The sequence below is a fragment of the Clarias gariepinus genome, chromosome 3 (assembly GCF_024256425.1).
Source record: "Clarias gariepinus isolate MV-2021 ecotype Netherlands chromosome 3, CGAR_prim_01v2, whole genome shotgun sequence".
NCBI classification, from domain to species: Eukaryota; Metazoa; Chordata; class Actinopteri; order Siluriformes; family Clariidae; genus Clarias; species Clarias gariepinus.
Genome location: NC_071102.1, coordinates 24,486,198 through 24,547,500, shown reverse-complemented (window position 1 = coordinate 24,547,500; position 61,303 = coordinate 24,486,198). Strand labels below are relative to the sequence as shown.

The following is a 61,303-nucleotide window of genomic DNA, read 5'->3' as shown; positions in this document are numbered from 1 at the left end:
ACTGTTTAGTCTAGTATGTCCGAACCTTATCCTGATTTGTTCTTAATTGACAGATTTTTGATAATATCCTGGATATTATTGACTCCTCTTATCTGGATATTACTCACTTTGGATTATGAATATTTTACAGACACAGTGGGTGTTTAATTTATTTTATTATAATCCAAACATTGGAATATTTAGTATTTGGAACAATTCAAAAAAGCAAGGCCCAGAACAAAATAATGAAACTGTAATATCTACAGTATATATATAAGGTCGAAAGGAGAATGCAATTTGCCCAATGTGCCGGGTGCACAGAGATGTAACCATCCATCCATCCATCTATCCATCCAATATCTTTAGAATACTGTATGAACACAATATGTCACATAAAGAGGGAAGAAGTAAAAAAAAAAAAAAAGTTAAATAAATAAATAGTGAAGAACAGCAGAGGGGGTGTAGTAAGATGTGGATATGAACTTGGGCGGGACAGGGAGAAGGATTAAAGAAAGATAATCTCACTGTTCTCACTGTTCTGAAAACAGTTTTATAATCAGGCACAATTCCACAGAGCCAGTTTTGTGACTATAGAACTGTTCTAAGAACTGTTTCCGTTTGCATATGTAGGAAATCTAGTACTGAATTTCCTAGATACGCAAACAGAACCAGTTCTGCGAACAGATGTATAATCGGGCGCAATTCCATTGAATCCATTCTGCCAGTAAATTCAGTTTTATCCAGATATTTGGAAGTAGGGAATAAATGTTCTTTCTGTGGTACATTAAATGTAACTTTGATTCTTTGAGTGTGAAAAAACAAAAAGAGTCTTAATTCTCCTAAAGGCCACATCTTGGACTACCTCAGTGTGTCACACTCCTTTAGTATTAAAGATATATTTTTTATTATGAGAATTCTGATTCTGATTATTAGAAAATAAACCTCTTGAATTTGTAGTTAATTAATTAGTTTTAAATGCAAAATACTTCATACATAAACAGAGAATTAAAAAGGAACAATTGTATTTTCCCCTTTTTATAAAAGAAATGACCTCCCTTTTTGATTCTCTTAAACTCACTCATCTTCTACACCGCTTTATCCTGTATTTAGGGTCGCGGAGACCTGGAGCCTATCCCAGGAGGCTTAGGCTACAAGGCGGGGTATTACCCGGGGTAATTAGCCTAACCTGCATACCTTTAGACTGTGGGAGGAAACAGGAGGAAACCCACCAAGCACAGGGAGAACTCCATGCACACAGAGACAGGAATCGAACCTGGCCAGAAATCGAACCCGGACCCTGGAGGTGCAAGGCGACAGTGCTACCACCACCGTGCTGCCTTTCTCTTAAACTAATTCAATTTAATAAGAAGAAGAATAGACTTTGACATTATTATGACAATATTTTTAATTTAAGTAATGTGTCTCTTGCTACATCTTTTCCACTGTTTATATCTATCCTCTCGTGTCTTTTAGTTTTATTTTAGACTGTCAAATTTATAGTTCTTCGTCCTTTGTATTTGATTTGTTGTAATTAATGTTTTGTTGTTGTTATTGTTAACAGTGTAAACATAGGCTACGTTTACACTGTCAGGTAAATGTGACCCAATTCTGATTTTTTGCTCATATGTGACACATGAAGGCCTCCTTCATACAGGGACGTGCACAGACATTTTGAGGGGCAGGGGCTCAAGTGAAATAAAGGGCACTTCTTATAATTACGTTTTTTTTTTCTTTTTTTAAACAAAAAAGTATATATATTAACCCAACACTGACTTCCTTTTTAAAAAAAAATAATTGAAAAAGTTAATTTTATCTTCCTCAAACTCATGCAATTGTTTAATTTTCAAAAGATGTCTGATCAGTTCACACAGAAACCATGGTCTCCTTTGTATTCACTAGGTTTATAGAGCAGCAAAGGAAACCATTCCACAATGTGCATGTTTTGAAAACATTTAGAGTAGAATCACCAAAATAACTGCATTAAGCAGAGGGGTGTGTTTTACTAATAATTTGTTTATTTCTTGCACAAGGCACTACATCATTTTAATTATTTTGGTGTTATCAAAACACATAACACTTTTAAATCAACACAAATATTCATGCTAAACTGAAGAGGGTTGTTGCTGGTATTTTGTTAACTTTACTGAAAAAATCACTGCAAAAATGATTTTAAAAAATACAAAAATACAGCAACTTACATGTACACATACACAATAACTGATGGTGACTGACATTAGTTTCACATTTGAGGGAGGACTGTATCACCATCATCAAATAAAACCTTCAAAATCCACATTTAGATGGAGTTTGTTTTATACCTACTACACTCTAAAAAAATATTCTGTGGCTTAGTAAATATTAGAGAAATATTTAACTTTATTAACTTAACAAAATCTCTGAAAATCTTACTTGATTGTTTGAATTAAACTTACCAAAATAATTGAGAAATAAAAGCCAATGTCATGTATGTATTTGTGGTTGTATGGACTACTATTTTATAAAGGTTTAGAGAAAATAAAAAAAAGTTAAATTACTCATAAATAAAAAGTTAATTTATAAATATTGTTATTTTTAATGTTTAATGATAACTTATTTCTACTCAGTTTTATTGATTAATGTACCAGATGCAGTTACTCAGATTTACTACATGTTTTAGAGTGTATCTATCCTCCATCTGTAGATTTCCTCTAAATCACCAACTTATGCTATGATATATGCTTATCAGTAACTTTATTAAGCTTATTTAGTAAGCTTATTACTAACTTCTTTTATGACATGATGGCTTGGTTGAACTCCAGTGTGGAATGCGGTCTGTTATTTCTTGATAAAAGCGGCTGTGCGGAGTAGAACAGAACATGAAGAACAGAGCGTTGCTATGGACTCACAGGATTCTAACCGTAGAGACGGAGTGGACTATTTCCTTTAGCGGAAGCAATACAATCGGGCTTAAATCAATAAACTCCCTTTTAATATTTTGTGTCAAAATAATTATTTATTTGGTAGGTAGCCATGTAATAAGCGGGATAATATTTAGCGATTATCCCTTACACATTAGCTAGTCTAGTAGCTCATGAGGCATGCATGCTAGCAAAACACAGGTTAACTATTATAAATTTTTTTTTTTTTTTAAAAAGCACCCCAGAAAAAAGGGCACTTTCTCTCCAGGAATTAAAAGGGCAGATGCTCAAGCCCCCTTTGATCTCTATGTGTGCCCGTGCCTGCCTTCATATGTGGAAATGAATCAGATATAAATCAGATATGTACCAATGTGATTGTCGTGTAAACAGCCAGATCGGATTTCCTGAGTCTCAGGTGAAATGCGATGTTATAATTCCACTCCCCTCGGCTTTTTAATGCTTATTGTGGCTAAATACAATTAAGAAATCAGTATGTGGTGAATGAAGCATATGCGCAGGCTGCAGTTATGCCGTTTTCCCCCCTCCTCCGTTTGGTGATGTTTCGCGAACTTTGCATATATCGCAGAGCGTCAGGCATAATTCACCTTCGTCTATCTTGGCTAGTGTGTAGCGCAAGAACCTCCCTTTAAGTATGCGCAACGTTTCAGATGGTATGGCAAGTGTAAACACGTGTATCGGATATAAGTCATAGCTGAAAGAACGTGTAAACAGACGGTCAAAAAAATCCGATATAGGCAACAAATCAGAATTGGGCATCGAGACCTGCAGTGTAAACGTAGCCTTAGTTGCCCAAAGTAACATATAATCCTAAAATACTAAAAGTAATCCTTAATATATATGAAGTAATGCAGTCACAAGGACAATTAGATGTATTTTTATTTAAGGATTCATTTCAGTATTTTAGGATTATACAGCGCTTTGGACAAACAAGTTGTGTTAAATGTACTTTAAAAATTATTCACACTTCACTTGATAGTCCCCCTTGTATGTCTTGAGTGACAGTTGTCTCATCCAATCAGCAATAAGAATTAAAATTTGCGAACTATACCTACCTTTTCCGGTTTGAGTGAATCATTGTTGTGTTTCCTCATTTGGTATTTTGTTTCTGGAAAATGTCGTTGTGTTTTCCGATTTGTTATTTTGATTTTTAATTAGTTATTTTGTTTTCAGGTGTGTTGTTTTTGTTTTTATTTTGTTTTTAAATTGGTTATTTTGTTTTCGGTTTTGTTTTGCACTTCTCGGCCACCGAAATTTTGTATTCCATTTGTATTGTTTAAATAAAAAAAATCCATTCTGCGATCCTAGAACTGTTCTGAGAACTGTTTCCGTTTGCGCACCTCGCAGTTCCGGTTCTAGATTTCCTCCAATCGAAGGCGGCCATGAGTGGCTTTTAATTTGCATACTCTTCCGGAAGTTAGCGAGCTAGCCTGGTCAGGGTAGCGAGCTACTGCATATTACTGTATATTAAAGGTAGTTCCTTATAAATAACTATAACGATATCTAGTTACAAATTAACCGATTTTTTTTAAAAAGAGGTTGAACAATAAAATCACTATAACGTACGTAATATATTATAATAATTAGCTTTGTTAGCTCTTTAGATAGCTGAATCGGAGTTAGCGGATTAGCAATGGCCGACCTGCTGACTGTTTACGACGACGAAGAGGCGAACGAGTTTATAGACTGCACGGTAACTAAGTTTATCACCAGTCGGTTAAAACAGCTTCATGTTTATTTAATAAAGATTTTACGTTTTTTTTATTCTTTGTACAGGTAATGTTAAATAATGATGTCGGTTTGTGTTGACCGATGGAGCTAGCTATCCCGGAACAGTGTGAGAATATGTGAAAAAAACATTACTATGTCGACTTTGTCTTAATTTGTTCTTATTTTACAGATTTGTGACAAAAGAATTAGAGGAGATACTAACTATAAGATCCACCTGACCACTTTACAGCATCAGAAGGTATGTACATTTCAGTCTGACTCCCACATATCCTATACAATACCCCATACTTAGATTAATCTCATAAATAAGTAGTGTTCATCTCTACCTCAGTTAGCTAATTAACAGACTCTTTGTAATTAAAGTGGGTGTAGTAAAGCAGGAAAAACACTGAGAGATGCAGGGCAGGAATAAGGTTTGTGAACTGCTGAAATGGATGGAGGGATAGAGAATGAAAGACGAAAGGTAGATCTAGATTGAGAGAGAGAGAGCAATAAATAGACTGAGCACTAGATGTATGTAGATTATTAGGGTGACGTATGGAGGAGAGACGGGTCGATAGAGATTGAAATCTAAATATAAATTGGGAGGAATCAAATGGATCAAATAATGAACAAGTGTAAAGGGAGGTGTAGGTAGTTCAGGATAGAGAGACTAATGATGTATAGAAATAGTGCAATAGAAGTCAAGATAGAGAGGTAAATCTAAATGAAGAGAGTGAGACATGGCTGGATTGAGCAATAGACACACACACACACACACACACACACAGAGTACTGTGCAGAAGTATTAGGCACCATATTATATGCCTTACCAATTTTGTTCTATGTTTATCATGTCTGCATAATTATGTACAAAATCATTCACTCTTTTCATATATCACTTAAAAATGAATAAACAAATAACATTCTCCAGCAAGCTCAGTAAAACCTAACAGCTGTTTTCTAATAAAACTGCACAAATCTGTGTCTAAAACTTATGATTTTATGCAATGAGTTTTCACACCAAATATTGACTGTTTATTTTATTACTCTTTATTGCTCTTTATAGAAGTTTCTTTTATGCAGAAGTGTTTTCAAAGGCATCTTTTGCTTATGCCATATTTTTGTATGTGCCCAAGACTTTTACACAGTACTGTTAGGTTTTACTGAGCTTGCTGGAGAATATGAGTTGTTCTGGTAACTTTCACACTCGCTCCTTTCTATTTTTATGCAAATTCCAGGAGCGTTCATTAACCTTTTTGTTTCCATCTGAAAACTGGTCCATCTTGTACTATATTTCTTTCTTTACAGCCATGTATATATTCTCCTGTAATGTTATTTATTAATTAATTTTTAGGTTATATATGTAAATACTTAATGATTTTGTACATTATTATGCAAACATGAGAAATATATATAACAAAATTAGTACAGCATATAAAATGGTGCCTATGACTTTTGCACAGGTACTATGTGTATGTATAAAAGAAGTGCAGAAAGACAACTAGTATGAAATATTATTCACTTAATTGCATATCATAAATTATGCCACCGTGTGTGTTATATGCCAAACTATGTTATAACGTTGTGTCAAATTACTTTCTATTACGGTATAACATGCTTCTTCTCTCAAAGCTCTAGTCATCTGGCTTATAATAAATCAGTACATTTAATCCACAATATCACACCATCATCCTGTCTCCAGCAGCATCACGTTATTTATCTTGCTTGTTCCTTCCTTGAAACTATCACAGTTTTAAAATAATCAGGTGCAGAGGGCACGATCCTTCATCACAGTGATAACGTCGGATTCTTCAGTCAGGCTCCACCTATAAACCCTACTTCCTAGATGTTTTAAGTCATTCATCGTTTTTTGGTCTAACGCAGTAAGACTTGGGCGCAGTTCTTCATGCTTCACACTACAGGAAATCCTGCTCAATTACCAATCGCTGTCAAGTTTAAACTTGAGCTGCACTTGTTTTGGGGTCTGGAGAGCCTCGAATGCAGCCGATGAATTTGATCGACACTGATAAGAGATGAGAATGGTCTGAAAGAGACCACAGAAATGAAATGTACAAGGACCTTAAAGATGTACGTAAGAGCACCAAAAATTTGTTTTATCGCTTTAGTATCTTTTTCTTTTTACCTTTTTCATTATGGTATATTCTCGCAAGTCAAATTTCTAGCATCTGCTAGAGATTCTGGTACCTTATTTACTCCTAGACTTGGCCAGGAACCACATACTTCTACTGGAGGAGGCGTTTTGGCTCAGCCTGCAGATGTCCAAACATGTTTTCTCACCACTGACTGCTACAAACAAAACTCTCCATTAACTTTATTATATTTAGTCAAAGATGGCTTGATGTGAAATTTTATTTTCGCTTCAGAAATCCTTCTCACTGTTTTTTTTCGTTCTTTCTTTTTTTTGTGTAATTCTTTTTGTTTGAAACCTACACAGAAGTGCTGGAAATCTAATCAGAAGACATCAAGATTTATAATCTTGCGGAAAATAATTTTTGCCGAATGTTGTGCTGATCCATTCTGATGGCGCTTCATAATACGTGGCTCATGTGTGGCTTTTTAATTGCACAATGATCTTTCGATTTCTCCCCACTCCAGTCACTTCCACTCTTGTTTACACTTTGAATAAGAGAAAATGGATCTGACGTTACTATAAATGTTGTGCTTCTCGCTTACCAAGTTCTTTCTGTCTTTACTTTTTTTCTGCCTTCTCACTTTTTCTCGATGAAGTATAAGTTTGTTTGTGCTTCGTCACACGCAAAAAAAAGAAAAGAAAAAATGCAAGGTGGGTATTACACATGATATTGGTCAGTAGGGCAAATAGTTGAAGCTGACTTTGCTTATTTCACTGGCAATAACACATTGCCGCTTATTCCACTTGCATAGAAACAAGAATGTAAGTGTTGCATTTAACATGTTTACTTTTATTTTTGACCAAAAAAAAGAAGCAACTGCAGGCAAGTCTCTGCTCTGATATGTTTTCTCACCTGTACCTGTTTTTCATGCACTTTTGGCCTTAACTCTACAAAGAGGGAGCGAGCCCTAGCTGATAAGGGTAAGTCAAGCCTAGTTTGTTGCCATGGCAACTCATTATGCATCATAAAAAGATAAAAGATAACTGTGCAGTTCTATATAATGATAAATTAAAATCTAAAAAGTAATCAAGAAGCATTTGTAGATTTTTAAAACTGAAATTGTTTAGGATTGTCCAGTAAATCCTTCCAAGGCTTTTTCAGCCCTCAGGTTTGTATTTTATGCAATAATCTATATTTCTCCTAGTTTTGAACTTCACTCATAACGACAACCAATTAAGTCTACTGATCCTGATCCTCCAAGGCAGCCTGTTGTGGTCTTTTTATTTTATGATTTTTTTTTTAAAGGCTGCCTATGGGCATTACTAGGGTCCCTAGATGGTGAATACCTTTCTTAACTGCCTTTTTAGGACAGGGGAAGGTAAAAGATGATCTACAGAAACTGCATTTTCACAAGGACAAATCTGGTTCACCTGCTATCAGACTGGAGTAACAGTTTTCATGGTTATTTGTGGTACTAGGGACTCCTTACCACACATAGCTGTGGTATTACTGCATTTCAAACTACCTTGAGAATATGATTGATTTGGAAGGCTTGCAGATTATTTCCTACATATCAAAGACCAGAATCATATTAGACACCTCATGCCCATTAAGAGTATTCACACAACTCTATGATGACATCACAAGGTAACTCAGAAAACATCCAGGTGAGTTAAGTTCCATGTATGTCGAGTCAGTTTAACATCCTGGAGTCAAGTGAATTAAGCACAGTTTGACACTGGACCATGAGAAGTCATGTTCGATTGTCTGTCAGATGCAGCAAAGATTTTGATTTTTTTTTTCCAGAAGTGAAATATTCAGAGCTGAAGAATACTTCTAATCCATGAAAGGAAGATGTTGAAAGATTATTGGTTACTCTTAGTTTTAAGTGGTCTAAGAGAAACTGTTAATCATTCAGCAACAGATTTATCTGCTTCAGCCATAAGACCCAGGTGATACAACATCACCTAGATGCAGAGTCCGTTATTGCTGGAACCAGCCCTCCTTCTTGAAAGGCATTGGAAAAAAACAAGTTGGGGATTCAGACTTGGCTGCATGCAATAACCGTTTTCCTGTCCCATGGTTATGACTCAACCACAGCTTGGTGAATGGTAAACATGTCGAGTACTCCTCTGTGTCAAGCAAACTTCCACATAAGCAATAATACTTGAGTCAGTTGAATGACTGGCATTTCTGAGAGAGAACATACTGAGACCCTGAGATCAGATGTTTTTGCTTCTTTGTGACTACCGAGGACTCACTGTGCAGCCATGAAATTTCAGAGATGGCTGATGATCAAGCAGAGTAAGGTATATCTGGTAGCCAGATGCGTTTGGGGAGCCCAAGCCATCTGGTACCAAGACTAGTTCAGCTCTTAAACAATAACTTGGACAAAGAAGAGAGGGTGCTGCCAGTGAATCCCTTCTTCCTGGCAGTTTGTTCAATCTCACCGAAATAAGCACTTGTTCTGGATTGAAGAGTTGGTGTGGGTATGTCCTGGCATGCAATGCTAGGGCTTTCAGATTCAGTTGTTTCATGCAAACAGCTATTTCTGTTTCAGCTTGTTGCAAGTCTTGCAATTCCACCATTGTGGAATTGTTTCCATGATGTAAGAGTGTATCTCTGTCTGGAAGAAACTAAAAGAGCTCAGTTTTGGGCATTTAAACCAATATATTCCATTATGTCTCAGCTAAATCCTTCCCCTCAGCAAGGTTTATATCACAAAGCTGTTCAGCACAGAACAGCTCTTTGGCATTTATTCCTCGAAGACCACCAGAGGTCTTTGTTAGCAGACCATCAGAAAATATTAAGAGACCATCGGATGCCCTAGACTTGCTTAGAGACCAGCAGAGGCCCCCTCAGACGCCCTCTGGACTTGGCGCGGAGGCCCCCTCGGACGCCCTCTGGACTTGGCGCGGGGGCCCCCTCGGACGCCCTCTGGACTTGGCGCGGAGGCCCCCTCGGACGCCCTCTGGACTTGGCGCGGAGGCCCCCTCGGACGCCCTCTGGACTTGGCGCGGAGGCCCCCTCGGACGCCCTCTGGACTTGGCGCGGAGGCCCCCTCGGACGCCCTCTGGACTTGGCGCGGAGGCCCCCTTTGGACGCCCTCTGGACTTGGCGCGGAGGCCCCCTCGGACGCCTTCTGGACTTGGCGTGGAGGCCCCCTCGGACGCCCTCTGGACTTGGCGCGGAGGCCCCCTCGGACGCCCTCTGGACTTGGCGCGGAGGCCCCCTCGGACGCCCTCTGGACTTGGCGCGGAGGCCCCCTCGGACGCCCTCTGGACTTGGCGCGGGGGCCGCCTCGGACCCCCCCTTGGACTTGGCGCGGGGGCCCCCTCGGACCCCCCCTGGACTTGGCGCGGGGGCCCCCTCGGACGCCCTCTGGACTCGGCGCGGGGGCCCCTTCGGACGCCCTCTGGACTCGGCGCGGGGGCCCCCTCGGACGCCCTCTGGACTTGGCGCGGAGGCCCCCTCGGACGCCCTCTGGACTTGGCGCGGAGGCCCCCTCGGACGCTCTCTGGACTTGGCGCGGAGGCCATCTGAGGCATATATTACTAGAAGACTATAATTGGTCACATGAGAGAAATTGTTTTTTTTTTAACAGTTATTCCTGTCTTTACAGTTTAAATCCCACAAGTACACAAATCTACTTAAATCAGTTAGAATTTGTGTTCCAAGCCTGTGTTAACAAAACATAATGTTCTCCAATTTTTTTAATGATTTTGTTCCTTGAATATTTTGCTTGACTAATTTGTGGTGATTTTATAGGCATTATCCCCAAGCCTGCCCCATTACCACAATGGTCTGGTATCAAAGAGTACTTGACATACCTGAACCTCAATGAGCCCGTAATCGGTAAGCTGGAGCAGTGATTTCAATAGTTTGAGATTAATATAAAGCATGTAATCTGAATGTTTAAAATGTGCATGCTTTTATTTACTGGTGAATTCAGTTAGATCTCTACATTTTTTGCAGTTCTGGAGGAAAAACATGCAACTTCAACCTCTAGAGGTTATGTATTTTGTTTGTGTTTAGGGCTTAGCGACTTGGTGCAAGAAGAGGATTTTCTCTCAAATAATGGCAAATCCCTGCCGAGTTACAGGTGCAGACTGTGTTCAGTCCAGATGGACTTGTGTGAAATGGCCACTCATGTTGTGGGTCGCAGGCACCGGCAGAGATACCTGGTGAGTCCGAGGCCTTTTCTGTCATCGTGGTGAGGAGTAATCATTGTACGAAAAGCACACAAAATGAGTCTTGAGTATGTATTTTCAGGAGCGGTATAGGCCAGACTTGGTGACATGGGAAAAGACTTCAGAGAAGCAAGCAGGTGTTGTCGCGAGGGCTAAGGCTGCAATTGTAGAAAAGCAAGAGGGATGGGGAAATCCGGTGGTATGTTATCTTAAATTTTTCTTGGTTTGTTAATTACTTAAAAATGAATGATAACTTTTTGTTTAAGAATGTCAGCCGCATGCAAACAATCTTTTGTTCAGTCCGTATTGCCTGTGTTCTGCAAGTCCTTTCATCATGGCATGCTTTTTTTCTATTAAGAAAATTAATTCTTATACCTCTCTCACTATGTTTATGAAATAAGTGTAGGTTTTGTACAAACTCTACAGGTGGCACCGTGATTTAAATTATAAAGTAGTTCACACTGTGTAGAAAGTGGAAATGTTTGATTTGAATAGATTTCAAATTAAAAGATGCTTTTTAAAAAAATAGCAGCACCAACAGGGTGCAGGGGCGGACAAGTTATTAAGCCGGCACCTGGAACGAGCAGATAACATGCCCAGGCTAATGTCTTATCTTTGTATTGCCCAGGTGGATAAGTACATTTCACAGTCGGAAAAGCTAAAGGAAAATTATCTATAATGCCTGTTTTGTTTTAAATGGTGACCTATAAAGCGAAATAAACTTTTCAGAAATATTTAGACATCCGGATGGGTTGTATTGACATTTTTTACAGGCTATGGCTTAAACATGCTAATTGTAGACGTATGTTTGTTTATGAACCGTTCAGAGACCTGTGTTTCGTTTATATCTGCAGACATTCATAACTCGGATTTTTATAAGTCGAGGACTACCTGTACTGGAAAAATCAAGCAAAATGAATTACAAGTTTACATAGAGCTTTTTGGTGTTTACTCCATGCAGTCACCACATGATTACACAGTATCGAGAGGAAGTATAAAAATGCTATTCTTTCACGAATAATGTAAGGAAAATAACGTATAGTAGCCAAAATATTCTGAGTTCTGATGGTATGCTGGAGGGCACAAAGACACGACACATTGCATGATGGGACATTGTCTGGCAGCCTATGAGCTTATATTATAACATTAATTTAGTTCAGGCATCTAGTTCATGGGACTGAGCTTTTACACTGCCCATGGCTAACTTAAATATTTGATTTGTCCACACTTGGACTGTTTTTTTTTGTTTGTTTTTTTTTCCTCAGACTGAAAATTATTTCGAAGCATTTTTTCTTGGGGCGGGATATTATTCTAACCTTAGTTTCAAAGTGAAATCTCGTTAACCGTGAAAATTGGTCAGTGTAGGACGGAGCCTGTGAAATGCCAGAAAGGGAATAACAGAAATGACCTTGGATAAAACAGTTATAACCAGAAGTTTGTTTATTGTCAGATAGAATGTGTTAAAGATGTATACATACCTTCAGCATAAGCCGTGAAATAATCTTGTCTGTATCCTGATTTATTCCTTTCAGCCGCTTATGAGATCAGATAAAAGGAGGCCAGTTCGAAATCAAGGTGAGTGGTGCCCCTAAAGGGTGCCCTGCTATTGTTAAATTCTACCTTTTGTACCTTTTAATGGTTTCTTTATTGTATGAATAAATAAAGTTTTTTTTTCTTTTCTTATTGGTATGGCATGCGATGGAGCAGCAGCAGACCGTTCGTCTTATCCTCAAAAACGAGCCGCAACTGTGCGCAACAGGAGAGAGCAGGATATTGACTACAGTCAGTCATATGTGGATCATGATTCTTACCGGGGGCAGTCTCATTACCGTGAAGATAACCAATACGACCAGTCATACAGAAATGATTTGCCTCAGCACTTATCCGGTTCAGGGGACAACCGATACAATTCACAATATTCTCAAGACGATCAGAGAAGCTCCTATCGAGAGAGCGAATACATGGAAACGTCTTACACAGAAGATGACGCGAACGCAGGTAGTTTTTCAGGCGATGGGACTTATAGTAGACGCTACACGGACAAAGGTGCCGCGCAGTCTTATGAAGATGAATGGTACCAAGAACGAAATCCCAGCAGAGGATCGTACAAAAGCAGAGATAACGACGAAGATGATTATTATCAGAGCAACGTTTCAGATAACAGATTTGGTTACTCGGGAGAAGACTATCAAGAGAGCGGGAGGATCCAAGAGCCGATGTACGCATCGCACCACGGAACGGGGTCTAGCATGGATGAACGGCAGCGGCAGAGCAGAACCATGCCGTATACAGAAAAGGAAAGAGAACGTTTTCAGGACGTAGATGAAACTGGAAGGCGTGGGGCTTTTGAAATGGAAGAGTACAGCAGAAATGAAAGTTACTTCCCTGATGATGATGATGCTTTATCTGGAAAACGGAAAAGGAAGAGCAGGTTCTCCGATGCCTCACCACAAGAGATGGCACTTGCACGGAAGAGGTGAGGATGGAACTTTGAATGGTTAGTTGTGCATATACAGTACTTGAAAAACCCCTCATTTTTCTTATTAAACTAAATGATGTAGATTAAATTAAAGAAATGGAAAAACATATGCTTTAATGCGACAGGCATCAAAGTGTCTAAAGATACAATTTAAACATTGAGTGTTTTATGTAACAGCTTCAGCAGCAACCTCGTTTCCCCTCTCGTCTGTTCCAACCATTAAGTATCAGCAGTATACTAATCACTAATCATCGGTTATTAGCTGCTCCTGTTCATGCTCACTCACTAGTTCATGCTTTATGTAATGTTTGAATTAAAATAATGTTTTGCCTGAACAGATGAAAAATATATTACAAACATTCCTCTAAAACTGGTCAGGTATAGAGACTGGAGTGAAAATGAGAGCCAAAACAAGAAGTCCTTCATGAAGCCTGGAGAACTATTCCTCAGGACTACATTAAACAATACATGGATGCAAAATATGAAGAAATGCGTATTGCTCAAGGCTTTCGCACGATGCAACTCTACAACTAGAGGATAGGAATTGCCAAATGGGAAATGAAATGAAAAAATAAATAAAATCTTGCCTTAAATGGGAAACGATACTTTACAAGCAAAGCTACTAGTTTAATGATTTTTACTACTTTTTTTTTCCCCCTTTAGCCAAATCGATGACCTTGCTTCAAAATACAACCCAAAAAGAAGACCAGGTCCTATAAATAATCAGGTAAATTTACAGAGCTGTATAAGCTCCTTTTTTTTTTTTTTTTAGTTTTTTTTTTTTTTTTACTTTAAATTCTTCATTGTTAAATATGTTGTGTGTTCGATAGGCGTCCGGAAGCAACATGGATTCAGGTGTAACCCCACGTATGGAAAATGTTCTGGATGTCCTGGTAAGTTTCAACTATAACCCCTGCACTGTCAGTTTCATTTGCTTTAAATAAATAAACATAAACATGATTTTTTTTCTTTTTGTAGAATGACATTCAGATCGAGAATGTGCAAGAGGCTAACTTTTTGAAGGATAAGTTATGCAGCCTTCTTAAAGAGTTCCAGACGAATAAAACTCAGCGCACTCAGGTAGAAATGTATTTCATTTTTATTTATTCATTTCCGGTAAGTTTGACTTGTATAGACTGAATTTTTTCCTTGTTTCCTTTCTCTTGCAAAAGGGCCAGGTTTCCCAGACGTCCACAGACTACACAGACAGCTATTACGGTGGTAACAGAATGGAGCAGCGCAGAGAGATGCCGGAGACAAAACGTTTAGATGACCAGGTCTTTCATGAGCCTGCAAAATACGACCGTGACTTGCGTAACTCCAGGGATTATTTACATACAAGACATGTTGAAGAAGATCCAAAAGGCATGAGACAGAACCGAGGTCCCGAAGAGCCTGAATATCAGTGGAATACTTACAGAGAGGGCTCGGCTGGCCGCCCTGAAGAGCGCATTCAGAGTCGCCATTCAGATGACAGAAGAGGTTACCGAGGTAAACTGATGAGCAGTTCTTTGATTTATTGTTTTATCAAAAATATTGCTGGTCTGGTTCTTTGGGGAAATTATAAGGATGCTTCCACACACAAGTTCATGTACAGAGTCGGTAGGTTTGACTTGTTTGCTGTTCGGATCGATGCAACACTTCCTGTAATAAATATATTGAATGTGTATATTAATATGAATCTAATTTTATTTTACATTGTCAGAACATATAGCATTTAGGCTGAGCACTAGAGCTCTGTGCTTAGGCTCAACTTGTCTTGCATCACAGTTTTGCAGCATGTATGTTAAAAAAAAAAAAAAAATCTACCCAGAACCTGATAATGCATTCCATGTTTAGTTCGCTTCCTGCAGTTTGGTCAGATTCTTGGATAAAGCAATTGCTTCTGAAACTGCTAGTCTTTACTTTGAATACTAAGACCATCTGACTTGGATCTTCATGTTAGTTTTGAGTTGCAACACGAAAAAAGCAACACTGGAGACATTAATCCTTTTTGACTTACTTTAAATGTAACCTTAAACCTTTTTTTTTCTTTTCTTCTTTCTTTCTCAGAAACTGCTTGGAATTCCAGATCCTTAAGAGAAGAGAAAAGGGTCTACACAGAGGAGCATCGTTATCAGCATGACTATCGTCATGGCGGAGATCTCTACAACCCGTTTGAGCCTTCGTCATCTCCGCCTGTGGAGACTGGCTCCTCCACGCTTGACAAGCTCGCCTCCACACTTTTGGAACTGGTTGCACGTAAAACAAATTAAAATGCACCAGTTTAAATCAATGTGTTCACAAATGACATCTAGTAAGTTTTTAGTCATTCAGTGATGTGATGTTTGTCAGTTTAACCCTGGAGGAGCTTCGACGACACCATTTGTGTGTTTTGTTTTATGTAATACTGATGGATGTGCACCATTGTGGTAATAAACTATTATCGTTCCTCAGATCTGGGTTCTTTTTCGTCTACTCAAATATGCCAGCCATGAAAAAAAACAACTGACATACAAGGAGTTATACATTATTTTGGATTACAATATGTGGGCAGGCTGTTTTGATATAGTTAATAAATATCTAATTATTAAACCAGTGGTTTTCAACCCTGGTCCAGGATAAGTTGGTGTTTTCTATGCTCCTATATTTATTGGCTATCTATCTTTCAAGAATGAGTTTGGCTAAAATTCTTCTGTTTTACTATACAATATTCCCTAAAATGTAAATGTAGTTAATTAGCCAAGGTCTGTGGTGTCCAATTATTATAAAAAAATTTAAACTTTGATTAAAAATATATATTTCTTTGGCACATATTTTGCTTTTATTAAGGCTGCTGCATCGTTATAAGTTTATGCAGTGTTGCAACATTTATTCCATTCCAGAGTTGTATTAGTCTCTCTTCAAGCTCTTGTATTGATAATGGGGGAAAGTCAGACCGCTGTGTAGCCTTCTCCAGCACATTCAAAATCAAAAGATTTTCTAATGGGGAAAATGTCTGGACTCCGTGTTGGCCAATCCAAGGGTGACAATGTCTCATACTCCTAAAACTAATGAATCCTCTTATTGTTATATGTATATAGGTAACACACTTACTGAAGATAAATAAATGGGGGGGGGGGGGGAATCTATAAATCATTTTTTGCATTGCAAAACACCACAACACCCTCATACACTGGATTTTGCATGAATAGGTTCCAGTGCAGTTCTTAACATTGCATTGGTTTGGAAAAATAACCAAATCTTACCAAATGTTTATCAGCAAAACGAGTCATTTTCTTTGGAAATTACTCTTCGATAGGTTAAAAGAGGAAACTGCGTGAGGTTCGTTGGAAGTTGGTAAAAAAGAAAAATATCTGCATTACTGTTATAGACATTGTTGGCGGATGACGATAGTACTGAGGAAAGTGATGCTCTTATTATTGCCATCAGTGATAAGGGATGCTATTACCTTACAATTGACATTTGAAGAGTTTGAACTAAAGATACCACTATGGGAAAAAAGTTTTAATAATTCTCAGTTAGAAATGCTTGGACCAGACAAATATTAGTACTTGTAATGGAAACCAGCATTGTTGCCTTGTGGCATCAGAGCAGCATACAACCATCAACTTCTCACATTCATTCATCTTTTATAGGCCTAGAGTCTATCCCAGGATACTACCCAGGGTACACACATACACACACACACACACACCCTTTTTAAATGGCTGTTTACCTAATCTGCATGTCTTTGGACTATGGGAGGAAACCGGTCAGGCTCAGGGAGAACAAGCAAACTCCACGCACACAGACCCTGAGGCAGAAATCTAACCGTTGTCCCTGATGGGACGGGGTCACGGTGCTGACCACTAAGCCTCTGAGATGGCTTCTTCTTAAAGGAATAATAAAACTAACTAATTAGCACCAAGATAGCTATGCACACGTTACAAATATTACACTCACTCACCCACTCATGGTCTAGACCGCTTTATCCTGTCTCGGAAGTCTTAGGGCACAAGGCAGGGAACACCCTGGATGGGGTGCCAATCCATCACAGGACACACACACACACACACACACTATGGGCAATTTGGGAACGCCAGTTAACCTGACTTTGGACTATGGGAGGAAACCGGAGTACACAGAGGAAACCCACCAAGCACACGGATAACATGTAAAGTCCATGCGTGCAGAATCGAACCCGGATCCTGGAGATAAAAGGCCACGGTGCTAAACCTTACCTAATAATTTTGTACAATGTGTCTCTGAGTGGATTATTCTTTTTGTCTTCTTTCTTTCTTTAGTTTAGTGTTGTCAGAGGTTTTATTGTGCTTGTGCAGAACTGGTATAATTTTGATAATAAGTTTGAGTAAGTCAGATTGTACAGCCAATTATACACCGCTATTGACGCCTGACTGCTCAGTTTTAAGCATCAACTCACAGCAGCATCAAAATTTTCGCTCTAGTACTCGACGTCATCGTACACGTCACGCAACTTCCGGTTTCTGAACCAGTTGTCAAAGCGGCGGCCATCTTGGCTCCTGTAAGAGCACCGAATTAAGAAAAAAAACCATAATAACGCCGAACCCGACTACTCTACGGATCCGTCAGGAAAAGTAAGTACAGAAATGAAATGCGACGGCGTGCTCGCCTCACAACGATTTCGGGTACAGAGTTTACATTTAAAGTCATGCGGGAGTGCTCGTCCAATGAACGTTCTCATCCAATGGACGATTGTTTTGGAGGATGAACACAGGCGCCATTTCCCTCCGCGCTCTCTGAGGCGCTTATTGGTGGCTAGTGGAAATGAGTGGAAGTGGCTAGAAACTGTGAAACACGCTCCGCCATGTTGGCTCTTCCTATCGTTAGCTTAACGTTGACGCGGCGGCTGGTTTGGAGCCGGAATGGCGTTAGTTTCCCAACTATCGGAGCTCTTAGAAACCTTGATTGGTGGAATCTAGTCCGAGGTTTGATTGGTCTGAAGGACAGATCCAAACGTAGTCTTTATTGGTTAGTATGCGTTTCGGCACTTTTACAAACATTTAGGAAAGTTGTGCAGAGGATTAGCGGCTCGTGCGCGCCCGTGTTAATGAGTACGGTGTATATTAGAGTAAGATTGCGGCCTGCCCATAATACCGAGCATTGTCTCCAAACTTTCCACTCAGTGTCCTTTCGCGCCAATTCACCGCGGTCCCCGTGTCTCACTGCACAAAGTTTTCACTCGGATTATTTGTACTGACCCACAAAGCGTCTGCTAGCTTGTTTTTATTCGGTCAGTTTTGTTAACGAAACGGTAAACCGTCGAGTAAACAAGCTTCGGTTTTACTGACAACTGTGAGAACAAATCCCTCAGCTCAGTATAACGGGAGAAACCTCGAATTCCTCAAATATTAAACATGATAAGTGAGGATTTTGTGGTAACTTCATCACTTCCCACAAAATACACGCCAGGTTTAGTTATTGGTCTTGAGTGTTAACTGAGCAAAAACAAGTCAGATTTTGTTTGCATAGATACACTATAGGGACAACAAGTATTTGGCTAAACCTGTTAACTATTGATTTCAGATGTTTTAATCAATCAGGCCCCTTATTCCTGATTCCCAGAGACATCTTGGATAGTGATGGGAAGTTTGAATCATTTTAGTGACTCGGTTCTTTGAATCTCCATCAAAATGAACGAATCTTTTTTTTAAATCATTTCGTTCTTTTGATCAGAAATAGAATAAAATGTAACATTTTCAATAAACAGACCTCTACTACATTTGGCTTTAGTTTCAGTAATGAAAGTATTACAATGCAGTTAAGTACATATTATAATAAACAGAATGAGTAGCTAATTTCTCATATCTTCTAGTCCGAGTCATTCGTACTTTTGAATCTATTGCACTGCATAGCAACTATGGGAGTCACGTGACAAAAGAGCAAACGACTCGGAGTAGAAGAATCATTGAGAAGAACCGCTCAATTCTGTTTCCTGTACATAACCTACTGAGGTTTTGCGATGATTTGCAAATGTGCGCCCAGTAGAAAATGAACGAATCACACTCCGAGGCTAGTCTTTCTTCTGAGTCAAGTTAAAGATTTGTTCAAAAATAACGAATCACCCATGAACACCACATCACTAATTTTGGACAATGCTATGTTTCCAACTTTGTGGCAACAGTTTGCAGAAAACCATTTTCTATTCCGACATGACTGTCCCCGGGTGCACAAAGCAAGACTTATAAAGACATGGTTTGATGAGTTACACAGTGTGTAAGAACTTGACTGGCCCTAACACAGAACTCTGGGCTCAAACCCATCGAGCACCTTTGAGGTGAACTAGCACTGGAGATTGCGAGGCAGGCCTTCTCGTCCAACCAACGTCAGTGCCTGACCTCATAAATGCTCTAAATGATGGGACATGAATTCCCACAGAAACACTACAAAATCTTGTGGAAAGGTGTTTTTTTTTTTTTTTTCAAGAAAGCTATGGAAGTTGTTATAGCTGCAAAACTCCATAGTAAAGTGTATGTAATTGCAGGTTTGGCCCAATACTTTTAACCATACAGTATAGATAGATTACATTATTAATCCCAATGGAAAATTGTATTGTTGCAGCAGCAACAAATTTATGGATTATACATCATACAAGCAACGAGGTGACAAGCATATGAAGAAGAAGTTTGGTATAATAATCTGAAAAATTATTATAAAGCAAATTAAAGTGCTTTATTGAGGTAAAAAAACAACTGTCAAATAACTAGAATATACTATTTCTATGTATAAGGTGACACTGTGGCCTGGTCGCATCTTTCCATATACACGTATATGCTGATTGTATGTACCAGACAAGGGGTAGTTCAGTGGCCAAGGTGTTGGACTACCGATCAGTGGGTCACAGGTTCAATCCCCTCGTCTGCCAGATGCCGTAAATGTATGTATAGGTGGAAACTTGAGTAACTGTATGTAGGGTTTACCAGCAGATTGTAATATTAATAGTAAAAAAAAAAGTACATGATCATATGATTAGGAATGGTAAGGTGTCGAGGCTTCCCATCTAATAGTTTCGCCAAAAGGTTAATTTCATGAAGCTTTATTCTCTGCTCATTGTACTGCCATCTAGTGGTCAAATCTTATATATCAAAAAGATGGTAACAGTGCAAGAAGAAAGAGGAAAAAGATTTTGTTTTTCTTATTCATATATTATCTAGGAAGTAAATGTAAAAAGTTTTTTGTGAAATGCAAAAAAAAAAGTTTTCTGAATCCTGATTTTTGAATTTAAGAACAAAAACCCCCAGTATCATGATTGTCAGGTGATTCCACCAAACGCAAGGCTTTGTTTGTCGTTGATTCCCTGGTGGTACAGTTACAACGTGTCTGAATAAAAACCTAAGAAAACTGGTAATAAGTAAGGCGAATGGTCCTCATTATGTGTAAATTGGTCTGTTTTTCATTAAGTCTTGTTTAAAGCATGAACATTTCTAAGAAGGTTTAAAAAGTTCTTTAGGCACCGGCGAGTTAGAAAAAAGCAATCACAAGTCTGTATATACATAAAAAAGGAGAAGCTAAGGGAAAAACAACATGACACAAAATACTGTTGAGAAAATCCAAGCTGTGGAGTCACACCGAATGAAAATCAGCCTGAATTCAACATTTTGAAATATTATGACTGTAATAACTATAATATGACCCGCCTAAGTCTTTTTGAAGCTCTTTTGCACTTATTTCGTACAAGGCTCAGAAAACATTAGGGAAGCTGTATTTTAAATAAAGAACTGTAATTAATAATCTAAGACAAGCCCCGCGAACTGTTTTTGACGTTATAATATATCGAGCGTGATTATTTTTAATGAGAATCTTTATCGTATGTTGGTGCCGTGCGGCGTGTTGTGGACGTTTTAGGGTCTCAGAGTGAAATGTTGACGAGTCAGAGTGAAACCTGGTATAAAGGGTGTAAAGACAGTAGGTGTTGCTAACACAGGAAGTGACCTTTCTCTTTCTCTGTGGTGGAAATGTGTTCAGTTCAATCTTATTTTATGTTAACCTAGCTAGCTACAAAGGGCGTTCGAGTCAAACCGGGACTCGTGAATTAAGACGTAAAAAAAAAAAGTTGACGTTTAAAGAAGACGTCAAGCATGGTACGGTAATGAGACTCTTACACCACTTATAGGAACTCTGCAGTAGGGAGTTACTGCTACGCCTGTACAGTCCTGACCTCGCTCCAAGACATTGTTGAGCCCGTTAAAGGAGTTCCTGGGAGGCCAGTGTTTCAGACGTGTGTCAGACATGCAGTCCGATCACAGCTCCAGAAAACTTTCTACCTTTTATGGAGTCCAAGCACTATTGAAACACCAGGATAAGTGCTTAAGTGTAATCGGGGATTAAATAGAGAAATAAAGTGAGTTTTTACTCTCATAATTGTGTTATCTGTCATTTTGCAGTCCCGGTTTGACTTGAACGCCTGGAATGTTTTAAGATGAGAGGTGTGTGGGTTAAACTGACAAGCCAAAGTTAGAGATCCTACTTCAAATTTTACAATTTTACATCCGAATAAGAGTAAAACAGTGCTGTATTGAACGACGTGTGGAACCGCATCCCAAGTCCTTCGTCTCCCAATAACAGCACCATCCTTATGTTTTTATTCCCGTTACGCCACTCACAGTTTAAAAACTATTATAATTTTATTCATTTGCCGTTCTTTTTTTTTTTAAGTAAAGGATAGGACTTAAATGTCATTCATCAATACTTATGCTGAATAAATTTGGCTCATGTCATGATTTCTGTTGTAACAGCTATAAACAGTCCTATAAACCCTGACCAGACCTTTCTTTTCTCTTTTCCTCTGTCTCCTAAAGACACATTCAGCTCGTCGTGTTCCTGGGCAATAAAAAAACACTCTAACCTGCAGATTTTTCACCACGTCAGGACACGGAGAGTTAGAGATTTCTTTAAGTAATGTTTCACACTGAAAAAACAAAAACACAGTTACGGAAATAATGATGGATTAGAAAAGATTAATATACAGTAAATCTTTACACTGGCACTAATGTCAAAGCCGTCTTATAAAAATATGAACCAATCAGAATTGAGTATTGAACCGTGCAGTGGTATAAAATACAGTATATCGTTATTGTGTTTTTTGTTTTTTTTATCCTTGCGTACAAAATACCAGACAAAATGTAATGTAAATGACCGGGTACACTAAGGGATTGAAACACTCGCGTGAGATGCTCGCTCTCATGTGTGATCTCTCTCTCTCTCTCTCTCTCTCTCTCTCTCACACACCATTATGACATGGTCTTCCTGCCATACAAGCTGTAGTGTATCAGGACAGATCGGGACATCTGCTGTTTAAACAGTGCAGGAGCGTTAAACGCATAATTGACAGAATGTTCATATACACAGTGTGAGTTAACACTCAGCTCTCAACACTCTCTCTCTCTCTCTCTCTCTCTCTCTCACTTCTTTCTCTCTCCCCCTTTCTCTCAAGATTCAAAGGTGCTTTATTGGCATGACAAATATTTACATTCGTATTGCCAAAGCTTAGAAATAAGTCACAAGAAAATAACAGTAAACAAAACAGCATAATATATAGAAGTAGTGTAATAAATAAATGTATATAAAATAAAAGTTTAGCAATTTAGGTAGTCAAAGATATAGTGACTCTTGTGAAAATTTCAAAAGAAATATATATCCATGCATTATAATAACAATAGTACTAATAACTCTCTCTCCACCCTCTCTTGCCGTTCTGTTTCTCTCCCTGCTCTCTCTCTCCATTTCACTTTCTTTTTTTTCTCGCCATTTTTATATATCTATCTCGCCTTTTCCCCACATTCTCTTTCTCTTCCTCTTTTCTCTCCTTTTCTTTCTTTCTCTCTCCCTCTATTTCTTTCTCCTTTTCTCTCTCTCTCTCTCCAGTCAGCATTCGGTCGTACCAGAAGAACCTAAAGGAGCAGTTCACCCTAAATGGCGGTTTATAAGATTACGGTTTATAGTGAACGCTGTATTCTGACCGTCGTGATTAAAATCGTAATAAAAGTCAGATATTTTCCTTTCGTTGGTGGTCTGTTTTTCCACATCCATCGCATTCGGCGGACGGCCTTATCCAGCTTTGAAAACTATAAATAAATACATCCTCATGCTGGTTCACTGGGTCAGGGACTAAGAGTACGATTAGTCTAAATACCCCCATGGGGGGCAAGTACAGTATGTAAAAACACAACAAGATATGTTTTTTTTAATAACAGGAAGCTAAATTAAGTTACTGAATTTTCCCTTCAGTTAACTGTTTTTTTTTCTTTCTTCCTGTTATTACCCACAATGCCGTTTTCCTTTATTACATCTCTTTTTTTTCTTTCTCTTTCTCTACTCAGTTTAAATAAATCGGCTTCAGATGCTTTATATCTTATCTTTTTTTTTATCAAGCTTATTATCTTTTAGATCTCTTGCTAGTTGAGACGAGTATCCGAATTAAACTCCTATTGTTCGTGTTAAATTCACTGGAACCGCGCTCGCGGCGTTGTCTTCTGACGTCAGAGCACCAGACAACTGCTAACTTGTGTCGGGAGCAACACACGCACACACACGCACACACACGCACACACACAGGACCTGCTCACATATTAGAGATTAGCACCAGAATCATTAAACACACATTTATGGAAATATAATAATGAGTTCTTCACGTGGGAGGTTTGTTTATACGGCTTTATAGCATTAGCGTTATATATATTGTGTGTGTAGTATGCTTTAGTTCTAAGGGTTAATTCTCCTGTGTGTTTATCTTTTTTTTTTTTTTTTCTTCTGAGAAGAATCCGAAACAGTGTTTCACTGTGCCTGTAACTACAGCCTTCCTAAACTTTTCATGGCAGCTGGCATCATCGCGTTTTTTTTTATGTACGTTTGGGAAACACTGAGTATATTTAACCTGTTCAGTCGGATTAAGTTGTAATCGTTTCCCAGTCTAAGTAATGTTTAATAAATATTTGTCATCGCGCACACACGGGTTGTAGTTTTTATGTATTTTTCACAGCCGTGGTTTATTAAACTGTAGAACAAGGTTGTATCAGTATAAAGGAAATCCAAGCCATGGAATCGTTGAAGCCTCTGCTTTATGTTCGTCTACCTGAAAGACTTCTCAGACACATGGGCACGACATGAAGAGGATATTTCACACGATATATATATATATACACACACACACGACTGTTATTACTGTTAGTGTTTGTGTCTGAGTTTCCGGGCAAGACGAAACACTTCACATCGATTCACACATGACTGAAAATATTTTCGGATGATAAACGCTCAATAGAGCGACGCCAGGTTCACGGTCGGGTAAAAGAATAACCGCGTATGTTTTGCAGCGCTACCTGTTAAAGCGCGTTGAAAAAGGTTTAGGTCATCTCGTCATGCTTTTTTTCCCTGCCAACATGCAGGACTGTTTAGATTAAGCAAGTTTGACCGTCTCAGCTTTTAATGCGCATTCTTACACACATCATTTACACGTAGCGTCTGGGAGATACGCTTCAGCGCAGAAGTGTAACGCGGCTCTTAAGCCTCAGAGTTTAAATGCGATGAAGTGTTTTTTTTTTTTTTTTTTGCAGTTAGCATCGTAGTCCTGCACCTCCAGGGTTGAGGGGTCTGAGTCCTCACTCCTGGGGTTTGTGTGCGTGGAGTTCTCTCAGTGCTTGGTGGGTTTCCTCTGGGTTCTCCGGTTTCATCCAACAGTCAGGCGAAGACGTGTGATGTAAGCTAATCGGCGTCTCCAGTGATAGTGAGCGTGTGCGCGAACATTTTGTGTTTTATTAATGTGTAATCGTTTATTACTTTGACTTTGTATATCATAAGTTATAAAAGTGCTAATATTTCTGCCTGGTGATGTGTTTTAGTCGTAAGACGTAAGTGGCTAAAATAAACACTGTTAGCTAGCATTGTACAGCATGGTTTTCCCACACACACAGACTACACCGAGGTATACCAACGGCCGCCAAAGTATACCCTCCCTTTAAAAAGAAAAAAATAAATAACTTGACAGTTCTTTCTCGCGCTCCTGTACCTGTTTATTCTGCTACTGCGAGTGCGACGTACTGAGAGACAGTAGAACCAGCGGATGCCAGCCGCCATAAAAAATTTAATAAGACGGATGTACCAACAATCAAACACGCTTTCTGCAAAGAAACAAAGTTTCTTATGGGATAATCTTTTAAAAAAAACAAAAACAGAAAGGTTAACCCATAAAACTTCTTGCAGCAACACAGCACTGGTCTAAAACAAATTAAATAAATAAATAAATAAAACTTGCTCATATGGACGCCCTGCCGGTGCGTCTTGATGGTTAAACTGTGCATTTACTTTTTCTGACACATAGAACCAAAATTATCATTACGTTTAAAATGTGTACACTTTACCGCTAGCAGAATACAGGAATGACATCACAAAAATGTAAAACTCACAAAACGCTTTTTGTGAAAAAAAATTATTATTATTGTTATTATTTTGGTCACAGAAACAACGTGAAAGAACCATGTAAGCGTGATCTTTTTGAAATTGTTTGCTATTTTTTTTTTGTCTATGTGACGTATTTTTACAAAAAAAATTTTTGTATAGTTGGCACTCTATAATGTGCAATCCTTGGTCTTTAAATATAATATATATTTATAAAATATTATCTATCTATCTATCTATCTATCTATCTATCTCTATATCTATATATATATATATATAAAACTTGTACATACAAGGAGTCAGCCAATAAAAGTTCTACACTTTTTTTTGTGATAAAACTTTTGTTTTAGTACTAAATTTATTGCTGATATTATGATGATAATATGGTAATATATTAATATTATATACATCATGCTATTTGGTATATATGTTTATAGGTGTGTGTGTGTGTGTGTGTGTGTGTGGATGTAAAAAAATGCTTGGGCTTTTAAAAGCTGTGTGTTCTGATAAACCGAGCCATTTTTCTACACTAGAAGATATTTTTTATTGCCTTATTCTTCACGCACAAGTTGACGTGGTGGGGGGTTAGTAAGTTGGATTTCTGTCATGTGAAATTGATAAAAATAGGAAACAAATTGAAATACTGTCTTAAAGGTCATACGTATTTATTGAAGTATATATATTTATATTTCACACTTTGTAGATGCGAACGCTGATATTATCGTTGTCCTCTTCTAATAACAGTTTAACGCGGCATATCGTATCGACAGAGAGAATAACTTCAATTTAAGAAATGTTGAAAAGGGAAACAGTATATATTTTATCAGGGTCTGGCTGGGTGTCTTGTGTCTGACTGAATTTTTGTCTCGGTGATCGTCGTCGTCTCCTCGTGCCGTAACGCACACTGGCGCCGATCAGGGGAAGATCATCCGGGTGACGCTTGTAGATCCGCAGGTTGTGAGACGGGTAGCGTGAGCTTAGAGCTGCAGCATCAAGGTGTGTTGCATCTTTAAACACACACACACACATACACTAAATGTCAGTCGTTGCCAGTGGTTGGTTCCACTGGGTTATTAGTAATAACAAAACTAATACTCTAATGTGTTAATCTGCCCCCCCCCCCCCCCCCCCCCCACACACACCCCTCTCACTGAACTACAGCGATAACCTTGAGGTCATTCCACCATTTCAGACATCCATAAAAAAAAACAAAAAAAATCTCCTCCATCTTCTCTTAGAAATGCCCCAGATCTCTCTTTCGCTCAGCTTGCTGTAATTTCTCCAATTTTTTTTTATATACGATACTAGTGCATGTCATGTTGTGACATTAAGAGTAGATTTCTGTGATGATCTTTAAAAAACAATTACAATTTTTTCCTTATAGTCCGAGCTCGTTCGAATCTCGTGAATCGATAACACACTCTCTGTTAAACAAGCAGGTTTTTAATACGGAACTGCACTTGAAATAACCTTTAATACACCAGATGTTCCGTCAATATTACGTCCATGACAGGATGGAAATAAACGCAGCGACAGTACAGGTTTCTTTTTCTTGCTGATCGTCATCTTGGACTTGTATCTATTTTAGGAAAGTGTGTGTGTAAGTGAGCGTGTGTGCATATTCCTGATTTTGTCAGCATATTTGTTCAGAGTTTCTTAAGGTGACCTCTAACCAGGCCGTGTTGTGGTTGTTGTTTTTTTATTTTTTTGGTTAGTTATTTATTTCCAGTCGGTGTGTTCTGATTATTTACCGAGCTTGTTCTGCGTATAATCTCGTGATGTTTAAACAGCATCACTGAGCCGCGTATTCTGGAGATCTTTTTAGCACACAGATGTCCTTGCCCGCCTGTGTGTGTGTGTGAGACGGCTTATCTGCCCCCGTGTGACATTCCACTTTAAATCATCCGGCGACGGCATGCGGCACCCGCTACCACACGTCTCTCAGCCAGTCGCCGGCCTCCGAGGCGATTCACGTCACCGCCCGGCCGGCCAGTGCGCGCCTCCCGGGGGCGGGCTCTAGAGACATTTTGTTTGACATTGTAAATAAGCGAGGCACAGTTGTTGGTGAGAAGCCAGTCGTTCGTTCCCTTCCAGCTCCGTCCAGCTCCGGCAGGGGAGACGAGATCAGCAGAGGAGACACAGAGACCCTCCTCCACCCTCACTCGCCTTGTCCGTTTTTTTTCTGTTTTTTTTTCTTTTCTTTTTTTCTTCACACTCCGTCCTTTTGTCTGTTGTTCTTTTATCGCTGTTCTCTCTCTGTCTCTTTTTTTTTTTTCCCTTCCCTGACCCCTACCCCACTTCTCAAGGTAACTTAAAGCAGGAAGTTGACTCTCTGTGAAAAGGGGTGGAGCAACAAAAAAAAAAAAGAGAGAGACGGAGGAAGGGGAGGGCGGGTTGGCGAGTGGAATTACACAGCCTGAGGACAGTCAGCTGAGCCAGTGGAGGAGAAAACAGGCTCCGTCGGATTCGGGGAGAGGAGAAGAATGGGGGCGGGATCCGGCAGAGAGGCGGGCCTTAAGTATCACGTAGCAGGCTAGATTGCTTACTTTCAAGTGTTAAAGGGAAAGCAGACAGGAGATTTATTTTTTTTCCCCCTCTCCTCGTCCAGCACTTGCTCTACACACATCTCTCTCTCTCTCTCTCTCTCTCTCTCGTCTCTCACTTTCTCTGCTGTTTTCTCTCTGACTGACTTCACACTGAAACAGGGGTCAACTGAAAGACAAACAGGAGCGTGGACAGGCACAGACGAGGCTCTTAGACGAGTCAGTCAGAGGAGAGGAATGGAAGGGGGCTGTATATTTAGGAAAGAGGGGGTAGGAGTTGATGAGGGGGGTCGGAAAGAGGGGGGTCGTTGCTTCCCTCTCAGCTCCGGGATCAGCGCGCGATCCTGTTCGTCCGTTCGTCTGCCCGTCCGCCTGCCTGCTTTCCTGCCCCGCACACAGTCTTTGTTTGCTCCTGAGAGTTTTTCCCCTCAGCCTCTGAAAGAGACACTGATCCTCTTCTTCCAGTCCGCAGTGCACTATGAAGGGCACGAGGTAAGTTTGACATCTGTGTTTGGGCAGCAATTCCACAAACAGACCTGTGTTTGGTGTTTTTTTTTTTTTTTTTTTCCTCCGCTACTTTCACTCTGTCCATCTGAAGTGGGATGTCCTCTGTTCTATGTTCTGTGTCCTCCACAATGCTTCTTCTTGCTCTCTTCCTTCGGTTTTCATTTAAATTTAGTTTTTTTAAAAGAACATGACGAAGTAAACAGTGTGACTGAGGTTTTTTTTTTAAATTTTTTATACTAATGTTATCATCATATCAGAATTCTGCAGTTTCAAATGTCTTAACAGAGTCAGCAGAAATGTCTCGTGTGTGTGTGTGTTGTGTCCCGCACAAAAGTCCTGCTTCACCTTCAAGGCCCAGTCCTTACCGGCTTTGTTTACACTTTACTGACAGTGATGTAGAGCAGAAGGGCAAACACGGCTGGTAGCGTCCAGGGGACAGCAAACGTGAGACGGTCCCACTATTGTGGTTGACGAAAGCGACTTGTCTTTTTTTGTTTCTACATCTTCACCGGGGCAGGGTAGGGGTACGTCCCCTGCCCCCCCGCCCCCTCCATTTTTTTTTTGTTTGTTTGTTTTAATGCACACTTAAACGAATCTGAGTTCCATTCCCATTTCTGTTCTGCTTCTAATTGAAAGTTTCCACTTTCGTACCTCGAATAGTAGTCCTGCCTGATGAGAGGGAAGGAGGAGTGTGTATGCTGGGGGGGAGGGGGGGGGGATTTGAGGGATCTAAAAATAGCTTCAACTCACTGCCAGATCCCACTGCGATTAGTTGTTTGCATGAGATTTGAATATCATTTAAGCCTCTCGCCGGTCCGCTGCCGATACGAAAGAAAAAAAAAAGAAAAGAAAAAGAAAAAACAAAACGATCGAGAAGCACGAGCAACAAATCCCATCTGTACGTCCGTCCGTCCGTCCGTGTAAAGGCGATCTCTTCCACACGTGTTAACTCTAGTCAGCGGTCTTTCTCTCTTTTTTCATTTATTTATTTAAAAAAAAAAAAAAAAAAGCAGCCAGGAGCTAGCGGTTGATTTTATTTCTGTTATTGTTGTTATTATTATTATTATTATAAACCCCCCCCCCCCCAAGCTCGTCATTCCCTCCTGTGCTAGCAGCGGCCTGTTGGCGTATGAAGGTCACAAGAATGTGAGAGCGGCTCGCACAGTCGCTCAGTCAGCTGCGAGAGCGTGAGAGACCGAGAGGACAGTGCATGCCTCACACGAGAGAGAGAGAGAGAGAGAGAGAGAGAGGCTCTTTCAGCATCAGCTTGCTCTCTAGAGACACCGGCACGCAAAAATGTCCTCGGGTTTAACACGGGGTCAGCAAGAGCCATGAGCAGGAGCCTCTGCTACCGTATCTCCCTTTTATTTTTATTTTTTTTATCCTTTCTCTCTCTCGCTCTCTCTCTTTCTATTGAATGACCTTGAGAGATCAGTAACAGCTTCCCGGAGTTGGTGCGAGGCTGAGACGAGGAACAGCGAGCTATATAGGCGGGCCGTGATTACTCATAGGTCATATGCCGCAGCTACAGCATGCGTCCGGTCTATGAGATCCCGTCCCCGTGTCCCCTGCGATCAAAAACAAGCACAAGGTTATTCGTTTCGGTTAATTTGTAATGCATCGCAGCGCGTTGCTCAGCGCTTTGTTTCGTTGCAGTAGATGATTAACCAGTAACCGCGGCAGCTTTTTTTTTCCCTTTTTTTTCTCTCTCCCTTGACCGTCCTCGGTGTGAGAATGTCACAGAAGTTAACGAGTCCTGAATATCACTCGACCAGTGTGTTTTAATATCCTTGAAATGACCTTCTTGAAATATTGTTGTTGTTATTATTATTGTTGCGCTCCAAATAAAATTGTGAGAAAGCATCAGTAGCAACCTGTTTACTTTCGGGACGCTCTGCACACCGAGCGCTTCGCACCGTCGAGGACGACACAGGACGTTTCAGTGAGACTCTCTAAAAGAGTACGATCCACGCTTTTCAGTTTTCACGCAGATCCGAATCTGAAGATATGCTTTTTTAAACACACACATAATCCCTTTTTGTCAAATTGGTGTGCGCCCATTTCTCAGCACTATCGCCCAAAACCCCTCCCCCCACCTCCCCTGCCTTTAGCACTTAGATGTCAGATAAGGTTGTGTTACCCGTTCAAATCTGCTCTCATCAGCGCTCCATTTTCAAGGAATGAGGGTGGGGAGGAGAAAGACACGCCGCGATAACGCAATACAGAAGATCACTGCGAGAAAAAAAAACACCCTCCCTCCCTCGCGCTCGTTTTTTATTCTTTTCACAAACCCGTTATAGAAACTAAATTAATTTGAGATCGAGCTAATTTATCTTTTTTTTTTTTTTTTTTTTTTTTTTGTGAGCGGCTAACCCCCCTCTGTTTGTCCAAACACCACTTCGGGCCAATCGCAGCTTAGCAACTGTAACTAGGAAAGGGCACCTTGGGGGAAAAAAAACCCACTTCCGTTATACCCAGATGTTTTGGAGGCGGGAAAGAGGGTTTGTAGTGTAGGATCAGGATTAAACAGTAGGTGAGAGGTTCAGTGTGTGTGTGTGTGTGTTTCAGTTCCATGGTCGGTGTCTAACTAGCATGAATGAATCATTGTCAAAACTTTGACTTTTTTTTTTTTTTTAAGACCAAACTGTGAAAAAAGTATTTGCCCCCTATTCGAACACATTTTAAACAGAGATAATCTTGAGTAAATACAAAATGAAGTTTTGTTTTTAAACAATGATTTTATTTATTAACAGGGTAAAGTTGTCCAAATCTGTAAAAAATAAATAAAATAATAAAATGAAAAGTATGTAAGTAAGATCTCAAGTTAAGGTTTGTGTTCAGGATTCAACAATAAGAAAGAAAGACTGGGGCAAAAATGGCATCTATGAGTTCCAGGGCAAAAGCCACTGCTGACCAAAAAGAACACAAGGACTCGTCTTACATTTGGCAAAAAAAAAAAAAAAAACATCCTGGTTATCCTAAAGCCTTACATAAAGACTACTATTTAAAGACTTAGGTGGGTTATGGGTTCCATAGCAAGACAATGATCCGAAAGACACCTCCGGGGGAAAAATTAAGGTTTTGTTGTGTCTCAGTCAAAGCCTGGACTTTAAAGAGAACGTTTATGCTCGAAAACCCCGAATTAAAACAATTCTGCAAAAGGAGAGCGGGCCGAAATTCCTCCCCAGCGATGTGAGAGACTCGCCGGTTATCGCAAACACAAAGGGAGGCGCGACTAGTTATTAGGTTTGAGGGGCGATTACTTTTTCACATAGGGCCTAGATGAATCTCTTGTTGATCCTGACTTTAAAATAACAATTAAAAAAATAGTATTTAGCACCAACTTGTTTTTTTTCTAGTTAAATGCTGCTGAAAGATTGTAAAGTTATAAAGTTTACACACATGCAGCAAAAAAAAAAAAAACGGTCTCTTTCTGACTCCGAGATGCAGCATTCTGTGAGGTCCTGTATGTAGAAAAAGGGAAGTCAGTACTCACTCATTGACTTATCTTCAAACCCTGCTTTATCCAGTATTCAGGCTCGCTGGGACCTGGAGTCTATCCCAGCAGGTTTAGGGCCCGAGGCGGGGTACCAATCCATCGCAGGGCACACACATTCACTCACTCACACCCTAATTCACACATTATGGGCAATTTGGGAACGCCAATTAGCCTAATCTACATGTCTTCGAACTGTAGGAGGAAACCGGAATGGAAGGCAAGACTTTCCTCTGATTTTGTTACCCTATAGCTTTAATAAGACGCAGTGGATTTGGCATTAAAAGTCTCTAGGAAGGCGAACACGAACATCGCGGTGACCTTAAACATCACGGCCGCACTCGTGAAGCTTCCTTAAAAATTCAGCACGTCAGACCTAGCAACTGTTACCAGGCGGCGGAGCTGAGCGCCGCGTTTGTAAGGCTGAGGTTGTTTTAATAAAGCCGATGTTGACATTCGTTTTGGACTTTAGACATAACAACAGGAGTTGCAGTGTAAATCAGTGACTGAAAAAAAGAAGAAGAAAAAACGCTGGACAGTGAATAACTCGAACCCTGAAGCTCTCAAGTGTGTAAGTGTAAGAGTCGTTAATTAGCATCAGCTAACGACTTTTTCCTGCGAGTTGTGAAAATGTCTGGTGTCTCAAGTTTCATAAGTCGTCCCGAGACAGTTATTCTCAGATTCTCGTATCGAGTAGTTGAACCGCTCCTGAATGGAAACTCTCTTCTCCGTAGTGACGTGATTGTGTTAAGCTTGCACCGGGTTCATGTCTGTTGAGACGCTTTTCTCGTGTCATGTCGCTTCATCAAACATCGAACATGTGACGCAAAAAAAAACCAAAAACAACAAAACAAAACTGCATAACAGCCTTTCACAACGGAGCTAATTAACCGCGGCATATTCCAGTCCACCATTTCAACCCCGTGCAGCTCTGGGAGGTGCGAAATGGAGGCGGACACCTTCGCCGAGGTGCTGGTGAGCGACGCTGCGGGCCAAAAGAGATCCTGCTGATTCAGCTCGTGCAGGCAGGCAGCATCGACTTAAAAAATTTTTTTTTTTTAATCTCTTTCCGAGAGACAGAAGAGCAGTAGATGCTGCCAGCGAGGTGAGCGAACAGGTCAGGAGAAATTCAACACCAGCATCGCTGCCGCCGCCAGGACCACTGCTGTCCTGCTTTGCTAAAGGGCAAGAGCAAACCACACTCACGAGCACAAAATACGCAGACAGCTTGGGTACTTTTTATTTTATTTATTTTATGTGTTTCTGGGACCGAAAGCAAAAATCCAGGGTTCTTTACACACATTACACACTACAGGATTTTAGACCCGGTCCGTGCCAGGAGGGTTTTATAACGCAGAGTTCTTCGAGGCCGGGGTCATTCCTCATGCGTTATAATAAAAAAATTAACAAGTTAAAACAGACAGCCTGGAGGATTCACTGTTCTCATTCACCTCTCCATTTCTTGCGTCTTTTTTTTTCCTCCTTTTATTTTACTGTGTGGTAATTAGCTTAAGTGAATCTTCTAATTATTGTTCCTCATCTCTGTCCACCACAGATGCTGCTTTATGTATTTTATTCATTCCTTAATTAACCTTAGCAAATGAATAAACTGCACGTCTGACCGAGGCACTTAACTTTTTTTTTCTTTTTTTTCCTTTTTTTTATTTTTATTGATACTTCAAACACAATTGTCTTTCTTTAGCAGCAAACCTGCAGTGTTCTAGTTTCTTTTATTACACTTAAAAAAAAAATAAATAAAAAAAAAAGAGCCAGGCCCATGTTTTAGTGCAGCCCAGGACTCGTCGATGCGCATGATTTATTTATTGGTATTGTTTCCGTCCTAAGGATATCGATCCACATTCTCATTTTTCAAAGCCATAGACAGTGACTGGTCTTTTTGTTTTTTGAGGGGGAGTGGGGGGCTCCCTTTCCCCAAAAGCCTGCATTTCTGCAAGTGTGTTCTGATGTCCATTTGACCCACATAGTGATGCCACACCAAAGTCTGTCTTAAAGCACTTAGCACTCCGTCTTGCTCTTGAATTATATACTGGTATTGCACAAGACCTAGTTGTCTTGACTCTCGCTCATGCGCCAGTGGCACCCCACCCAGCTATTTTTGGATTTCTTTTGGATTTTCTTTTTTTTCTCTCTCTCTCTCCCTGTCTCTCTCTCTCTCTCTCTTTGCCGGAGTGGTTAAAAGAAAGAAGCGTGAGCGGCACTGCAAGTTCCTCAGAAGCACAAGCTCGGGCAGGTTGGCTGAGCTTCTTAGCAGAATTCCTCTCATGCCATAGTAACCTGCCAGCTTTGCTCTCCAAGCACCAGGCCCAATAGCCCTGGCCTGCACATTTCACAACTGTGTGTGTGTCTTAGGATCCATACAAAGCTGCCTGGTCAGAGTAACCCATTTGGTGCGAGCCTCAAAAACATTGTGGACGTGCGAGATGTGGCCTTCTAACTCCAGGGTTGAGTTCTGAGACTTGTTTCTGTTTTACTGTAGTACCTTACTGCAGCTGTAGAAACTTCTCCTCACATTCAGCTTGAGGTCTTAATGAGTTAACATTTTTCACCTGCTTTTTAAAAGTATGAGCTTTCCTTTTTGACACAGTGTTTTTCACAAAAGCATTAAACCTTGGTTTCTCTCTTTCTCTCTCTCTCTCCTCTTGTGCTTTCTTTAAACTTTTTTTTTATATAGCAAGTCTGAAGATGTCAGGAGACTCGTTCGGAGCAGCGGGGACAGATGCCCAGCAGAACCTGCAGTCCTTCTGGCCCAGGGTCATGGAGGAGATCAGGAACCTAACTGTGGTACGTGATTCACATATATAAGTAAACGGGTGATGCCACAAGTTACACTAAAAGCTCACGGTTATAAGGTCAGTGGTTAAGGTGTTGGATTACTGATCAGGTTTAAACCCCAGCACCACCAAGTGCAGCACTGTAAGAGTCCTTAGGGGTGCAAGTCCCTTTACCCCCAATGTATAATGAGATAAAGGACGTGTCGAAATTTCGTCACTGTAAGAAACAAGATAACAGCGATTTAAACTACAGTTAAACTTTGGAAGATCCTGCAAGCATAATCTGTTCCGGATGCTTGTACATCAAAGCACTCGTATATCAAAGTGAATCTCCATGTAAGAAATAAAAGAAACTAATATAACTAAAAAATATTCATACAAAAATATGTAGTCAAAATAAAACAAATTAACCTGCACTTTACCTTTTGAATAGGTGACACTCGATGACGTTGCATCATCGTTAAACAGATTCATCTCCCACACGGCTGCAGCTGTTTTAATTTTTTTTCCCCACCACGAGGGCGGTTGTTGCAGTATAGTTACTAAAGAACAGTAACTACACTGGGAAACATTTTTTTTAAAAATGCTTTACGCGCACACACACACACACAAACACACACACACACGTGGTCATAGTGTTATAGTACGCGTATTGAGATGGGCATTGGACGACGATTACCCACAATGCCGCAGTGCACGAGGGAATAAAGAATCATCGGCTCAAAGTGATCAAGACCTTGCAATCCAAGGTTTTACTGTAAAGTCATTATTGTGGGTATAAGACACTCCGAAGCATGCACATTCAAGTAAATCAAGTCAAACTGTTTGGAATTGGATAGGAAGTAAAGGTACGACTGAGAACCCGAGAACAAATGATTCTCTGGTTTGTGAATCTGCTATTAAAAGAAAAAAAAAATCAGCTATAATCCTATTTCACAAACTCTTCCGTTGTTATGATGTCATGCATTATGGCGTACATTACTACATGCTGAAATAATCTAATTAGCTCCAAAATGGAAATATGTTTAAACAATAGATATAAAACTTGTGGACTTTTGCTACCTGAACAGGTGAAATTAAAGGAAAATAAACGTGATGACACAGATTAATTAAAGAATAAACTAAAATGCAATAACTATAACCCTTTTACATTACATAGTTTAGTGGAGACATTTAAATAATAAAACGAAAAATAAAACATTCAATCACAATATAAGAGATTTTTTTCCCCCTTTTTTTCTATTTCTTATTTTTTCCTTAAACCCTCAGTGTGTGCGTGTGTGTGTGTGTTATTTCTGATAATAGATGCCTTACTGATTTGTGCAAAAGGTGGAACTGAAATGAAGACACGTTCCACGCGTGTATAATCCAGTGCATATGTATTTACGCTTGACGAATCTGCTTTTTAAACGTAAAAAGAACCTGCTGTGACACATTCCCGCTCTGTTTCAGAAGGATTTTCGCGTGCAGGAGCTTCCACTCGCCCGCATAAAGAAAATCATGAAGCTGGACGAAGACGTAAAGGTAAGAGCAACAGGTTCGGCTAAATATATATATATATATATATATATATAAAAGCGCCGTCCTGTCACATTCATTCACCCGTTCATTTGTGTCCAGAGAGAACTGATAAATATCTTTCACTATTTAATTTAATTCCTTTTCCAATTAAAATCCGTCAGCCATCTCGTGTCATTTTGAGTTGTCCCGTCCAGCGCACTGTTTATCTTGTAGTTAAAGCGAGACCTGTGTGGGAAGCATGCATTCAGTGCAGAGTGGTGTTCACATGCTTAAAATAACCCAGAGCTCAGAGTGGGGAAGAAGGTTAAACTAGAACAGAAAGCCAAGGCAATTACGAGCTTCAGCGTCGCTGACACGAGAAAAGACCTTGGGGACGCACTGCGGTCCAACCTTATTTGTGTGTGTGTAAAATGTGCTCTGCCCCTTTGCTCTGACCATGAGAATTTGTGTATGCGCGCGCCTGTTGCTTGCCGAACATTTTAACCCTCTCCGTGCCAACCCCGCTGTAGATGATTAGTGCCGAGGCTCCGGTGCTGTTCGCCAAAGCTGCTCAGATCTTCATCACGGAGCTCACCCTGAGAGCCTGGATCCACACTGAGGACAACAAACGGCGCACGCTACAGGTAAGACGCCTGACCTTTAACCTCTCGTCTCTCGTCAAACCGTCAGCTAACGGATTCTGATTATTAGAAGTCTTTTGCTTTATCATTGTTTTAATAGTTTGACTCCAAGTGGAAAAAAATTACAATTCTAGGGCTAGATGATTTTATTTTTTTTTTTTAAACCAAAACCTATTGATGCACATTTCGATTGCGATATTTAACTATTAAGTGTATTCTTAAGTGTTTAAAATCTTTGTATAATAAATAAATAATTAACAAATCCAGTAAACAATTGCAAACTTTTTGTGATTAAATTGTTGCACAGGTTTTTATGCGATTAGACAGCACTACTCAATTCCCATAACTTTTATATGAGCTAGTCAGACCTGTTGCACAAACTTTCAGCTTCTTCACATGTAAATACATGTATGCGTCTCTATTACAGATGTGTGAAATTTCTTTCTTTTTTTTTTGGTTTTGGTGGAAGCACTAAGTTTGAGTCATGGCTTAGTTGTAACACTTAAAAAGAATAAATTATTTTGTAGCTTCATTAATCTACTCTTCTCTACACATTTAAATATATTTAAAACATATCGGTCTAGAAAGATTCTTTCACTGGTAAATTGATACCCTTTTGCATTAGGTGGGGGGACTGTCCAGTACAGGTTCGTTATTACTAATGTAAAATCAAGCGCGCCATCAACCAGGTATGTAAATTTCACCACGAGTCGACTCCTGTTGCCAAGGCGGCGCGTGTTTTTGCGGCGCTGGCCTTTGTGAAGGCCGCGCGTCAATCAGGTCACCCTGACAACGCTCATCACTGGAACAACTGCAGGGATATGACCCTTTAGCCACCCAGTATTAATCACGAGGCTAAAAACAGCTGCTGGTGTGAGGGGTGACGGTGGCAGGGGGTGGTGGGTTTTGGCAGCCAGTATCCTGTGAAAAGTACCACATGGATAAGTGGCGGGGGTGGACTGTGGACCGTTACAGCCTTAAAGATGAAAAGGTTTCAGATTAGTACTGCTCACAGTGGATCAAATTTAGCCCAAAAGTACGTCTCTCTCTGACAAAAATAGAATCACTGTACTATATAGGTATATATAAAACTAGTCTGTTATATTTTTGTTTGACTACCAAATACTAATTTGGATTGGAAAACAAGGGAGTGGAAACATTGCGTACAGAAAAATGTCAAAGGTCCATTTAGCTTTAGTACAGCGTTTAATCATGAAGTTTATCCGTGTTATAATATATACGTAGTACCTTTAATATCACAAAAAGTGTATTGATGTCAATAATATTGAATCAGATGACTGATTATGCTCATTATTTTCCTTTTTTTTTTTGGTCTTGTTGACTACAGCTAATGAAAAATATTACAGGTAGTCTCCGACTTATGAACATCCGAGTTACAAATTTCCATGGGAGCAAATCACAGAAGTAGCTTGCTTGTATTATGCGAAAAAAAAGATACTGCAATGCACCAGATATTTTCATTTTTTAAGTAAATGTATAAAATGTCCAAAGTATATCATATGTCTTTGCATGTGGGGGTGCGGGAGAAAAAGAGTCGACCACACTGCCCCTCTCCCTCACCATTTCTACCAGTGGTGAATAATCCTAATTTCTTAAAATCCCTCAACAAAACAGAGATCACAGTCCAATACAGTGGAAAACAGCTCTGAGACAAAATGGCATCTGGGATTTAAAGGTGCAGAGACAGCACTGCGAGATTAAGTACTCCTTAGGCTCCGTTGTGGTTTTTGGCCACATGATGGCAGTGTGGGGGAAAGTGGACAGAAATTTAATAAAGTGGATTGGTATGCTTTACATTGTATATGTTACATTGTAACTTAAGAACGAATACGACTTACGAACATGCTCCCGGAACGGAGCTCTTTGTAAGTTAGGGTCTACCTGTAACTAATCTTTCACAGACTGTAAAGGCACCTGAATGTATTTTAAATTGAATGTATTCTCTCACTTTTTTTTTTTTTTGTCTTTATCAGAGAAATGACATCGCCATGGCCATCACCAAATTCGATCAGTTTGACTTCCTCATCGACATTGTCCCGAGAGATGACCTCAAGCCACCTAAACGACAGGTGGGTCCCCAGGAAAAGCGTAAAAGAAGTTAAATGATAAAAATAAAAAAGAGAAAAGAGCTTTATGCAAAACCACTACTGGAGGCTTGGAGGTGCTGTAAACATCCTTGACTGGAAGCTTGAGGTGATATCAGTGAAGGCTTTCAGTCGGATGTTTGCAGCGTCCTGCTTCCACTGAGCGTCTACTCCGTCGCCGGAACAGTGATACTAAATCACCACCGATCACAACCTCCAGATCACAACACCCTTGTTTCAAGAGCGTTTTAGCCTTTAGAGGAGACGCAGCAGTCGCGGGCCACAGCGCGCGCCATTGTACCTTTGATTGATTAGCATGGCAGATGTTATCAGGCGCGTCCTGGTGCTCCCGTCGCGTTTCTGTGTAAGCAGGTGTGTAAACATCCTACACTCTCAGCTGTGACATTACCAAGCTGGGAGAGGGGTGTTTACGCTCTTTCTTACAAATTATTCTTCGAGTTCCTGTTTTAAAAATGGCACCTTTTTTAAAAAAAATTATTATTAATAATGTGATGTTATCATTTGGTTTGCTTTGTTAGCTCTGTTTTAGTTTCTTTGTTTGTTTGGATGCAGTGTACACAGCAGGGTGGAGTAAAGCGAGGTGTTAGTGATGACCAGCTGGTGGTGATGAGTAAAAAACAGGGCAGGGCAGGTTTTGTGGATGTTGTTGTTTTTTTTGTTTTTTTTTCCATTCTCATGATTTAATTAATGACCGTTAATCCATTGTGAGTTTTAAGGTCTTGGACATCACAGTGGTTTTTAAGTAACGTAGAGTTTTTACTTCTGTAAAATTTTACATTCAGTAATTATTTCACAGCATGTAATGGTTTATATCCCCATACACTTTATATAAAACCTTTATACGGGTCCTTTTAAAAAAAATTAGCATATTGTGATAAAGTTCATTATTTTCTGTAATGTACTGATAAACATTAGACTTTCATATATTTTAGATTCATTACACACAAATGAAGTATTCAAGCCTTTTATTGTTTTAATATTGATGATTTTGGCATACAGCTCATGAAAACCCAAAATTCCTATCTCAAAAAATTAGCATATCATAAAAAGGTTCTCTAAATGAGATTATTAACCTAATCATCTGAATCTAATTAACTCTAAACACCTGCAAAAGATTCCTGAGGCTTTTAAAAACTCCCAGCCTGGTTCATTACTCAAAACCGCAATCATGGGTGAGACTGCCGACCTGACTGCTGTCCAGAAGGCCATCATTGACACTCTCAAGCAAGAGGGTAAGACAGAGAAAGAAATTTCTGAACCAATAGGCTGTTCCTAGAGTGCTGTATCAAGGCACCTCAGTGGGCAGTCTGTGGGAAGGAAAAAGTGTGGCAGAAAACGCTGCACAATGAGAAGAGGTGACCGGACCCTGAGGAAGATTGTGGAGAAGGACCGATTCCAGACCTTGGGGGACCTGCGGAAGCAGTGGACTGAGTCTGGAGTAGAAACATCCAGAGCCACCGTGTACAGGCGTGTGCAGGAAATGGGCTACAGGTGCCGTATTCCCCAGGTCAAGCCACTTTTAAACCAGAAACAGCGGCAGAAGCGCCTGACCTGGGCTACAGAGAAGCAGCTTTCTTATGAAAGCAAATTTTGCATGTCATTCGGAAATCAAGGTGCCAGAGTCTGGAGGAAGACTGGGGAGAGGGAAATGCCAAAATGCCTGAAATCCAGTGTCAAGTACCCACAGTCAGTGATGGTCTGGGGTGCCATGTCAGCTGCTGTTGTTGGTCCACTGTGTTTTATCAAGGGCAGGGTCAATGCAGCTAGCTATCAGGAGATTTTGGAGCACTTCATGCTTCCATTTGCTGAAAAGCTTTATGGAGATGAAGATTTCATTTTTCAGCACGACCTGGCACCTGCTCACAGTGCCAAAACCACTGGTAAATGGTTTACTGACCATGGTATTACTGTGCTCAATTGGCCTGCCAACTCTCCTGACCTGAACCTCATAGAGAATCTGTGGGATTTTGTGAAGAGAAAGTTGAGAGACGCAAGACCCAACACTCTGGATGAGCTTAAGGCCGCTATCGAAGCATCCTGGGCCTCCATATCACCTCAGCAGTGCCACAGGCTGATTGCCTCCAAGCCACGCCACATTAAAGCAGTCATTTCTGCAAAAGGATTCCCGACCAAGTATTGAGTGCATAACTGAGCATAATTTTTTGAAGGTTGGCTGTTTTTGTATTAAAAACACATTTTTTTTTATTGGTCGGATGAAATATGCTAATTTTTTGAGATAGGAATTTTGGGTTTTCATGAGCTGTATGCCAAAATCATCAATATTAAAACAATTAAAAGGCTTGAACTACTTCAGTTCACTTATAAGTAAGATATCACTTTTAAAAACAGGACATTTTTTTTTCTTGTAGCATATAGGCATAAATGAGGTGGGAAAAACCATTACGATTAATGGATTCATCCTAATGTCCGTGACATTTCCCCCTGAACAGGGTCATTGCTTTATTTTTTTTAGATTTTTTCCCCCACAAGAGATGATTTCTAAGCTGACATTGTGGCACATTTGTATATTGTTTAAAAAACTACAAGTGAATTAAAAATAAATAAATGACTGAATGAATTTTATTTTTTTCAAGTTGATACATTTTACTTCAGGGTAAATAATTGAATCACGGACAGTATCACCGGATCATCACGGCAGGTGAAGTAGGGACAGTTTACACTACATCGTCATATCACACAAGTCTAGTGCAGCTCCTAGCCTGCATGAAATCTCGCGTTACTCCACCTCGCCCTTTCCTATTTGTTATTTATTCGGGGTCAGCCTCTAGTGTTACAGAGTTTAAAATTATTTATGGAGATGTAACCCAGTGATAGGCTTTACCCTATATCTTTGTGTGTGTGTGTGTAACTCTGTAGGAGGAGGTGCGTCAGTCGGTTGCCTCGACAGAGCCTGTGCAGTACTACTTCACACTGGCGCAGCAGCCCGGCGCTGTACAGGTGCAGGGGCAGCAGCAAGGCCAGCAGGTAGCCGCACCCGCCACCGCCCTCCAACCAGGACAAATCATCATAGCCCAGCCACAGCAGGGCCAGGTAACACACACGCACACACAGACAGACAGACAAACAAACATAATAAACCTTTCCCTTCCTGTATACACACTCAACAATAACCTTGACCGTATCAGGAAAAAAAAAAACATAGTTACGTTTGCACAGGGTTTCGGTAAAGATTACACAAACTGGCTGTTTTAGGAAGAGAACCTCAAGTACCAGTAAAGGTAAAAACCCACACTTACACTTTCAAAGTGGACGGTTCACACTTTCCAATCAAACGTGAGACGTGCGGAACCCGGTCTCGCCCCCGGTGTAACATCAGTCTAGTCTCACAATGCGAACTCTGTGTCTCGTCCGTCCCCCTATGCTTTCTCTCTCTCTCTCTCTCTCTCTCTCTTTATTCGCTTTAGTGTTATACACTTTCTTTTTGGCACTGCATCTGAGTCTCTCTCTCGTACACTTCCCCATTCTCACTTACACCGCCTAAGACAATTTGCTGACCTTTTTCACATCTCCTTCTCTTCTTTCTTTCACTCTTTGTCATCAACCTAATTCAGTTCTGTTCACTCGCTTCCCCACATCTACCTTCCTCACATCTACCTTCCTCACCGTCCCCGTTTGTTCCAACTTTCACCTCCTGCCATCCCGATCTCCTTTCTCTTCATTCAGGATCTTTTTCTCTCACACCCTGCTCTCTTTTCTCATCGCCTGGCCCGCTCGTTCCTGGCTGCCGTTTTAGCACGTCTGATATTCGCGGAGTGGTCAGGGATGCGAACAGCGCTTTCACACTCACCTTGTCAGGACTGCCAAGAAGGCAGGAAAGGGAGGGACGGAGAAGGGAAGGGAACACAAGCGCACGGGCAATAAGCAATGGGGAGGAGAAAGAACAACAGGAGCTTGTTTTCAGAATTTTTTTTTCCCTAACAAGAAGTTGCGTGTGGTAAAGTCTTTGATCTTTGAGTTAGCTCTATTGTATACAGAAGCGATTTTATTGCCGATTAAATTAGTGTGGATGATTTTAAAAAGCTAAATACCAAGATCTCACGAGTCTTGCGTCAGCAGTCACGAGTTGCCGGACCGTAGTCCAGATGCAGGAAAAAAATCTGCGAAGTCTGCGACTCGACCGTTCGAAATATTAACCCAAAAAGTGCCGGAGTAGATTCTCCCTTTCAGCTGATCCAGTTATATTTGCATCTTATTGCAACTATTTAACCAAATGTGGCTCTTCAGACCGGAGAATTAGCTACAGAACCGGAAACATGAGAGGAGCGTGTTCAGTCTTCGACAGATCTCGTCTGATACAGTGAACTGACATCATGGCTTCCTGACAACGAAAACAACATGCTTAAATCTAAATAGACCAAAAAGTATGCTTTCCCCCCTTCTCTCTCTCTCATGACACTTATGATGAATGAGGTTCTTTTAACTACAATCTGTCAGGAATTCACTTCTGAAATGAACACGATTTAATAAGAGAGCGCAGAACGTGCAGCTGTTTCTGCGTGTCCTGGTTGTGGTCTGTTTCTGTGGCTTTGACCCTGAGGATGGAGCGTTACACGCTTTATTCTAGTCTTACCACTACAATTGTGACAAGTGCACCACTTTAATCAGAATAGCTGTTATTCATCAGCGCACAAATGACATTTTTTATATTTATTTTTTTGTCATGTTCATGTTATTCTTTTTTCAATGCCAGCTTTGCATCAGGATTTATTATTTTTTGTTAATTATTTTGTTTTGTTCCTGCTTCTTATGCTCTGTGTCACTTGCCCGTTTGCTTTGCATGTGCTTATTGCTTGACCAAGCTTTTCTGTCTCATGCCATCTCTCCTTCTCCTCTTCCTTTCTTGCCGTGTGTTCATCCTCAGGTGTTGCAGGGGACCAGCATGCAGCAGCTACAGCAGGTGCAGGTAGCTCAGTCACAGGCTACCCCCATCACGGTAAACTATTCAGACCCAAAAGAAAAAAAAAACTTTCATGTCCCTAATGTAGCACCTGCGTTTAAAAAACTTTATTATTATTTTTTTTAATCAAGGCTCATGCTCCTTAATTAATATGTGTAAAGAACTTGAACATATTACGGTATGCGCCGAGATATACAGGACTGAAACGAATAGACTGTTTTTGGTGGATCTTTACAATTATTAAACACACTCTTCTTTAACATTCTCCACAATTAGGCATCAGAAAGTGTGTAAAATCCTGGGAAATGGGACAGGAATGGGAAGGATTGTTCTGCCCCCTTTTTCAAACTCACTCCCCGTTTTACAACCACTTCCGAATGAGCGGGAATAATGCTCGACTGTGAATACTTTTATTCTCCGTCGAGAGACTCATTTACAACAACAAATGTACAGCACAACTTTCTTTTCACTATGAGCCCAGTCCGACAGTTTCAGTACTGTACATGTTGGCATTACCGTATCCCAGATTAATAGGGATGCACTGACCCGAAACAGGGTATTGATGGAACGTTGACATAGACCCAGTGCTCAGGTATCAGACTGGATTCAGTGGCAGCCATTGTCTCATCTGTATCACCGAATTATTTTGTCACGAACGTCATTAATGCAATCTTAACATCATAGGTATCATTTTAAAAAGTCTCACTCATATCACATCGTTGTAAACATAAATACCTGTATCCATAATAATTCCCCTCCTCTTCACCTGACGGAGGTCAGATTCTAGGCTGCCGAATAAACCGCTCTTACAGTACGTATCGGATGTCCTCCTCTGATCGCCTTTCACGGCTAGGTGATTAACCGCACCAGGTTTTCTCTGGAGGTCAGAGTTCACAGACTCACCCCACTCCTCTTTCCTATCACTTGGATCAGTTTCTTGTGGTTTTTAGAGGGCTGTCTAGGATGGGGGAGGGGGCAGGGGTGATATGAGGTATGTTGTAAGCTTAGTGTCACTGCCACCAGACAGGATGAGGGTTCTCTTGCACAGAGCACAACTTCCTCAGACACTTAAAACTTCTCACTTGCCCCGTTTCTTTCTTCTTTTTTTTTTGTCTTTGTTTGTTATAGAGCGCTCCGGTGACCATGCAGGTGGGCGAAGGTCAGCAGGTGCAGATAGTTCAGGCGGCCGCGCAGGGTCAGGCTCAAGCCCAGGCAGCGCAACCAGCGGGACAGACCATGCAGGTCATGCAGCAGATCATCACCAACACAGGAGAGATTCAGCAGATCCCTGTAAGATCCTATCCTCTTCAAGCATCTTTAAACTGTGTTTCCCGTCATGTCATAATAATAATAAAAATAAAAAAAAAATTACTCAAGGCCGTTAATGATTTACAGAATAAATAAAAAAAATCACTAGTACGTCATTTTGAGAGGGGAAATGCATCCAAGTGTCTCCATGTTTCCATTACTATAAATCACGTCTTTGATTTCCATTTTTTTTTTTCCTCTCAGTCAGATGCTTTGGTGATGTAATTTATATGCAGTGTAAGAATCCACATCTAATCCTAAAATTAAATCAGAAATCATTTTATTTAGGATCAAGTGAACCAGTCAGGACGAACCCCAAAACAATTATTATTATTATTTTATTCATAAGATGTGAATCGTTTGGAGAAGATGTAGGAAAATAAATGAAGACTAGATTTTAAAAGTAATTGTGATGGTTGCATGGCCGATTAAGAGGTCATCCATGGAGTATTTTTAATCAGGATGTGTAATTTATATAAAATGTAGTTAAATGACAGACGGACGCGATATCCGAACGTTGAGTCACTTGTTATTAACTGGTAATTAAGTTAATAAACACCACCACTGCTAAAAAATAAAAACCACTGCTCATGATTAGATTAAGTGTGGAGTATAATTGAACAGGTTTAGAGGACATGGAAAGTTTTTGAGTTTGGAGAAGAAGAAAAAAAAACCCTCAAACATAATCATTTAATGTTAGTAATAAATTTAACATGGAACATGACGTGACTGTATATTAATCTAGAATTTTATCAAGGTTTACAAGTATAAGTCTAAATTTCTGTAACATCTTTGTGCCGCGCAATGATGCGAGATTAATCGAGTGCGCTCACTGTCTCCTCCTTGTGGCGATGTTCCCGCAGGTCCAGCTGAATACCGGAGGCCTGCAGTACATCCGTCTGGCTCAGCCAGTTTCAGGAGCACAAGTCGTCCAAGGACAAATACAGACGCTCACAGCCAACGCTCAGCAGGTATAACACAGGAGAGACGCATATCAAGTGGGATCCAAAGTAGTATCTACGAGAATAGCTGCGTTTATTTATCGATTTATCGTTTGTGGTGTTTGAATTATCATTATAATGTTTCGTATCAGTACCGATACCTTGGACAGATCAGACCATTTTGCAATGCATTTGCGTTTTCTCAACAGAACAGATATCCAGGGACATGACTTGTACACTTTTGCTTTATCTCTTGGCAGGTGTCACAGACTGAAGTGCAACAAGGGCAACAGCAATTCAACCAGTTCACTGATGGTCAGGTAAGGTTCAGAGTCTTTCCCTCTCTTTCACAATATCATACCTAGTTGTTCCACTTTGTATTTTTTTGTCTTTGTTTGCTAATCCCTTGAAAGTCACTATGTTTTTTATCATCTTGTTTCGCTTATTTAAAAAAAAAATGTATTGTTATTACATAATTTTAGTAAAAGTACCAATTAGTTCTGATGAAAGGCACAAGTGTGTCGAACACCCAAAATAAAGCCAAGGGGTGTTGATACTCTAATCATAGTGAGAATAGCAGATCCTCTCACTTGAAGACACTTATGTCTACCCCTGATGTTCCAGCGTGCCCATGTAAAAAAATTATTTTTTCTTTTGAGATTGTTCCAAAGTTTAAAGAAGGTTTTAGTTCACAAACTTTTAAGTTTAGTAGTTAAATGCTCTTTTTAAGATCTTAGGTTATTACAAAAAGAAAGCAGCTCACAAATACATTACCGCTCAAACGTTTGGGATCACTTTCGCACCCTGTGGTCGTTCCTGATTTAACTTTCTTTTTACATTGTAGAGCAAGACCGTAGGCGTTTATCCAAAATACACAATAATCTCATTTAAACAGTTGATAAGGAGATGTATCTGCTCTGTCTTACGCTTTTGTAAATTTTTCATAACGGCTTTAATTCAAGGTGCTGTTTATTAATTGGTGATTTTTAAGGCTGGTGACTCTAAATGAACTTCTCCTCTGCAGCAGAGGTCAGTTTTGCTTTCCAGGAAAGGTCTTCATGAGAGACAGTTTCATCATCATGGTGCTTGATGGGTTTTACAAATACACTCGACAAAATACTGTTCTTGCAAGAAATATTCCAGAACAGCTGACCTTCATGTCTTAAAATAACATCTGACTGTAAATGTTTTTGTTATATAATTACCTAATGCCATATGTTTTATTTCATAGTTTTGAAATTTCCAGTATTGTTGTAGAATGTAGAAAATAAATCAGTAAACAAAAACAAAGCAATTTGCAAATTATCCCAAACTTTTGAGCGGTACTGTGTATTGAAGAGCATCTCCGTCAAAATAACAGCATCAAGCCAGTTTAGATTAGTTAACATGTCTAGTCATTACTGGTTAAAATCATGTTAGATTAAATTTATTGACTTTTTATCAACCAGTAGCCTTCAACTGTGTGTCGTTAATATAGAACTGAAACGAGTCAGTAGAATGCTGAATTAAATCACCAATGGAAAGCACATAGAGTGAAAATAAAATAAATGAGATCAAGATTGGATCCCTGAGGCACTCCACAGGTAAGGGTATTAGTATTAGAGAGGTCCCTTCATTCCCAAGAGAAAATGCCTATTGTATCCTATAGTATCCCAGCTAAACATTTTTTGAGTCTGCAAAATACCAAGTTACTGACCCAAGTCTCTTAATCAACATCTAAAAATAAGTTTTACCTTAACTTCAGCATGCATTAAAAATGTCATGTAATACTCTAAAATCCAATCTGTGAACAAATATGTTTGCTTAAAGTGCATCTTATTTCATAGACTGATTTCTTTTTTAATTAGTGTAATTAAAGACACACCGATCAATCGGCCAGTGACCAGAATTAGCCAGTTTTCAGCTTGATCATTCATAATGACGTGAGTGTATTATTATTTGGAGATTGTGAGTTTAATTTTCCTCTTTAATAGAAGTTACAAGAATGTTTCTGTATGCCATCAGCTCTTAGAAAGAAGGAAAATCAGAATTTAGCAGGTCAGACTTGGATTGAAAAATGTAAATAAGGCAAGAAAATTGCACTCAGTGCATCACTGAATATAATGATCGCTTCCAAGTTGGATCAAGAGGCTAAACACGGGCTAGCATTAAGTCGTCTGCAGTATAACCTGAAGTTAAAGATTCGTTTACAATAGGGCTGCAGATGAGCAGGGATTATGATGCAACACCTAGATGAACAGTTGAAATGCTTGCACTCAGGGCTGAGTCAGGGAGATTGAACGGCTATTATGTTCAAACCCCATGGCCCAGTGTGTGGGAGAGAACAGCACGGAATAATAAACAGCCTAATAATATACAATATATCGCATAAACATAACTGCACAGTGACGGCAACCTGGTGGAATCAGGGCGTGAACCGGCAACCTTCTGATCAGTAACTCTGTGCCTTAAACCTTTGAGCGCCCACTGCCACCATCATTATTATTATTATCATCTCCTCAGTGTTTGCAGCGTAAGCGTTATCATGGTTAAAAAAAAAAAAAAAAGCAATGACATGATAAAATGTCAGAAAATTGCATGTAATAATTCGATGCATGCGTCAATAACGGAATAATGAAATGAATGCAAGAAATATGGAGTTTCAGCCGAAGACACAGTTTGCCTGCAAATAGCTTTTTTTATGCATTCGTAGTAATGTGTGTATGATACACAGGACATAGCTTGAAGCCTTTTCTTAGCTTCCTAGAACAGGCTTTTTGCATATCGAACGAACATCATTGACCTTTATTTATGAGAACTCTTACATAAACCTGACTGACTGTAAAATCCTGCAATTACGACTTTATCATGTGGAAGTGTTCGTGCCAGCAGCCCATCTTAAAATACAGGCTAGGCTAGAGCACGAAGAGAGTTTGAGAATAAAGGAGCTGTCTCACTTGGGCTATAGCAAGGAATTGTAATTTAATTATTTCAGATGATCAACAATCAAACATTCTTGCCATATTAACAACAGTAATGGGTGGAGAAAATAAAACGCTGTTAAATAAGCCACTGAACATGATTAAGCTGAAATGATAATTATAAAGTAGAAAAAAAAACAACACAGCCATGCATCCTTTTAGCAGTAACTCTTTTTCTTGAGTACTTTATTGCTGGTCAGTTTCTGCGTTCAGGGTGTACCCAGTAGGCTAGAAGCTTTCAAACAGAAAATGCATCATTCTGATTGGTCACTCATGTTTATCAGTTGGTAATTTTTGTAATAAATGAGATCAAACAAACCAAGGGTGCGTTTATTTTATGTCTGGAACGGTAAAAAAGCGGAGAATCATAATGATTACTTTGAATAGGACACTTATTTACCTGAAAAAATAATTGTACAGCTAGTCCCCGGCTTACGAACGTTCAAGCTCGCGGTTCTACTTCTGGTTCAATCACGTAAGTGGTTCACATGTATTGTACAAAAAATACACACTGCAGTGCACATAATACCAATAATTACAATTATCTACAACATTTTTACTGTTTAAGTGAACGTATAACATGTCTAAAATCTGGTATATTGTGGGGGTGCGGAAGAAATGAGTCGGCCTCACTGGATTCACTGAATCAGTCCGGAAGAATGATAGAGAATGCCTGTCTTGTGAGGTTGTCCTGATGGTGGATAATTAAAATTTTTAGAAAATCCTCAACAAAACAGAGTTCACAGTCCAGTTCAGTGGAAAACAGCTCTGAGACTTAATGCTTTGCGGGATTTCCCTCGCGATTTAAAGGCGCAGAGACAAGTCTGTTAAATTTGACGTGGGAGGTTCATTTACTTAGGCGTGATTCCGTTTTTTGGCCACATGACAGTTTGAGATTTAGTCAAGTGGATTGGTATGTTTTACATCATATATTCGTGTCAAAGGGCGTAAAAGGCTCACTTTGTCGGACTTAAGAACAAATCCGACTTATGAACGTGCTCCCTGAACGGAGCTCGTTTATAAGTCGGGGTCGACCTGTATATAATTAGCTACACTTTTCCCACTTAAATCTGTAGTTCCTGCTCATGTGCGTGCACACTTCATTTGTTCGGTAGGCTTTGTTGTTTGCCATATCACACTGTTTGTTTAATTATAGCGGAGCAGCAAACAACGATTACTTCATATCATTCTGTCTCTTCTCTTTCTCTCTCTCTCTCTCTCTCTCTCTCGGCCCTGCAGCAGTTGTATCAGATCCAGCAGGTGACGATGCCAGCAGGTCAGGAGCTAACTCAGCCCATGTTCATCCAGTCGACGAGCCAGACAGCTGATGGCCAGGTCAGCACCCAGGTCAGCGCTGACTGATGTGTGGCGCACCCGCCCTGACCCACAGGCACGGACTGCACCGAAACCACACTGCTCCAGACCAGCTCAACCAGAGGGATCCCTACCACATCACAATCAGTACACCCACCCCGCGGCGCTATATATATTTCTTTCCGTTGCGCCATATGCAACACCGACATGGCCGACTGCACTTAGCCTTAGAGCTTTGATGCAACTTTAGCTTCATCCAGACTGCAGTTGTGAAGAAAGACACCAAATAATCATACTGTGGGGGGAAAAAAAAGTTAGCTTTTTTCCCTGCTTAGTTTAGTTCACTCTGCTCCCACCACAATGTTTGGGAACACACACGTTCATCCAGTCAAAACACTGAACAACAAATTTCCCGTCTCCAGCCAAATAAAAACACCTTATTCTAAATGCTTGAGCCAGTCACCGATGATGCTGTGTATTTCCAGATTTGTGTGTAGGTTGGAACACCGTGTTCAAAACTGAACCGAGTCACATGACTCCATGATCACGTATATCTAATCCTTGCGTCATGGAGCTCATTAGATCCTCTGCCACAAACGAATCTGATCTCTACTCCAAATCGTCCAGTCTTCCCTGCAGCGTATTTTAGAGCATGTCGTATAGGCGACGGTGGTCTGTTCGATGTGTTGAAGGCTCTCATCTGCCTCGTCTAAGGCCTACGCCTCAGAGCTTTGTGTGGTTTTGAAAAAAAAACAAAAAAAAAAAACACACTTCTGTACTTGCTCGAGTTTTTGTTAAGCCCTGATTTGTTTATCATGTCGTCGTCGTGCACAATTCCAAACTTAATGCTATAAAGCCATAATCTACACCTTGTACAACATGTTGATCTCCGTAGTTTGTATGATAACTCATTTTTAATTGTATCAGTTCGATTTTATTAGTTACTTGTATAGATCCTGCAATTTGATAATGTGATATTGTTGAAAAGGGCTTCTTACTGTTGGGTTTTCTACATGCAAAATGTGTGTGTGTGTGAGTGTATGCAGGGTTGGGTGGGTTGGGAAAAGGGGTGTGTGAGTGTAATGGTTTGTGAATCCTTTGTGTTTAATATTGTGCATTAAAATCCCTCTTTGGACCAGACGTAAAACTGTCCTCTTTCTTTGTGTATGTTGTGTAAATGCAATTTGTTGTCCGTCAGGTAATTATAATTTACAGCATGGATTGTCATCTACTCGTACATTTAAAAAGAAGAAGAAGAATTCTGGTTCATTCTGTTTGTCTATTTAATGCAAGTGGTACATCCCTGTTTAAACCACACGGTGGTGCAGTGGCCTTGGATTTAAATCACTTGTATACTCTCGGTACAATCATACAGTATAACTACAGCAAGCTGTTCTGCCTTTAAGTTCTCACTCAGCTTAACTTTGAGGTCTGTTTTTCCTGTTTGATGTATAAAGAGCTGACTGATTCAGAGCAACTGATTATTGTGGATTCAAATCTAATACATCATTATAATCCAGTGCATTAAAACCTCTGAGCCCTGAGCTCAAGTGTCTAACGGGCTTCAGTCTAACGTGCTTCAGTTGTATTCTGTACAGTACAGTACTGTGTAGAAGTCCTGATCCACCCCTTATTTGTTCATATTTTTGTTTCCAAAAAAGCCAGACTCTCCTGTGTTCTCTTAAGAAATACGATGCATCCGGAAAGTATTCACAGCCATTCACTTTTTCCAATGTTTTAGTCTTATTTCTAAATAGTTTAAATTCATTATTTTCCCTGCAATCCTGCAAACAGACAATAGCCCATAATGACAACATGAAAGAAGTTTATTTGAAATCTTAAAAAATGATCACATGTACATAAGCATTCACAGCCTTTGCCATGACACTCTGAGCACTTGAGATGTTCCTACAACTTGATTGGAGTCCACCAGCAGTAAATTCAGTTGACTGGACATGATTTTGAAAGGCACACACCTGTCCATATAAGGTCCCACAGTTAAGAAGACCACCGGGGACAGGATTGTATCAAGACACAGGTCTGGGGAAGGGTACAGAATACATTTCTGCTGCATTGAAGGTCCAGTGAGCTCAGTGGCCATCATCATCCATGAAAAAAGTTAGGAACCACCAGGACTTTTTCTATGGTGAGCCGCCTGGCCAAAGTGAGCGATGAGGGGAGAAAGGCCTTAGTCAGGGAGCTGACCAAGAACCTGATGGTTAGTCTCCAGTTAGAGATCCAGTGTTCCTCTGTGGAGAGAAGAGAACTTTCCAGGTGAACAACCATCTTGTAGCATCATATTCAAAAAGACTTGAGGCTGTATTTGGTTCCGAAAGTGCTTCAACAAAATAAAATATATGTTTCCCATGGTCTAAGAGTCCTTCAGGTGCCTTTTGGCTAACTCCGCTCTTCTATAGAGGCCTGATTGGTGGAGAGCTGCAGAGAAACGCTGGAGCTCTTTCAGAGTGACCATCAGGTTCTTGGTCACCTTCCTGACTGAGGCCCTTCTCCCCCGTTATTTTTTTTGTTTGTTTGTTAAGTCACACACTGAACTATGAATCATTCAAGCATGAAAAATATCTAACTTGGCATGAACCAGTGAGAAATAGGTGCAGATGATGATCAGGTGATGCTGAATGCTAAGCGATAATTTTTTAAGTTGTATCTTTAGTGACTTGTTCCTTTTAATTTCATTTAATATTAAGAAATGCAGGACTTTATGTTGCATTATGCATTATGTTAGAAATAAAATGTATTTGAATATTTGGTTTAAGGAAAACTAATCAAGGATGAAGCACAAACTGTACTTATAACTATCATATTTGCATGGTATGATATTTCTGTTATCATTTAGGGTATAACAGTTGTGAAAAGTCATGTACTCAGCAGACTCTTTTCCTTTTAAACAGGACACGGTTTATCTTTTTACTCAAGGACTCAAGAAAAAACTCACCAAGCACTCACACTCAAGGCTTCTTCCATAAATGGAAGTAAATACAGAAAGTATCACCATATCAATGACATACTGTATATCAATATTCGTTTACATTTTTCTGTTTTTATTTGGGTTTTCCATGAGGGTTATAATCATCAAAATTATGGTAGAATTAGTATAAAATAAGGGTAATAATGATGTAAACATGATTTCAGAAAACTGATATTAATGTACACCTTCTGCACCAAATTTATCATTGTTGTTTAATTGTGCATAGTTGTTGCTTCAGACCTCCAGGGTTGCTAGTTCAAATCTTCAAGTAGAAGTGTGTGTGGTGTTTAGGTGTTCTCCTTGGGCTTGGTGGGTTTTCCTCTGTATACTCCGGTTCCAAACACAAATGCGAGCTAGGCTGACTGATGCTTCCAAACTGCCCAGGGTGACCTGAAATGTGATATGTGGGCAATACTAAGTACCCACTTGCATCTTCCACAGAATTTAAGAGGGAACAGGGTGTGTTAACACAACGGCAAGAGGGAAAGATCTTAGAGAAGCCAGTGTTGCTACACATCAGTCTGGAAAGAGTTATGAAACCATCTGAGTTTATTCTTCTACAGTAAGAAAGATCATTCAGAAGTGGAAAGCATTCAAGACCATTGCTGATCTTTTCAGGAGTGGACGTCCCAGCACATTCACCCCAAGGTCAGACCATGCGATTTTTAATGAAATACAGTAAAAAAAAAAAAACTACATTTTAGACCCTACAGGCCTCACTTAGCATGTTGAAGTCCATGACTGCTTAATTAGAAGAAGACTGAAGAAGTACAGTTTGTTTGGAAGGCTTTCCAGGCGGTGCAGGGGTGATGATTTGGGATGACCTGGGCACCTTGTAGTCATAGAGTCGACCATGAAGTCCTCCGTATATCAGAATATTCATGCAACAGGACTATGGTTCAAAGCACACCAATAAATCTAGATCAGAATGACTGAAAAAAAAAATCAAGGTTTTGGAATCAATGGCCTGGTCAAAGTCCAACTCAACCCAACTGAACGGCTGTGGCGGGTCGTTTACAGAGTAACTGTGCGTAAGCGAAAACCCGAAAACCTCAATGAATTGAAGCAATGTTGTAAAGATGAATGGGCCGGAATTCCTCCTCAATGATGTAAGAGTCTGATGAAGTCATAGAGGAAATGATTCCTTCAAATTGGCTCTACAGACTACAGATTCATGTGGTTCACATTCACAGATTTTCCCACATTTTTTTTTCCTTTTTTGGCAACATTTTTTGTCAAAAAAATAACATCAGGGTGAAAAAAATTATTTATTGTTCTTCCTCCAAGATTGTATTTGCCTAACACTGAGATGTTTTTACACACACATAAAACTAACTTTTGGACATGACTGTAACAGTGTTATTAGGTCTAAATTATAATATAAGGCAGAGCACCTTGAATTTTATTCTCAAGCCCTTCTGTTCTCACTGTGTGCCTCAGCTTGGTGTGTGCTGTCGGTTTATACTATATTCAGTCATGCTTTCATTACAGTCAGTTGCCAGCTGTGTGCATGCTGTGTGCTTAGAAATGGCTTATGGGCCGTTATGTGACACATCTGTATCCATAATATTGATTATTTTCCAGCAACAGCGCACCCGCAAAGTGAGTTATTACGCCTCCATCAATTTGCAACGATTACAGTATTTAATGTACTAATGAACAATTATACATTATTTTAACCATTTAAACATTGCGTGACAGCCTTTAGGTTGATGAAGGTATGCAATCAGGGAGGGAAAACTCCATAGATGTGATAACCTGCTCATTCAGTACATTCAGGTCGTCAGCTGACTTCATTTTATTACCTCATAACGTTGTTGAATCTAGACGTGACCAGCTGAAGCAACTCCCAGATAATAACGCTGCCTCCAGAGGCTCGTACAGTGAGAACTATGTATGTCTGACAATCACTGTTAAATAGGGTCAATCTGGATTCATCACACCACATGACCTTTTCCATCACTCCAAATTTTTCTGATTAGTCTCACTAACAGGTGGTTTTCTCATGAGCACACAGCTGTTTGGTTCCAATCCCGTGCCTTCTCATCAGACTGTGTGTGTTTTTGCTACACAGCTGTGATTTCTACTCTTGCTTTTTTTTTTTTTATGATGCAGCGTCACCAAGCATTTACGTGACTTCCACACATAGTCACTTGTGAAGTTTTATCCAAACATACATCTTTCATGAAGTTGACGGTTCAGCGTTATCCTTCTGGGTTTGAATAATGCATTGCACAGGTCCTCACCCATTTAAAATCTCCTTAGTTGTTTTGTTGGTAAATTCAACTCAATAATTTGACACTTTGGCACTTTTTTTTTTGTCCAAGCAGTGTTGTTTAATGTTAGCAGCTAAGCGTATGATTTTTAATTGCACCACTGTCAGAGTCATGCAGTTATAGATAGTTAATCAACACCTTCTGACCAATCAGATTAAAGAATTTAACAGCAGTCTCATCTTTCAACCACTTAGTTATTTTCCTGAAAATGCACCTTCTGTTGTGTTTTATAACTTAGATAATTACAAAATGGGAAATATGAACATTAATACAGTAAAATACATGTTTCTTGAAAAACTGTTGAATTCTAAGCAAATAAGATAAAAAAACAACTTTATACTGATTTCTTGATTAGGAATAAGTGTTACAGTTTACTCACTCACTCATTCATGGTCTATACCGCTTCATCCTGTATACAGTGCCGTACATGTCATTGGACTGTGGGAGGAAACCCTCCAAACACGGGGAGAACATGCCGAGAACTCCACGCGCACACACACCCGCGGTGGGAATCAAACCCAGACCCTTGAGGTGCGAGGCAACAGTGTTAACCACCTAGTGTTACAGCTGTTCTTGATTTTAGAACAGCTGTGAGAGAGGAACTCTTCTTCACCAGATCTTTAATATTGACTGTGAGAAATAGGAGTCGTGTAAATTCCCTTGGAAAAAGTGGGTTCCTTAGAGGTTCTTTGAAAGTTGAACATTTCCAACTTTCTATGGTGATTTAGATTTTTTATTTATTCATACTGAACGAACTGAAGGGGACATAGAGACACACTAAAGAACTCTTTAATGTTACAGTTAAAAACCATGTAGTTTTAACCCTTTTTTTAACAGACAAACAGTATAAAAGAACTTTGAACTAGACTAAACAGATTCACATTTACTTTGCAGTTAAATTTGGCCTGATTTCATCCCCATTTCTAACTGTAACAAAAAAACAATCCACAACCATTCCTGTAGAGAAATTGTTGGAGAAAAAAATCATGAGACGGCAAATAAAGTGAGCCATTATTTTTCATGTGTGGAAACTGGTGCTTTACTTCGCCTCTTTGTTTTCTCTCCTAATCGGTTTAAACGTGCTGAACAATGGCCTCATTAATAGCTCAGACCCTAAATCACATCAGTGCTAGACTGTAAAACTGCACCTGACACTGTGTGCAAACCTGCATCCTGCTGTACTGCACAGTATGTGGAAAAAGTGTGTTAAACACCATAAGATATTTTTATTACTATGGGCAGTATGTTAGTATGCAGTATTGTAATGTAATTGAGAGGTGTAACACAATGCCACTATCTGTGTCTGTATGTGTTCCAACCATCTGTGTCTGAATCTATTGTGTGCTCCAAACATCTGTATTTTTTTAGTGCCCTGAATGTCTGTTTCTTAATCTGTTATGGGCTCCAAACACCTGCTTTAACAAACATCTGTATCTGCTTAGTACTCCAGTCTTCTGTATCTGTTTTTTCCTTTGTGCTCCAACTAGTATCTGTTATGTGCTTCAAACATCTGCTTCTGTATCTGTTAGGTGCTCCAACCTGGTTCTGTATCTGTTAGGTGCTTCAAACATCTGTTTCTGTATCTGTTCAGTGCTCCTAATACTTAATTCTGTATCTGTTCAGTATTCCAAATACTTAATTCTGTGTCTGTTCAGTACTTTAACATCTGGTTCTTTATCTGTTCAGTAGTTTAAACATCTGGTTCTGTAGCTGTTGAGTATTTTAAACATCTGGTTATATGGTTATATATATCTGTTGGGTGCTTCAAACATCTGGTTCTGTATCTGTTCAGTACTTCAAACATCTGGTTCTGTATCTGTTAGGTTCTCCAAACACTTAATTCTGTACCTGTTCAGTACTTTAAACATCTGGTTTTGTATCTGTTAGGTGTTCTAACCTGGTTCTGTATCTGTTCAATACTTCAAACATCAGGTTCTGTATCTGTTAGGTGCTTCAAACATCTGGTTCTGTTATGTTCAGTACTTCATACATCTGGTTCTGTATCTGTTAGGTGCTTCAAACATATGGTTCTTTATCTGTTCAGTACTTTAAACATTTGATTCTGTATTTGTTCAGTACTTTAAACATTTGGTTCTGTATTTGTTCAGTACTTTAAACATCTGGTTCCTTATCTGTTCAGTGGTTAATTCTGTATCTGTTCAGTACTTCAAACATCTGGTTCTGTATCTGTAAGGTGCTCCAAACACTTAATTCTGTACCTGTTCAGTACTTTAAACATCTGGTTTTGTATCTGTTAGGTGCTCCAACCTGGTTTTGTATCTGTTCATTACTTTAAACATCTGGTTCTGTATCTGTTGGGTGCTTCAAACATCTGGTTCTGTATCTGTTCAGTACTTCAAACATCTGGTTCTGTATCTGTTAGGTGCTTCAAACATCTGGTTCTTTATCTGTTCAGTACTTTAAACATCTGGTTCTGTAGCTGTTGAGTACTTTAAACATCTGGTTCTATATCTGTTCAGTACTTCAAACATCTGGTTCTGTATCTGTTAGATGCTCCAAACTATCTGGGTTCTTATCTGTCCAGTAGTTAATTCTGTATCTGTTCAGTACTTCAAACATTTGGTTCTGTATCTGTTAGGTTCTCCAAACACTTAATTCTGTACCTGTTCAGTACTTTAAACATCTGGTTTTGTATCTGTTAGGTGCTCAACCTGGTTCTGTATCTGTTCAGTACTTCAAACATCTAGTTCTGTATCTGTTAGGTGCTTCAAACATCTGTTTCTTTATCTGTTCAGTACTTTAAACATCTGGTTCTGTAGCTGTTGAGTACTTTAAACATCTGTTTCTATATCTGTTGAGTACTTCAAACATCTGATTCTGTATCTGTTAGATGCTCCAAACTATCTGGGTTCTTATCTGTCCAGTAGTTAATTCTGTATCTGTTCAGTACTTCAAACATCTGGTTCTGTATCTGTTAGGTTCTCCAAACACTTAATTCTGTACCTGTTCAGTACTTTAAACATCTGGTTTTGTATCTGTTAGGTGCTCAACCTGGTTCTGTATCTGTTCAGTACTTCAAACATCTAGTTCTGTATCTGTTAGGTGCTTCAAACATCTGGTTCTGTATCTGTTAGGTGCTTCAAACATCTGGTTCTTTATCTGTTCAGTACTTTAAACATCTGGTTCTGTAGCTGTTGAGTACTTTAAACATCTGGTTCTGTATCTGTTAGATGCTCCAAACTATCTGGGTTCTTATCTGTCCAGTAGTTAATTCTGTATCTGTTCAGTACTTCAAACATCTGGTTCTGTATCTGTTAGGTTCTCCAAACACTTAATTCTGTACCTGTTCAGTACTTTAAACATCTGGTTTTGTATCTGTTAGGTGCTCAACCTGGTTCTGTATCTGTTCAGTACTTCAAACATCTAGTTCTGTATCTGTTAGGTGCTTCAAACATCTGGCTCTTTATCTGTTCAGTACTTTAAACATCTGGTTCTGTAGCTGTTGAGTACTTTAAACATCTGGTTCTATATCTGTTCAGTACTTCAAACATCTGGTTCTGTATCTGTTAGATGCTCCAAACACTTAATTCTGTATCTGTTTAGGGCTTTAAACATCTGTTACTGCATTTGTTTAGCGCTCCCGACATCTGGTTCTGCATCTGTTAGGTGCTCTAAACATCTGCATCTATTCTGTATCTGTTAAGCTTTTGAAACACTTGTATCTATATTTGTTTAGGGCTCTTAACATCTGTATTTGTTTTTGCTCCAAACACCTGTTTTATATTCTGAATTGCAAACTGGACACAATTGCTTTATCAATTCCATTGTGTATTTCTTTGTGGTTTATACAAATGTGGACGGATGCTAAGTCAGTGTGGCTTTGACCTTGCTGATAGAATCACTAAAACCAGTAAGAGGCCTGACTGTAAACTCTGTCATGCACCAGCATTATTGATTGGTTAAGTAGGTTTGTCAGTAATGTCTCCAGCAATAACTATTTGATTTGTCTGTTGGATCACCGATATGGGGCGGTCATAAAATTCTTATTATTGCTAAGAAAAAAAATAATGTAATGAAAACAAATGCTGGTCGTAAGGTTAGTCCTTCTCTACATATACTCCACCTAAGGCAACAAATGTTGGACAAGCTGGTGGAGACAGTCTTTGAAGAAGCCCACTTTTCGGCTTCATGAACGTACTAATTTCTGGAGACATTATTTAATATAATTTAAGCAAATACAGAGTCAGCCAAAAAAAAATCTAAACACTTTCGGAAAAGAAAAATAGCATGATATATTAATATACTGTAATATTAATAATAATATACATCATCATATTATGTATTATCATAACATATTGTATCAATATACAGTATAACATATAGCAATACATTTAATATTATGCGAGTTTTTCTTGTGTATATATATTTTTGGCTGACTCTGTATTTTTCTTTTTTTTAAATGATATTAAAATTTTACAGTATGACTGTAAATATGCACACACACACTTTGTTTCTAAGGTGTGTGTGAGGAAGCCGTCTGCGCTCGACAGTCACCACAAAAAAGGTCTAAAGAATCCTATTACTTTCCTCGTGTCCTATTCTTTTCTAATTTGCTTCTACAGCTAATGAAGATGCCAGTGATGTAAGGTGGCTACTCTTAGCTTGTTGGCTCTTGAGGGAGGGATTCAATATACAAAAGGCCTTTTCAGTTAGAAACTGGCTCATGGCATATACAGTAAACCCACCCACTGATGCACTCACAAAGGCCCTCTTTTTACTCATAATTCAGTCGTGTGTCTGTCTAGTTTCCTACTTCAGTAGGTGTGACTCTTTACGCCTTTTTACTCTGGGAAACTCCTCTTAAATTATGGCTTCCTGTGGGATGAGTAATGTGTAGATTTATGGATTCGGAGTAGTAATAGACACAAGAATAGAATCCCTAAAAGACGTTTTTTTTCCTTTTAGATATAAATGACAGCGTGATCTTTCTTCTTCCTTAAGGGCCAGAGTATGAACACTTATCTCAGCATGAATCTGTGTTTGAGTGTTATTTCTCATAATAACATCATCATGTGGTAAGTAGGATCTGGGGTAAAGACCAATCTGAGACAGAGAGAGATTTTAAAATGGCATCGGGGTCTGGGAAGGCCGGGTGTCTAGGGAGGACAGGGGATCCGATCACCACTGATGTACCGATGCGTGTCTGAAATTCTGTAAAATGTCCCGCTGTAGCTGCCTGTATAGATCCTGTATAGATCTCTCTGAGTGACATGAG

General features: G+C 39.7%; 2 protein-coding genes and 1 long non-coding RNA gene across 11 annotated transcripts; 2 read left to right on the top strand and 1 right to left on the bottom strand.

The window, feature by feature from the left end:
* The first annotated feature begins 4,274 nt into the window (after positions 1 to 4,274).
* On the top strand, positions 4,275 to 15,804 carry si:ch211-13c6.2 (uncharacterized protein LOC100000125 homolog). Of its 5 annotated transcripts, XM_053492362.1 has the most exons (14): positions 4,275 to 4,367; positions 4,491 to 4,587; positions 4,795 to 4,863; positions 7,656 to 7,680; positions 10,469 to 10,555; positions 10,736 to 10,884; positions 10,973 to 11,089; positions 12,423 to 12,467; positions 12,579 to 13,366; positions 14,033 to 14,096; positions 14,200 to 14,262; positions 14,348 to 14,449; positions 14,542 to 14,860; positions 15,422 to 15,804. In XM_053492362.1, the coding sequence occupies exons 2-14, from the start codon at positions 4,528 to 4,530 to the stop codon at positions 15,622 to 15,624; spliced, it is 2,091 nt and encodes a 696-aa protein (XP_053348337.1). In that variant the 5' UTR covers positions 4,275 to 4,367; positions 4,491 to 4,527; the 3' UTR covers positions 15,625 to 15,804. The 5 variants fall into 5 exon arrangements, with proteins under 5 accessions (XP_053348337.1, XP_053348339.1, XP_053348336.1 ...); XM_053492364.1 differs by having other exon boundaries at positions 4,300 to 4,587; positions 12,423 to 12,465; positions 12,598 to 13,366; XM_053492361.1 differs by having other exon boundaries at positions 4,300 to 4,587.
* A 2,027-nt stretch (positions 15,805 to 17,831) lies between these two features.
* nfyc (nuclear transcription factor Y, gamma) lies at positions 17,832 to 51,878 on the top strand. Of its 5 annotated transcripts, none has more exons than XM_053491532.1 (11): positions 17,832 to 17,946; positions 34,998 to 35,107; positions 36,553 to 36,621; positions 37,128 to 37,241; positions 39,233 to 39,328; positions 42,242 to 42,415; positions 44,247 to 44,318; positions 45,411 to 45,572; positions 46,454 to 46,561; positions 46,792 to 46,851; positions 50,731 to 51,878. In XM_053491532.1, the coding sequence occupies exons 2-11, from the start codon at positions 35,009 to 35,011 to the stop codon at positions 50,851 to 50,853; spliced, it is 1,077 nt and encodes a 358-aa protein (XP_053347507.1). In that variant the 5' UTR covers positions 17,832 to 17,946; positions 34,998 to 35,008; the 3' UTR covers positions 50,854 to 51,878. The 5 variants fall into 5 exon arrangements, with proteins under 5 accessions (XP_053347507.1, XP_053347505.1, XP_053347506.1 ...); XM_053491530.1 differs by having other exon boundaries at positions 36,550 to 36,621; XM_053491531.1 differs by lacking the exon at positions 17,832 to 17,946 and adding an exon at positions 28,545 to 28,794.
* Positions 26,408 to 27,765, bottom strand: LOC128518436 (uncharacterized). The gene is made up of 2 exons (XR_008357726.1): positions 27,511 to 27,765; positions 26,408 to 26,766 (listed from the first exon to the last, which is right to left on the bottom strand). It is a non-coding gene; the product is annotated as an uncharacterized LOC128518436 (long non-coding RNA).
* Positions 51,879 to 61,303: the final 9,425 nt, after the last annotated feature.

What these genes read in the sequence shown, in the direction of transcription:
- si:ch211-13c6.2 (XM_053492362.1), top strand. Translation starts at nt 4,528, where the DNA reads ATGGCCGACCTGCTGACTGTTTACGACGACGAAGAGGCGAACGAGTTT. An exon ending in CCTCAATGAGCCCGTAATCG is followed by an intron (nt 10,556 to 10,735) that starts GTAAGCTGGAGC and finishes GTTTGTGTTTAG; the next exon opens with GGCTTAGCGACTTGGTGCAA. An exon ending in TGACAGAAGAGGTTACCGAG is followed by an intron (nt 14,861 to 15,421) that starts GTAAACTGATGA and finishes TTTCTTTCTCAG; the next exon opens with AAACTGCTTGGAATTCCAGA.
- nfyc (XM_053491530.1), top strand. Translation starts at nt 35,009, where the DNA reads ATGTCAGGAGACTCGTTCGGAGCAGCGGGGACAGATGCCCAGCAGAAC. An exon ending in CCCAGCCACAGCAGGGCCAG is followed by an intron (nt 42,416 to 44,246) that starts GTAACACACACG and finishes GTTCATCCTCAG; the next exon opens with GTGTTGCAGGGGACCAGCAT. An exon ending in TCACAGCCAACGCTCAGCAG is followed by an intron (nt 46,562 to 46,791) that starts GTATAACACAGG and finishes ATCTCTTGGCAG; the next exon opens with GTGTCACAGACTGAAGTGCA.